The sequence below is a fragment of the Talpa occidentalis genome, unplaced genomic scaffold, assembly GCF_014898055.3.
Source record: "Talpa occidentalis isolate TD23 unplaced genomic scaffold, MPIMG_talOcc4v2.1 talOcc4.15, whole genome shotgun sequence".
NCBI lineage: Eukaryota > Metazoa > Chordata > Mammalia > Eulipotyphla > Talpidae > Talpa > Talpa occidentalis.
The window spans coordinates 31436560-31506758 of NW_023601543.1; the positions used below are offsets into that span (position 1 = coordinate 31436560).

The following is a 70199-nucleotide window of genomic DNA, read 5'->3' on the forward strand; positions in this document are numbered from 1 at the left end:
GAAGGTGGTAGTGGTATTATTGAATTAATGTGAGAGGGAGAGGTCTGGTGGGAGAGGAGAGGGACTGGCTAGAGTTGCCACAACAAAGGACCACAGACTTGGTGGGTTAACAACTTATTTTCTCCCAGTGCTGGAGTCTTAGTTCTGAGATCTAGATGTCTGCAGGACTGCTTTCTGTTGACACCTCTCTTTTTAGCTAGAGGAATTCTTTCTATGTCTTTACATGGATTCTCATGTTCCAATAAGGCCTGTTGTATTGGATTAGGGCCTATCGGTATGACCCCATTTTACCTTAATTACCCCTTTAAAGAGGTAACCAAGTGACAATCTGATATACAGGGGGCTAGGATTTCTCCATATGAATTTTGGAGGACAAAGTCCAGCCCATATTAATCATGTGTGGTATCAACTGGAAGGCTACATACAGATGCAGGTGCTAGTGGGTGGGTGAAGCAATTCGTGGTGAGTCTGTGGAAGTTCTTCTCTGATGTCCTTAATTTTCTGGTGAAGTAAAAAGCGAGTGAAGAGTGCAGTGTGCGGGGGCGGGGTGTAAGGAGTATGAAGAAAGAGAAGTTGTGAAACAGTAACTTAGAAATGTCTGAAAGCTAGGGGATGGCAGACCAAAGAGTGATTACCTGGCAGCATTAAAAGTCGGATTTAAGTTCATGGTCATGAATTTAAACTAAGATTGTGATGAGATTGTGTATTTTCCTCCAACTAGGTTTAGCTGTGTGTGTTCAGATTCCTTCAGGCAAATTTGGATTTAGCCAGTTATGATTTTGCCAGAGAAACAATGCAAAGTGAGAGAGGGGCAGGACAGTGAGGAGCATATGTATGTGAGTGATTATAAAGACTGACATGACATTTGAACTAAGGAAGGAGGGAAAAGAAGAAAATAAGAGAGCAAGAGATGGTAAAGAAAGATGCAAGAGATGGTAAAAATCTGGTCGGACCAATGGACTGGAGATACTGGTGAGGCTTAACAGTACCAAAGGGAGTCAGCTGGAAAAAGAGGAAGTGATAATTATATGGAGGAATGTTTGAAATTGATGTGATGGAGGAGACATTGAGATTATTCTATAATTGCTATGACAAGGCCTACGGCACGGATGTTTGAGTTAGTAACACACAGGGTCAAGGACAATGTCATGGGAAATTTCCGATGATCTTCATTTTCTATTGAAGTAAAAAGCGAGTGAGGAGTGCAGTGCAGTGTGCGGGGGGTGGGGGGGGTGGGGGTGTGTGTAGGGCGTGTGAAGAGAGAGAAGTTGTGAAACAGTAACTTAGAAAAGTCTGAAAGTTAGGGGACGGCAGACCAAAGAGTCAATGAACTGAAGGAGCCAGTGTGTCTGAATGATCATTCTCGAGTTCACCAGAAATTAAGGCAGGATTACTACCACTGAAAGTTACTGTACCAGGAGTGAAGGTCTTTGAGAAGTAAGGTGTGTGTGCATGTGAGTGTGTGTCTGAAATTTGGCAGATGACAATAATGATGGCTAGTCAGTGATACCAGCTGTCAAAAGTGTGAAGTTATTAGGGAGATGGGAGAGTAATGGTCTCAAGCATCAGCAATAAGATGCAAAGGAGACATTTACCCAAATTTAAGGCTCTGTGGCATAATGATGGTGGGAAGAAAAATGGGCTCCTTGTGAGTGTTCCTTAGGGAGCATAGAATCCTCAGGGAAGAGCTGGTTTCTGTTTAAGGGAGGGCACATTCAGAAAAGAGGTTTTATCAATGGCGCATTGTGTGTGAGGAAGTAGGGGAAAAGCGTGAGATGTGAACTAAAGAGGGGATATGATCACGGCTTTACGAGGGTTAGTATGTGGGAGTGGAAGGGTGTTGTGGAGATCTTGAGGTTCTTGTGACTGGCACAAATTGAGATGGTCATCAGCAGAGGAGTTCTAACAGCCAAGGCAGATAAGGGTGGCAGGATTTTGAAGTCTGGGTTAGGGAGAGTTGGGTGGGTGTGTGGGGCTTCCTGTCAACCTCAAGTGATGTAGAAGCTCAGTCTTAGACGTGGAGTACTGGTCCACACAATATTCCATATTGCTCATGGTAACAGAGATCATGTGACTCTAATGATAGGAAAATGGACTAGAAATTACACATCACTTTCAGGAGAGGACTAAATGGAAGTGGGGTGATGGTGCTGGAAACCTAAATTTTTCTGTGTTATTCCTTAAAAAGGATAAAGTAAACATACTCAAATGTTAAGTACATTCAAATATGAGTGGTGGAAACATTGCTGTTTATTATATTTAATGCCTGGGGCATTGGTACTCTTTAAATATTATTTGTTGAGTGAATGTGCCTTTCTCTGTTAAAATTGTCTCTAAAAAATAGACAAAAGTCTCAAATTAACACAAGGTATTACGACAGCACAGAAAAGGGAATGGAGAGAGTGGGAAAGGCACGAGAAATCATTGTGGAGAGAGTGATCGCTGATCTTTGTAGATCGCGATCTATACGAGCCATATGCAAAGTATGGGGTGCAAGTGAAAGATACAGTCCTATGTCCAATTTAACCTTAACATGCTGAGGTTCTGGAGACTATCTAGGAAATGACCTTGAACATTTAGTTCTTTCAAGTAATTGTCTGATGCTCACTTCTCTCCCCTAAAATAGACACTGGGTGGTGCTGCTGTCCAAAAATTCGGCTCTATCATGGATTCATTACTTCACTCTATAGACGCATTTCACTATTGTCTCCTGTGGGCCAAGGGAACTGCTCAGGATTGGGGACATAAAGATAAGTGACCACAATGAGTTCTTCTCTGATTACCCTAAACTGAGGGCCGAGTTCAGTGGCTTAGAAAATCGAAAATATGACTTCTAAATAGGAGGGTAGCACTGACAATGAAATGTCTAGTTGTGGGTGTAAATGACTGAATCGCCCATCTTTTCCTTGAGAACCCTCTTCATGACCCGTGTAGGGATTAGAACAGCACCGCTTCCAAATCACTGTTTAATGGTTTCAGCGTACATAGGCTCTGATGGCTACAAAAAGCTGAGAGTTTGCTCCTTCAGCCTGCATCTTGGGATTCCAGACGTCCAAGGCTAGCTGGGCTGTGTCTGCGTGTTTAGAATCCCTGTGGTCGTGAAGGAGTGAATACACTTGGGAAGAAGAGAAGTGAACCCTTCCGACAAAAGGAGTGGGAGAGACGAGGGAGGCATCAGCGTGGGCTTGCAGAGGGTCCGGGGGGCGGGGGGTGTCTGGCATGACGTTATCAAGATCCTGTGCAGGGAGTGGGGTTCACAGCTGAGCCAAGACAGGGAGTGGGGTCCATAGCTGAGCCCAGACGGTGGACTCGGCCCTCAGCGGTAAAGTGGGGGGAGGGGCGAGGAGGCAGGCCTCGAGGCCTGCGGCCAATCGGAGAGGACGGGGGCGGGGCCCGCGGCGGGCCTTATAAGCGCGGGGTTTGGCACGGGAAGGCCCACATTCTCCTGTGTGCGGAGCGTTCTCGGTGCAGCCGTCGGCCTTCCACTGGTTTCCGAACCTTCGGGTGAGGACTGGCGGCTCCGCTCGAGCCAGAGTACCAAGGGGACAGGCGGGCGCGGAGGCCGCGGGGCGGGGAAGGCGTAGCCGGACTCCGGGGAACCGGCGGGGTCGGGTGGCGGGGGCGTTTGGTCTCGGGTCGCCTTTGTCTTCCGTGGTGCCGCCCGCCGCGCGCGAGGTGGATTCCTCCTGGGAGTCGGTCCCTGGGAGGCTCTAGGGGGCGGCACCCCAGAGCGGAGGGTCAGTGGTGGCTGCTGGTGGGGCTGCCCCTGAGTGCTCTCCCCTCCCAGGCCGATGGGTTAGCCTGAACGACCAAAATGTAAGCAAACTGCTCCCGACAAACTCACACACCCCGCCCCGTTATTATTTAAAGGTTAATTCCAGTTTTCCCAACTCTGGAGACTGGCCTCTGATTGCTGTCAGTGGAGCGTTTTCGGGAGACCGCGAAGGAGGGGAAGTATATTTGGGACTTCTATCTGCCTGGGGTCCTTTTTATTCTGCCCTAGCTGTGTCTCACCCTACATGGGTGGGGCCCTGCAGCACGTGAGAGCTCCGCTTTCCGTCTCTGGGGTCTCCTATTGTCTCTTCTGGACAAAACCGGAACGGTCTCCTGGCACCTCATCTAACCTCATCGCCTCCCCTCTCCCTTGCAGAGAAAACATGGTGAAATAAGAATCAGCTCTACTCGATTTACCCCAATCTGCTGAAGTTCTGAGTCTGGTCTTAATTAGGTGTGCCTTCTTGGAGCGTTTATAAAACAGTGCCATCAGGAGCAATTATGATAGTGCGATTAGTTTGGATTAAATCCCTCCTCATATTGTAGCTGAATCTACTGGCTTTTGGCAGATAAAATGGAAAGAAACGATCCCAATTTATGGTACCTTTTTTGTATGCTGCTCCTTATCCCAAGAAACGCCGCCCACCTCCCTCCAGTAATTGACTAAAAAATGAAAATGCTCAAATAGTGTTATCTCCTATTAAACATTCAATAGCTGGTTAAACCCAGTCTTTATTTTTTTCTTCTTTCTATCTCCTCTTGTGCTTCTATCGCCTCCATTTTACAGAGTGGGACATAATTCACTCTGGGTTTGCAGAACATCTTGATTTCGTGTACATCTTGAGTCAGTGGCACTTACTGTCTATCAGAATGGGGTAATAATGTGGAATAAAATTATTGTAATAAAAACATGACTTCTGAAATGTGTTCTTCTTGAAAATCAGGGGAAATACACATTGATATCAAATGTGAGAATTTTGGCTATTACTCCTTAGTTCTGATAATAGTTCTATCAGACAGGTTTTTTTTTTTTTTTTAATGTGTTGTGTGTGTGTTTCTTTTAGTCAAGATGAGTGATAAGCCGGACTTGTCCGAAGTGGAGAAGTTTGACAGGTCAAAACTGAAGAAAACTAACACAGAAGAAAAAAATACTCTTCCTTCAAAGGAAAGTAAGTCGTGGGGTTTTCTAGTGGAGACAGTGGTGAGAATTGCTAGATTCAGTAAATAAACTCTTCTAGTAAGTTTTGCCACAAAGTAAGCAATAATTAGAGTGCCAAAGTACTTAATGCAATGTTGAAAAATTTCAAAATAATTGCCTTTATATTTGACTTAAGTGGTTCTCACAAAATAAGCTCTAATAGTAATGGGGATTAAGAAATGGTTTTGTTGGAAAATTACTAAAAAGCACAATACAACCAATCTTGGAATGTTGGACTTTACATAGAAACATCTTAGTTTTGTACAATTTTTGTATAATTGGCAATTTTCTGCACCTAGCAATTTGGGTTTGTGATTTTATCCCTAAAAAGACTGTAATGTGCAGGTTTGGCTTTCTCTACCTGATGACAAGATAAGGTGGGAGAACCAGTTTAAGTCTTGGGTATAGTCAAGCTTCCCAGGGAGGAAGGGATTGATTTTGCCTTCATGACATTAGAATCTGCTGGAGGAATTCCAAACCGAGGAGCATGTTTTGTTATGTCAGCATTATTTAAAAGCTCCAAAACTAGTTAAAATTGGCTCAATTACTTCCTAATTGTATGGCAATAGCTAAATCTGAAGAAATGCTTCACTTGTCCATCAGTCTCACAATAATCTATGGGAAAAAAAGATTTCTATGGGAAAAGACATGCAGTTGATGTCAATTCTAGTGAGTGTTCAGTTGCACACATATTCTCACCCCCCTATAGTGAGGATTTCTGGCTAGTGTTATGATATTCTAAATTTAAAGCAGGTGTGGCAGTCTTCAGAACTTGGCAAGGAACTCTTTTAGAAGAAACAACTTAATCCTAGGAAAATAATCTCTAAATGAAATTTTTTGTTTGTTCCCCCCCCACCCCACCCCCACAGCTATCCAGCAGGAGAAAGAGTGTGTTCAGATATCGTAAAATGGAGATCTCTTCCCAAGAGCAAATTTCACTGTTGCCTGAGTGTCTTGGTTTGGGGCTTGTTTCTTGTAAACTTTTGTGTTGTAGAATTTAGGCATCTTTCCTTTGGATGTGTTCTCACCCTTACTACCTGGCAAAGACGTCAGGTGTAGCCAATGTTCCCTTATATTCATTTTTAAACTCCAGCTGCCAGATGCTACCAATTTCTCCATCAGTGACCTTTGTGTGTGTTGTTCTTGCACCCCCAAGTGATGAGCCACTTTTAACTTTCTACAGTGAATGTCTCTGGTACTCTGTAATCTTCACAAAGTGGCATGCATTTGCAGCTTCTCGTAGTTTCTTTTTCATTTCTAATATGAGAATAAAAGAATAAATATAATCATGTTGCGACTCCTGTGGTCCATTCTTGGTCTTCTAAGGAATAAAAAAACACAAAGCTACTCTTTTCAGCTAAACAAAGTGGTTGAAGGAAAGCTGCTTTAGCAGATTAGTCACATAGGAAAGGTACTCCCCTGATCAGATCAAGTGGGTCCTGACTTGGGGATTCTAGCTGCTTTTTCCCTAGAGTTGGAATCATAGAGATGGAGAACCTTGGAGGAGTTCAAGTAGACTAACCCTCATCAGAGATGAGGAAATGAAAACAGTATCTTAAGTGATATGCCCCCTCCCCCATTCATATGTTGAATCTATAGCACCCAGTGTGACTAGTTTTGGAGATATAGGGTATTTAGGATGTAATTAAGGTTAATTGAAGTCCTAAGGGTGGGATCCTAATTTGATAGGCCTGTGGGCCTTGAAAGAAGAGGAAAAGACACCAGAAATCTTCCACCAAGTGAGAGCACAGCAGGAAGGTGGCTGATTGCAAGCCAGAAGAAGAGTGCTTACCAGAAACTGACCCTTCTGGACCTTTATCTAGGACTTTTAGCCTTCTGAACTGTGAGAAAATAAATTTCTGTTAAGTCACCCAGCCTATGGTATTTTGTTACAGCAACCTGAGTTGACTAATACAATAAGGAATACATATAAATAGGCAAGTCCTAGTTGCTGTCCTTAAATAATAGGCTCATCAGTTGAATTTTATAAGAATCAGTCACCTATAATACCACCAATCAGAAGTTTAGCATGTGAGTGTATAACCATCCAGACCGGAGTCTATTAATATACATCACTTTTTCTACAGAAAGGGATTATGTACTTGTAACCTCAAGTATTATCTTAACATCCCTTTCTAAGGGTTGTTATCTTGAATAATTGCTGGGTTTACAGGAGGTGGAGGTATTTTCTTTGTAATAGCATAAACTTCCATATGCAAAACAAATGGGTCAACTCTGATCAAATGTCAGTGAGATGACACAATCATAGGACTTAGTATAGCCAGAGGATTTGAGAGTTGGAAGTAACCATGTTGGTCACCAATACCTTACCTCTTGCCTGAAACGATTAGCCAATAGTCAGTCAGCCCCTGGCTGTGACAGTCTGCTTACATTGCCCAAATTTGCCTGCTGTAAGTTCTACTCAGTGGTCCTAGGACTGCATGTTCAAGACCCACAGAGAATAATTCTTTCTCCAGTATTTGAAGTCAGCTGTTATGTACCTGCCTCTATACCTCCATACCTCCAAGTCTTCTCCTAATAATTCTTCCCAGATCCTTTGCATCCAAGTTACACAGATGGGGAAACCATCCTGACTGCTAATGTGCTCAAGTTTGCTCACGATTCAATTTCTTTACATTCTGATTCTGTCATCCAACACATTTTGTTCTCCTTTCAACATTGCCATTTGCAAATTTGAGAAAGATGTTGTACATCCATGATAGATTCAGCAACCCCTGCTTTTGTGTACTAATCTAGCACAAGATTAGGCTCATTTCAAAAGGCCCAAAGAAAAGGTGAGTTGGGGTTAGATAATAGCTCCCATTGTTCAGTTGCTTCTGGTAATCATCCTTCTCATTAATGTATTGATTCCATTCTGAGCAGTGTGTTAAACTGAGTGGGAGCAGATGAGAGGTACATGGCAGCAGGCAAAAGACATTTAGCTAGATGAATACTCATCCAGATAAGACATGAGAAAAACAATAGCTCACCTAGAGTAACTTTGTACTGTATTTTTAAAATATATAATGTAGGACTGCTCTGCTTGTCAGTACATTCACTTGCTTATTTTACCAGAAAGAGATTTGTTTCCCGCAATGAACCTTCCGTTAGCAGGGATTAAGATTTAGGGTCCTGAATAGCAACTGACAAAAAAAAAAAAGAAATGCTATGCCTACTTCCTTCTCCATTCCCAAGGGTGAATACCCAGGGAGGTACTTATTTGTTCACCTTGGGTCAACTCTTCCCATTTTGAGCTCAGGAGCTGCAGGTTCTACATTTAGGCTGCTCTGATTGGCACTTCCATCATCCAGTGATGCATATTTACCAGTCATGAAACTTCACATTAAAAAAGTATAAACTGGCCTCCCGGGTGGCGCAGTGGTTGAGTGCTGGGTTGCGAAGCTGCCCGCAGCCTCTGCAGCTCCGGTTCGATCCCCGGCTGCTCCCGGGCCTCCGGAGGAGGGTCCCACATGGTGCGCAGACCTCTCCTGCCGCCCGCTGCTCCCCTCAGCAGTGTACTTCGGTCCTTCTGCCTGCTCTGCTCCCAGCTCTGGCTCTGGTGAATTCTCTCACCCTCCCCCACTTCTGACTGTACCTAGTGCTTGTATGTATCAATCAATCAATAAATAAATAAATCTTTTTTAAAAATTAAAAAATATATAAACTGGAATAGAATCAGATATAGCTGAATGAGATAGGCTTATTGCTTCAGTTTGTAGGAATTTTGAAAAATGTACCATTTAATGAATTCTTGATTTAGCTAATTTTGAACTGTGTTTGGGTCCTTGATTATTCAAAAGAATTCTACAATAGGGGTCAATTTGAAGACAAGTTTGTATGGGGTATTTTGTTCTAGGAATAATGTTTCCCCAATTTGATGCTTGCAATTTGTTATTTACACATAGATGTTGTTTCCCTTAGTTTTTTTTTTTTGTAACGTGGCACCAGATTTATTTAATACTACTTAAAGCAGATATTTTGTATTCTTATACATGCATGTGCACACAACACACGCACACTTTTTTTCACTTTTTTTTTTTGAGTGTGGGGATTCATTAGTAGCCTGTCCTCCACACTAATTTTCACTGTAAGCTGTCAAGAACTGGGACAATGACAGCCTCACTTGTCTCCCCAATGCCTGGGTGATATCAGGGACAAGGCCAGTGTTTGGTGAATGAATATTTGAATTAGTTAAATAATGTGGATATATTGCAAACTTTTCTGCAAATTAGAACCACAGGCAAAGTTTTTGTTTTTTGCCAAAAGAGAATTTCTTTACTTGTTTTTGAACACAATTAGACTACATTGGGTATTTGCTCTTGTGGACACATAAAGGAATTTTTAAGAAACTATTAGTATGTTCTCTATCCACTTTTTTTCTTTACCTACCATCATCCCTTGTTCCTTTCCTCCACCCCCTTAACCTCAGATCCCTCATGATATTCATTGATGTCCACTGCTTTTTGAAAGTGTTTTACGATATTCAATTGTTTACCATGTGAATGTCCAGCTTTTGTTTTTATTGTTCTGACTTGTTTTGCTATATATACTTTTCTCAGACTCCCTCCATTTGTTGAAAATGACTACATTTCATTCTTTCTTATGACTATATAGTATTCCATGGTGTGAATATATCACATCTTGATCCAGTCATCTCTGGATCGACACTGAAGCTGCTTCCATGTCCTAGCTATTGTAAATACTGCTGCTGTGAACATTGTGGAACATGCATTTTTGTGTTGATGGTTTCCTGTTCTATGGATATATGCCAAAGAGTGTGATTGCTAGGTTGTATGGTATTTCCATTTTTCAGTTTTTTAATGTAAATCCAGATTTCTTTCCAAAATGGTTGTACCAGCTTACATTCCCACTAACAGTGTAGCTGGGTTCCTTTTTCTCCACATCCTCGCCAACACTTGTTGGAAATCTGCTGAATATGTGCCATTCTCACAGATGTAAGATGGAATCTTATTGTGATTTAACCTGCATAATGAACATCTTTTCATATATTTTCTAACCTTCTGGATATCCTCTTTAGTGAATTGTTTCTTCATATCTGCTGCCCACTTGTTAGTTATTTTTTATTGTATTTTTTATATACCTTGGATATTAATCTCTTGATCAGTTATATATTCTGTGATTGTTTTCTCCCATTCAGTAGGGAGAATGTATATTTAATCATTTTGTATTTTCTTTCACCATATAGAAGCTCTTAAACTTGAGGTAATCTATGTTTATTTTTGTTTTTAATTTCCTTGTCATAAGGGTGGCGTCATCAAAAATATCTTTAATATTGATGTCATGGAACATATCACCAGTGCTGACTTCTGTGTATTTTATTTTTGCATATCCACTATCTAAATCTTTAATCCATTTGGAATTTATTTTCATGTATAGAGTTAGAGAGTGATGCAATTTCTTTCTTTTGTGTGTGCTCTTCTAGTTTTCCCAGCACCCCTTATTAAAGAGACTGTCCTTTTTATAGTCCTAGCTGCTTTATCATAGATTAGGTGCTGGTATGTGTGTGGATTTATTTCTGGGATTTCAATTAATCCTATTCCATTGATCTGTGTATCTATTTTTGTGCAATACCAAATAGTTGTTTTTTTTTTTTTAAATAAGTTTGCTTTATAGTAAAGTTTGAAAGCAGTTAACTTGATGCCTCCATTTCTCTCCTTTTTTCTTAAGGTTGCTTTTGCAATTCAAGGCTTTTGGTTGTTCCATATAAGTTTCAACATATTTTGTTTAACTTTGAAAAACATTGTTGGTATTTTCATGGGTATTGTGTTAAATTTATATGTTATTTTAGGCAGGATAGTCATTTTTTAAGATTTATTTAATTATGCATACAAGAATTGGGGTACAGGCCAGAGGTGTGGGGGGTGAGAGGACACACCAGAGAGAGAGTGGGGAACAGAACAGGTAGACTGACTGAAATACACTGCTGCGGGGAGCAGTGGCTTAGACACGAGAGGTCTGCTGAGCCATGTGGGTTGCTCCCTGGCTTACTGGGGATCAAACTCAAGCTACAGAGGCTCTGAATAGCTTCACAGTGCTGTGCTTAACCCCTTGCGCCACAGGGAGGCTCAGGATAGTCATTTTGATTATGTTGACTCTTTCTATTCATGAGCATGGAATATACTTCCATCTCCTTATGTTGCTATCTAAGTCCTAAGTTGGGCGTTTGCCTCCTTAGGTAACTTTTGAAGTATTTTATTCTTTTTGAAGCAATTATAAATGGAAATAATTTCTTAATTTCTTTTACTTCTTATTTGTATATAAAAAGGCTATGGATTTTTATATGTTGATTTTGTAACTGGCCATTGTTGTATTCATTTGTTTCTAATGACTTTTTATTGGCATCTTTAGGACTTATGTAATCTATATCTATATATATATATCTATATATATATATATATAGAGAGAGAGAGAGAGAGAGAGAGAAAGAGAAAGAGTTAGATCCTCGTTTATAATTGACACTGCTCAGAAATCTGTGTAGCATGCTTTCTTCAATAGAATTTTATCATATTTTCTGGAAATAAAAAAGAATTTTTTTCCTTCATTATCTGGGCTATAGAATTACATGTTCCCTGAAGATCTGACAAGATACACCATTGGAAACCTGGCCATTTGGGACAATAATTCATTGATGACTTCCATTTCTTCAATACTTCTTTAAGTCCTTAAATCCTTGTTTAATTCAATTTCTATAATTTTTCTGGTTTTAAAATTTATTTGGCTCAATTTCTATATACTTTTACATTCAAACATGTAGATACATATTTGTATTATGAATTATTCTTGAAAGGGATATACTTCTAATTTTAAAATATTTCCCATTCTATTGATTGATAACTTTTTGTAACTAAAGTAACTATTGATACTTTTTCTCTCTCTAAGGAGGTTTCTTAGGGAATTAGGTTAATATGTATTTTTTATCCAATAGAACCTACATGTATTTATTCTAGCATTTGGAGTGTATTTTATGATCTAAGCATTGTTAAAATAATTTTAAACTTAGTATGTGTCTAAGGACTTTAAAATATTTTTTTATTATTGCCATTTCTGTTGGATTCTGTTATTAGAGACCATGATTTTTCCATTTCTCCTCCTCCGAAATATTTTCCCAGAGGTTTGGGACCAAAACTGGAGGCAATAGTTAGTCAGCAAGGTCCCTTGATTTCCAAAATCAATCTAGGGCCTAGCAGAATAGTAGTAAAACTTTTCCTTGAGCAATCCACTCACAGAGCATTCCATCTTTGTCAGACTTTGCCTTGCTCAAAACAAAAATGGAGAAAGGTCAAGATTTAGAGAGAGCTTCAGTAAGTGCAAGTACAAAGTGCAAGTACAAACATCACAAAGAGAGCAATATTGCTTCCAGCACTTCCCTTGAGATTAATAGAGGTAGGGTTAATGACAAATGACCCTCTTCATCAAAATCACGCTTGGAGATTTCATATAAAAATATTTGAAAAAAGAGCTTGCAGCACAAGTTGCTAAAAGTTGTTAACATGAAATCAAAGGCAGTAAAAACCTCTCTGAGGTGCTTAGTAATTGTTGCAAGCATGTAAATTAATGTGCTGCATGCCAAAGACTCATTGTAGGGTTTATCTGCCTTGTCAGATAAACAACTGAGCACATGTTTGAAAACAGCAGATTTCTTCAAACTTAATAAGTCTGGATAGCTATCATTTTAATAGTGATCATACTAATTAGTGCTCCTTCATAATGTCACTGTTTGCCAATATGAGAGAGGTTTATTTATAAATTTATTCTGGCATGCTGGTCTCCTAGATATAGCAGTATGTGAAAATTAATGTAATAAATTTAATCTATTACAATTTTTCTTTCTTTTATTCTCGCTTTTAATCATGATAATGAGAATATGAATCCAGATTTGTGGATGGTCATATCTCCTATCTCTTCCATCAAATAAAAGAACAATGGTCTCTCCGTATAGTATTAATATGACTCCCCTGATGGACATTGTATTTTCCATTATCTCTTTCACTATTCCAATGCAGTTTTCCACCTCTACCGATATGGGGCCTGAGAAAATAAAACCCAACACATTAAAAACTCAGCTGTCTGTGAACAAAGGCAGAAACCAAACCACCAAGATTTTGCATAATTGTAGACATTTAAAGGACTACACTCTTTGTGAAGACTGGCTTTTTTCTACTGGGGAAGGAAGATGTAAAGGAAATTTCTACTCCTTGGTCTTTGCTCTGGGTGGAGAAAACTTTTGAGAATTTGTAATCCTGAAACTCCCTGTATAGCTTTGGGGTTGAAACGACCACTATAGGCATAATCCAAACAATTCCTGGCCACAAACCCAGACATAGGGAAAATGGAAATCAAATCCTTTCTCAGGGGGTTAACCTTATTGAGACTTTCACAAAGTACCTACAGAGAACATCCTCCTATTTAAGTATATAATCTAAAAACAAGTCAACTTCATCAAAATGAAAAAAAAAAAAAACACCCAAAATCGAAATATCCAAAGAATCATCACATGCCAACCATTAAAACATGTATTAAGATGTTTATAAATGGCAAGCTATAGAAAACATAAAGAAGAAATAGCTAATTCTCAAAAGAGCCAAATGTATTTTCTATGCTTGCAAATCAGAACCACTAGAATAAAAACCACAAAAAAAATGATCATATGAGATATAAAGGATATAGAATTGGTGAACTAGAAGATAATGGAGAAATAATAGAGAATGTATCACATAGAGATAAAGAGAACAAATATTTATAGCAAAGCAAAGAACTTAGGGAATTGAGTAGGAGGTACCCATTACATGTCATAGGCACTCCAGAAGTGGAAAATCAGATAAATATGTGGAAAAAATAACATTCAAGGAGAAATGGCTGGCAATATTCTTGCATTTAAGGACGGGGGGGAGGCATTCCTGGATTCAGGAAGCACACCTGGGTACATCATGATAAAACTACAGACAGTATAAGATAGTTAGCGTAACAGTAGACAAAAAACCACATTACTAAAAGAGGAATACCAACTAGTGTGACAGCAGACCAGTCTCAATTTGTGAATGGAAGCCAAAAACAAGTTGTGAGAGAAAATGACAATCAACTTAGTCTTGCATATCTAGCCAGAATGTATTTTAAGAACAAGGATGTGATAACTTCAGGAGGGAACACCCGGATCCCAGCCGAAGTACACACTTGCTGCTCCAGCTGCTGAGAGTACAGACAGCTGGCAGTCCCCGTGTGTAAATGCAGTTCTTAGACTGGAATAGCAAGCCATTTCTATCATCACATTATATTTTCTAGCAATAAAATCAGCCCCTACCTTTCATGACTGGAAGGATTTTATTTGCAGTAGTATTTGCTGTTCCTTAAATGACTGAAAAGAAACATCCTCAGAAGCATGACCAATTGGGATGAACCTTATTGATAAACTCATTTATTCAAATCTCAAGTCCTATTGGGGGTCAATTTAATAATTCATTGTTATATATGCACTTTTGAGAAATGTTTTGGGTTGTATTATCTTATGTTCTTGAAGAGACTATGCCTTAATTTTGAGGATTTCCCATTTTTTGTGTGGTTTCCCAAAACCCAAAATTTTCTCAAACAACAGCTCTAAATTTAGTCACCAATTGAAGAATGAGGGGTATTGTGGGATATAAGCAATGCTAAGAAAACAATTTCAAATTTGCTAAATATTTTGGTGTTTTTAATAACTCTACAATTAAGATCTCCTTGGTGGAGCAGGGGTTAAAGCCTCAGCTCTATCAAGCTATCAGCAACCACTGTGGCATGAGTTTCATCCCCAGCCAGGGAGCTACACACATGGCACAGCAGACCTCTCCTGTCTCGCCCGCTGCTCCCCTCAGCAGTGTATTTCAGTAGATCTGCCTGTTCTGCTCCCCACTCTGTCTCTGGTGAATCCTCTCATCCCCCCAATCTTTGGCCTACCCCCAGTTCTTGTATGCATAAATAAGTAAAAACAAATCTTTAAAAAATAATTATATAATTGCCTCTATGTTGTTTCTGGTTTTGGAAACATTTTTTTTTTTTTAGCCATTTTTTAAATTAGATATAATGCTGATTTCCATCAGAAGCAGAAGCAATAGTCAGTCAATTACTTATACAATTTCCAGGAGAGCCCATATGTCTACAAGTAAAATAGTTCTCCCATATGTCTACAAGTGGAATAGTTCTCCTCTATCACTTATGTCTGTAAGGTTCAGAAAAAGCAGTTTCACCCAAATATCATTTCATTAAATGTCATGTGCATCATGAAATATTTTCCTAATGTTATCAGTAGCTGTATTTTCAGAGATTAAGTCCATCCTGTTCCCTCACAACGAGGACTAGGCTGTCACCTCCAGAGAGATCCCTACCAAGGTACACCTGCTGTTGCCAGAGACACTGGCAATTGGCTGTGCCAGAAGCTACCAAGGCCATTGTCAGGTAAACCTGTTGGAAAAGAGCTACCTTGGGAGCATGTGAGAATGGCAAACCCAAGGTCCATTTTAGATCCACCTTACTTGGTGGGTAAAGTTGTAAATACTGGAATCTACTTTTGTTTTGGACCTTGTGCCATCCTCCTCATCTTTAAAATATTTTCATTTTACCAATAATGAAACATTATTATCTGAGTCCGGTGACAGTGCCTACATTCTATTTCTATTTAATTTCTATCATTTAAACGCATTTGGTGAGGACCTTCAAAACTCTCGTGCTTTAATCACAACTCAGTTGATGTTTTCAGATGACCGTTACCTCTATGGGGCAGCTTTCAACGACTTTCTGACGGACGTTACAGAAAGGTGAGAGGTCACCAATGCAACTCCGCTGTGATGTCAGCCAATCCCATCCGACTAGATGCCTCCTTGTCTAGTGATTGCCCCCCCCTTCTAGTACATGTGCTCCAATGAGAGGTGGCCACTGCCAAGACGTCAGCGAAGACAGCCCCTATAAATGGGCCACCGCCCCTCAGCAGGCACCATTGTCCTTCCTGTCAGCTATCAGGAAGTTGACTCCAAAATGGCCGATCCTGCCGTCGAGGCTTCGACTGAGGAGACCCTGGGCTCAGGGGAGCCGGCAAAAGCCAAGCCACAGAGCCAGAAGCGGAAGCAGAAGCACAAGCACAAGCAGCCCCCCAAGCAGAAGCAGCCAATGTGCCGACGGCGCGCCAAGAACCAAAGCGAGAGCTTCGCCTCTTACTTCCCCCGGGTTCTAAAGAACGTCCACATGGGCCTGAGCCTTTCGCGGGAGACCGTGAGCATCCTGGATTCCTTCGTGAAGGACATGTTCGAGCGCATCGCCCAGGAGGCCGGCCACCTGGCCCGCTCCACCCAGCGCGCCACCCTCACGTCCAGGGAGATCCAGACGGCCGTGCGCCTGGTGCTGCCCGAGGAGCTCGGCAAGCACGCCGTGAGTGAGGGCACCAAGGCCCTCATCAGGTACATCCACAGCCAGTGAGACGCCCATCCGGGCCACCAAGACCAAAGGCTCTTTTCAGAGCCCCCAAACCAAAGGCTCTTTTCAGAGCCACCTCCCTTGGCACAAAAAGACCTGTAGCTCTCCCAACACGGCCCGCTGGCCCTCCAGCTGGCGGCGCCCTGCCCGTGCCACCCACCCTTGCTTCCCCCAGTAACTATGCGATCGAGGCTGGTACATTCACAGTAATCTTCATTTCAGGGGAGACAGACTCCCCATGGCCATAGTGTATGACCATAGTGTATGCAAGGGGCACTGATTTAGATTTTTCCGAGAATGATCTCTAGTGGGATGTGTAAAGTGAACATATACCCATAAGGATTTAGCGTTCACTCGCATTCTCCAAATAGTGTCCAATGGAATTATCCAGGGCTTCTTTACTTTGACATGGCAGTATGAAAAGATGTACAACCGTCCACTTTACTTTGTTTATATATGTTTTTTACTTACCTCATATTAGAAATTCATTTAAATATGCAAACGAGGACCCAAACACCATGTGAAAATAGCTAAATAGAAATATCTGGAAACTTCAATCTTATATTTTCCTGGCTTCTGAAATTTCTCTTTCAATTCATTCCAGTTTGTCTGGTTCTATTCTGTTGCAACTCATAGCCTTTTAACTTTCATACACAGTCTTTGTGACTTCTATCTAATATATGATGGGACTTTCCAGTTGTAACAATTCAAACCTCAGAGGATCTTACTTGGAATCCAGGGGTCACAGTCATTGGCCCAGAATCGGGTGGGGTGAAGAGTGCTAAACTAATACTACTTTCCTGAGGTGTTAAGTCTTAAGCTCAGGAAAAAGAATATTTTTTTTCTTCTGTTTTCTTTCTTGCTTTTATTCATGATTATGGAAGGATACCATCCACAGCAAGGAGTGGGATGTTTCTAGAGTCCTTGCAAAAACTTAGCAGTAAAATGTGAAGAATTGAGAGAGCTAAAATGTCTCCTTCCTTATACCTTTTGAATGTTAATATTTGTGGTAATATAAAAATAATTTCCAGTGTGTCTTTGTCTTGTCCTAATCTTTATTAGTTTTATTTTCTTATGTTATAATGATAAATTTTGAGTAGTGGTGATTTTCTCATTGCTTTTCTAGTCAATTGATTTATAGCATATTACATATTTGAAGAAAGAATTTAGTGCCACATTTGAATTCTTTGTTATGATCAGATGTCTTTATAAATTTTTTAATGGATTCAGCTATACATTTAAAATATTTTCCAGTTGTGAATTGACACCTACACATGAAGTGGTTGCTTGCTGAAGACCCTATGCATGTGCCTCGTAAGAGAAAGGTGTGGGCCAGGTAGACAAAAGGAAACTCCATTAAATCACTTTATTATCATGCTAATTGCTGCTTCAAAATGCCAGAATTTGACTATGTGACATGAAGATTTCTTCGCAAATTTATTCTTGCACAATGGTCTCAGAGCAGAAAAGTCATTTTAAGAAACTTAATTCATTAAGATATGTTGATTGTGCTTTGGGGGTTTGACATTTGTAAATGCAGAAATCAAATAGGAACAATCATATAACGACACTAAAAACGCACCAAAGTTGCTTTGCTGAATAAAGAATGGCAGTGCAAGTGTGAATGACACATATGAAATCAAGGAAGAAAAGAAAAAGGTGAGGTTTGATTTGGAAGAGTGGAAGGGGAAGTGAGTCACTGTGACTGTTTGCTTCGGAGGGTGGTGGAGCGATGGAGGTACCAAGTGAGCCATCACTCTCTAATGGTGTCCTTTCCTGTAAAGATGAGTGGAGGGAAATGACTTCATTGTTTAATTAAGAAATTACAAACACCAAAGAGGGAAAATAGTCCTAATGGGACAAGCATCCTCCATTGAGGCTTATTTCATCATTGATTGTGTTAATCTTCATTTAAAGTCAGAATCCCACACAGTAAAGGAATACCTAAATCCAGTGGTTAAAGAGCAACACCTAATCCAGACTCCCTGGTATCTGAAGTTTCTAGCCAAGTCATTCAGATGATCTGATTCTTTTCTTTGCCAGGCTTGAGTCTTTTGTTTTGGGAAACACAAACATCCTGACTTGCACCTGGACATCACTGGGCAGGTTGAGAGCGTGGAGAGTTAGCGTAGTTCTAGCCCTAGCTGGCCCTGAGCCAGCCAGTGGGGACTTGAACTGCTGAGCCGCAGTCATTAGCTCCACGGGCAAAGAGGTGTTCCAGATGAACCAATTAGAGTCTTGCTGGAATTATCACTCTCAAGGAATGGCAGAAACATTGGGAAGGCTCTTTGGCCCTGGCATTTCTTTGTTTTAGTGGTTGCATGTTTCTAGTCTCTGTGACTTAAAATGTTACACTAGTTTGCTGGAGCTATGGTACAAACTGCCAGAGTGTGGATTCCTTAAAGAACATAATTTTTGTCTCACACTTCTGGGGGCTCAAAGTTCAATAAAGGTGTTAGCTGGTTTGGCCTCTCCTAAGTGGTGTGACAGTACGATATGTCCTGGGCTTCTTCCCTTGGGGTGCAGATGACAAGTGGACACAAGTCATTTTGAATTAAGGCCACCCTGATGAGTATATTTTAACTTGATTACCTCAATAAAGAAGGCACCTCCATATACTGTCACGTATCAAACACTTGGGATAGAGAATGAAAATACGAATGCGAGGACACAAGTCGAACCACAGGAAGGATGAATTTTGAGTCACAGGAGGGCAAACCTCCTGATGTTTCTGTTGTGAAAATAAGAAGCAAATGGAGATCAGCTTTGAAATATCCCTGAGTAGACAAAACCAGTTTAATGATACAGGCAAAACTTATTGCACTTTAGCTTACTATATGAGACTCACTTGACCTGGCGTATTTCTTCTTTATGCCTCTGGAAATCATAAGGGAAACTTAAACTGTTTTCCAAGGTAGATATGAGGTAGCCACTAAAATTACAAGCAATCACTGTGGAGAATAATCAGTTACTATTTTCTCACTATCTAAATGGCTTTTAAACAATATACCCCTGAATCTCATTCCATGTTTTGGGTTTAGTGTCCCTGGCTTGCAAACTGTCCTTTCAATGTGTGCGCAGTAAGTTTTACTAATTCATCCTCCAGAGACTCACTGCTTTTACTTCTGGTATTACTAAACTTTTGATGCTGTAATGCTAGCTCTTCCTACTCCAAATTCCCCGCCTATGCGGTATGACATGCAAATGGCTTTTCCAAATTTGCTCTTGCATGCTGCTCTCTTACCTATTTTATTCCTTGACAACTCATTTTATGAAAAAGAATCCATGGGAATATTTTAATACTCATTGTTTGGTTTGCATATGTAAATTCAGAAATCAAATAGGAGCTTCAATAAGACATTAAAAATGCACGACAACTGGGTCTCCAGTGATAATGGGAACTCAAGGATAAATGCCACAGGAAAGCTAGAAAGTAGCAGGGAAAATGGAAGTTGCTGTTGAAAACTGGCAAGGGAAGCAGGCATGTGTGATTATACAGTTCAGTGCATGTTGGAGGAAAAATGGGCACCTTGTGAGCAATCAAGATCTAATGTGTGAATTACTGTTAACACAGCTTGAGGGAACCGACGTCACTCTTAAGAAAGGAGAGCCCTCAACCCAAGGAAAACTGTATGAACAGATCACACATACTCTAAGCCTTGCTCACCGTCACCCATGTTATGGAATTCATTTAAAGCCAGGACTCAAGTGCAATATGGAAATGCTGGAACAAACGCTTCAGGAAACAAAACTTTCTCCAGACCTCCTATAATCTGAAGTTACTACTCTAACTTGTTCAGTTGATCTGATTCTATTCCAGGCTTTCAGCTTTTGTTTTCCAAAATGCAAAACCTTCCTGATTTGCACTTGGTTTTCAAAAGGATGATGGAAGAGATCCACCAAAGAGACTCAAGCTCCCCCTCTGCTCTTAGTCAGCCAGTTGGAGACCTGCATCTCTGAGCCCCAGAAGTCAGCCAACTGTGCAGGCCATTCAGTGTTCTGTATGGACAGGACCAATCAGTGCTTCTGGGGCGTTCAGTCAGGGTGAAAGAAAGGCTTAAGGGTGTGACTATTCGCCTGCCCTTTTTTTTTTTTTTTTTTCCTCTTGGTCAGTTGGATTTCTTTTTTCTTTTTTCTTTTTTTTTTTTTTCAGAATATAAATACTATGTTTTTAAATTTTATTTTTATATTCTCCATACAATTGCAACCCCTTATTTTGACCCCAAACCCTCCTTTCCCCGCACGCCCCCATAGTGCGTCTCTGGTTCATAGTTGTTTGTTGATTTTGATTTTTTCTTTCTTTCAGTTATTCTTTTTCCTGGTCCCTTATTTAGGTTTTCTAGATTCCTGCTATGAGTGAGACCATCCAGTATTTTTCTTTTTCTTTCTGGCTTATTTCGCTGAGCACGATCCCTTCCAGCTCCATCCATGTTGCTGCAAATTGCATGTGTTTATCTTTTTTGATTGCTGAGGATTTCTTTTATGCCCTCATCATGGTCACTCAAGAATATGAGATTCAGCTCTAGGGGTGCTGTATAACAAGCCAGAGACTAGTGTCCTTAATCAATATACATTTATTATCTCTTTTTTTTAAAAAAAAGAGAAGGTGAAATATTTAATTTTTATTTATTTATGTATACAAGAACTGGGGTGTAGACCAGAGGTGCGGGGGTGAAAGGATTCACCAGAGACAGAGTCGGGAGCAGAACAGGTGGATTGACTAAAAATACACAGCTAAGGGGAGCAGTGGGTGAGACAGGAGAGGTCTGCTGCACCATATGTGGGTTAATTCCCTCATTGGGTATCAAACTCAGGCCTCAGCAGTGATAGCATGATAGCACTGAGACATAACCCCTCACCACAAGGGAGGCCCATTTATTATTACCTCCTTTTAAACATATATTTGTATCTTTCTGGAGGCTTGAAGCCCAAATCAATGTGTCAGCTGAGTTGCTTTCTTATGAGTGGCGTGAACATGGAATCTGTTCCAGGTCACTCTCCTTGGCTTTGACATAGCCAAAAGATCCCTATGCTTTTTCAATTTGTCTTATATTTGCATATATCTGTGTCCAATTTTCATTTTTATTTGGACACAGGTCATTTTGCATTAATAACTTCCCTAATGCACATATTTGAATTTCATTACACCATAAAAGACATATCTACATAGGATTCACTGGTAGTTCGGTCTTCATAGAAGATATGAACTTTGAGCTACATGTGGGCCTTTCTCCAGCCTCTTCCATTATATTAGAAGACCATTCCAAACCCTTTATAGAAGGGGACCCTTCTGTGGTAATTTTCCACAGTGATTTCAATATGGAGTTTTTCTTTTAGTATTTTTTCTTTTTCTTTTAGTATTTTGTGTCTCCTTTCCAACAATCTGAAGGGAGAAGATACTTTTTGATTTCAATTCTTAGATACTAAGATACTGCTTTAAGCTGAAGCATTTTATTCAACTTTGTCATATATTCCAATTGTACTTCTAAAATACTTGTGCATGCCCCAACTGATTGGAATATAGAAAAATGTAAAGTACACCACTCTCAGACAAACAATGAAATAAAATCTGATGAATCTACTGAAACCACACGTATCTTGAGCCCCTCAGAAAAGGGACAGAAATCTCAGAAAAGGAGATACAACACTCACAGACTATCTACCATTGACAACGGTCAAAAGCGAAAGAGAAAGAATGGTGCTGGTGGTGGGGGAGGGGCGTGTGTGTGTGTGTGTGTGTGTGTGTGTGTGTGTGTGTGAGAGAGAGAGAGAGAGAGAGAGAGAGAGAGAGAGTAACACACGAAGGTGTGTTTCCCTGGTTAGAAAGGTGTGAAGGGGCTATGCTTTTTCACGGAGGGGTTATTAAGTTCTAAATTTTTCAGTTCAATGGAGGAGCAACTGATGGACTGTCATAACTCCAGACCCATCCTTCATATCTTTAGGGGTAGAATTTATATACATTAGTTCCCTCTCAGGCATAATAATTATTAATACTCTGGAATATTGAAACTTTAAAATCTTTTAAACTGAATTAATTGGTATTTTCCACTTTGCTTTGTGTCTTTTGCAATAAACAGGAGATAAAGAATCCTGTTGCTTTTACCTTCAGTCTCTGATATTGAGCAACCCGGGAAGCCTTAGTTTTCAGCCCAAGACACCTCTGATCTCACATTGGACCAACAGCTGCGGCACTTCAGTCTTCACAGCATATATGGTATAGTCTTCATGGTCTTTTCACTAATGCCCAATTTTTATTCTTGAATTTGAATAGCAAAATACAAGGTTGTGATGACTTCAGGAGGGAACACCCGGATCCAAGCTGAAGTGCACACTTGCTGCTCCAGCTGCTGAGAGTACAGTCAGCTGGCAGTCCCCTTGTGTACATGCAGCTTTTAGAGTGGAATAGCAAGCCGTTTCTATCATTACATTATATTTTCTAGCAATAAAAATCAACCCCTGAATTTCATGACTAGAAGCATTTTATTCACATAGAATTAGCTGTTCCTTAAATGACTGAAAAGAACATTCTCAGAAGCATGACCAATTGGGATGAAACCTTATCGATAAACTCATTTCTTCAAATCTTAAGTCCTTTTAGGGGTCAATTTAATAATTCATCGTTATATATGCACTTGAGAAATGTTTTTGGTTGTATTATCTTATATTCTTTATGAGATTTTGCTTTTAAATTTGAAGCATTTACCATTTTGGGGGGTTTCACCAACACTGATATTTTTTTCAACTAACACATATGAAATTTCTTCACCAATTCAAACATATGGGGTATGTGGGGAAACATAAATAATGCTAAGAAAATTATTTTAAATTTGAAAAATTTTTAAGTATTTTAAGAATTTTAAAATTGTCCCAATTTTTGTTTGTTTTCTGTCTTTGGAGACTGTGATGTTTTCATTTCTTCTTTCTGATGCAATGCTGATTTTGATCAGAATTGGAGGTAATAGTTGGTGTGTCATTTGATATGATTTCCAGGAGTACTGCTTTGTCTACACAGAATAGACGTAGCCCTCCTATGTTCACCTATGTCTGCAAGGTTCTGAAGTAGGCCCACCTCAACATTGCATTTCATTAAATGTAATGTACATCAAAATTATCTTCTTAATATCAGTGAATGTATTTCAGACCCTACTTTCTCCTGATGTCTCACATCAAGATTTTGATTGTCAACTTCACAGAGACACAGACCATTGAAGAGTTTATAAAAGAGTATTATGCACCTGCAGCTACCTGGGAAGCAGGCATGTGTGAGATCACCAAGGCCCGCATCAGATATGCCAGCTGCAAAGGAGCTGCCTTGGGACCAGCAGAGCCTAGCAAACCAAAGATCTGTTCAAAGCCACCATACTTGGTGGGAAAAGACCTGTAGCTCTGAAAAGAGACATCTACTCTAGTTTTCCATCCTGTGGCATTCTGCCCATTTTTAAAACATCGTACTGTGAACTAAATTTTGTCAAATGTATTCAACTGTAACATATGTTTGTAGTGTAACTTGTTGCATGGTTTATGGAACAATGTCTTCTTTTACAGCAATCTGTAAGGTTAGGGTGATTTTCTTAATCATTTTGTTTAACTGTAATTTTCATTCTCCCATGTATTACAGAATTTTTCATATATACTCTATGTGTGATATACAATTAACAAAATGAAATAATAGATATGCTCATCAACATACCCCTTTTTAACACATGTACTTTAATCATTTATATATATATATATAATCACTTATATATATATATATATTTTGAAAACATACCTTCATGACCTGCAATTTTGTACAAATGAATGAGATTGTCCAGTGACAGCAGTTCAAGCCTCAGTCTCCACTGGCCCAGTGAGTGAGGGACTGGCAGTCCGTTAGCCACAGCTTTTTGCTCAAAGTGATTCACAGTGATTGAGTGACCGTGGCTGAACGAGTTACAATCTTTCTGTTATGTTCAGTCTGGAAATGGAGGAGTAAGGGTCACTGATGCTTTCCCTGCAGTCTGTTTTTCTTAGTTGCATTTAACATGGTGATTTAAAGCTGTGAATCCAGAGCAGATAGTGGGGCACATATTCTAACCACTTGCCTATAAATAAGAAGAGTAATATCAACAATTTAAATAACTAAGATGATTTCTTCTTTGTCAAGTGATGTGAGTGTTAATATTCAATTTAAGTTTAACATAATTTTCACTGTAGTCCAATTGGTTTTTGTTTCATTTTTTCTAGAAGTTGCTGGTTCCGGTTTTACTGATTTCTAGCTGCTTACATCTATATAGAGAGAACACGTCATGGTATATGGATCCTTTGACAATTTTTTTTTGTGATTTTCTTGAAAGCCCACTATGTGAAGTATTTCCCTTGAACATTTAAAATAAGTGGTACATAAACCTTTTGACTAGGATATGAAAATTAGTAAAGCATGTTACAGCCTACAGTGAGAAAAAGGGCCATAAACTAAAACACTTAAAAGATTTCTTTCTTTCTTTTTTGGTAGATCCTTCTTCAGGTTTATTTGTACAAATAGCACTGGAGGACACCAGTGCCCTGCACACAGCAGTGCGGGCTCAAGCCCTCTGTCCTCACATGGACAGAAAGTGTTCTATATTCTGTAGCTTTGGGGGGCACTGAGCGCCTTTGTGGATCTGCACTGTATCCACATCCTGGGCCTGGGTTTCAGCTTTGGTCTTTGGCAGGAGAGTCTGAGACCCTTGGCACGGTGGGCATGTGCATGTTCCCTAACACTGGGGTGAGTGATATAGGCAAGTTGACTGAGCTTGTTCTGCCCTCTGGAATGTTGGCTTTGATCTCTTTGGGCTTTTACAAGGGCCTTGATCACCTTGGCATGTGCAGTCATGGCTGTGGCATTGTGAACCTGCATCTTCTTCAGGCCTTTCTTTTAAAAAAAGATTTATTTATTTCTGCATACAAGAACTGGGGTGTAAGCCAGAGGTGTGGGGGGGGTGAGAAGATTCCCCACAGAGAGTGGGGACAGGAGGATCTACTGAAATACACTGCTGAGGAGAGCAGCGGGCGAGGCAGGAGAGATCTGCTGTGCCATGTGGGCTGCTCCCTGGCTGGCCGGGGATTGAACTCATGCTGCAGTGGCTGGTGATCGCTTGAACAGCGCTGTCTTTAACTCCTGCGCCACCAGGCAGGCCCTTCAGGCCCTTCTTGCTGTGCTTCTTGAAAATGTTCCTTAGGAATTTGGGGTCCACCCCCTTAAAAGACTCATATCATTGTGTTTGGGTTTTTTTTTTTTTTTTAAGATTTACTTACTTATTTATACAAGCACTGGGTATAGTCAGAAGCGCAGGAGGGTGAGAGAATTCACCAAAGCCAGAGTGGGGAACAGAACAGGCAGACTGACGAAATACACTGCTGAGGGGAGCAGTGGGTGCGAGGTCTCTCGCGCCATGTAGGACACTCACCGCTGGCCGGGGATCGAACAGGTGCTGCAGAGGCTGCAGGCAGCTTTGCAGCCCAGCGCTCAACCACTGCGCCACCAGGGGAGGCCCAATGTTTGGGGTTTTTTGATGCCATTTCTGTGCCATTTTTAGGATTAGTTGTGTGTGGTGTGCTTCCTGGAGTTGGCCATGGCAGAACCTGGAGAAAAGTACAGAACAGGACTGACTTCTTGTCATGGGATCTAACTCTGCTGCCTTGATTGAAGGCCATGGTTCCCCAGATGCTTACAGCCTGAAATGCTGAAAACATTTCTTGGTCTATTACAAGAAAGCTAAGAATCTTCCTGGAGTAATCCATAGGCAGAATATTTCATGTTGGATGGAGCACCATAGTGCAAGATTAAAATGGAGGCAACGAAAGATACCAGAGGGGGTTCGCTGACACAGCAAGTATGAAGTGGGGCAATATAAACTCCAGAGCTCCCACTGATAGCAACAGAAATAAGATTTAGACAAATAAGATCCCTCAGTACAACTGAGTGGTACACAGAAAAGGAACACACTGGAACCACATTTGAGAAGCCAGAAATCTTTGCAGAACAATTTCAGAGAAATGTGGGGACCATTTTGAAAAAAAGAAAAAATGATACTTCACTAAGTTGCTTAATTTTGAGTTATAGATAGGTATATCTGTTGATTCTTCCATTATTTAAGAGAAAATTGGTTTTCTTAGCAAACGTGAAATACATGGAACTTTACTATATGGTGTCAGGACGTCTTCATGGAGGAGGTAGGATTTGAATTAAGACTTGAAAGATTAATAGGTTTCAGATAGGGAGGGTGTGATGGGGCTAGGTTTTGTGGGAGTGAGGAGGAACAGCTTGCCACAAATCCCTGAGTTGGCAATGCCCAAAGCCATCCAGGTAACAAGGCACATTGCAAATGTTCCCTAGCAACATCCCATTGCAGCCCACAGCAGAGCAGCCTTATCTTCTCAACTTCACCAAAGCAGGTTCAGGAGGGCAAAGCCATCATCTCTTATCTCACTGTCAAACCTCAGCAAACATGTGGGGGCCCATACAGCTGTCTGGGACCGAATCTCATTGCCAGCCCCTCCATTTGTGTTGGGGGCATGAGACTCAGGGCTGGGAATAAGAAGAGTCCCCGTTGCTTGAACGCTGAGTCTGCATTATCTCACTGAGCTCTGGAGACAGACTTCTGGACCCTGGCCCAAAGAACAGGAAACTGAGCTTCCAAGACTGCAAGTTACTTTCCCAAGGCGACACAGCTAGTAAGAGGCACAGCTGGGGTCTGAACCCCTGTCTCATCCCAGGCCAAAACTTGTGCCCTTAGTCACCATGCAGTAGAGCCTCATCCTTCTGCTCACAGCACTTCTGGGCCCCAGAGGGACGCTCTCAACAAGTGGGGTCTCTTTTAACTATTAACCTATTTAACTATTAACTATTAACCAGCCTAGCCATGGTATTGCCTCCAGGAAAAGAAGGCACCAGAACAAATCATGGAAAATTGCCTCCAGGAAACGAAGGCAAGAGAACAAATCATGGAAAAGGTGACATTAAAAGTAAAGGCCTGTCATTTTCCCACTAGCCTTTGTACTCTGCAAATGCCCAAGTCCCAAGAGGAATCCTTATTCTGCCTCCTGATCTTCCCCTACAAGGATGTCCACAAGGCCTGATTTTGCCTGCTGTCCCCACACATCTTTTTTTTTCATATATTTTATTTTTTATTTAAATTTTATTTTTATATTCCCCATGCAATTACAACCCCCTTATTTTGATCCCAATCCCTCCTTTCTCTGCCCCCCACCGCCCATAGAGTGTCTCTGGTTCATAGTTGTTTGTTGATTTTGATATTTTCTTTCTTATAGTTATTCTTTTTCCTGGTCCCTTATTTAAGTTTTCTAGATTCCTGCTATGAGTGAGACCATCCGGTATTTTTCTTTTTCTTTCTGGCTTATTTCGCTGAGCACGATCCCTTCCAGCTCCATCCATGTTGCTGCAAATTGCATGTGTTTATCTTTTTTGAATGCTGAGTTATATTCCATGGTGTATATGTACCACATCTTCTTGATCCAGTCATCTATTTTTGGGCATTTGGGTTGTTTCCAAAGCTTAGCTATTGTAAATAGTGCTGCTATAAACATAGGGGTTCAGGTGCTCTTTGAAATTGATGTTTCTGTGTCCTTTGGGTAAATACCTAGGAGTAGAATTGCTGGATCATATGGAAGCTCTATGTTTATTAGGTCAAGAGTAATAGGGATGTTGGGGGCCTCCCCGGTGGCGCAGCGGTTGAGCGCTGGGTTGCGAAGCTGCCCGCAGCCTCTGCGGCGCTGGTTCGATCCCCGGCTGCTCCCCGGCCACCAGAGGAGGGTCCCACATGGCGCGCAGACCTCTCCTGCCGCCCGCTGCTCCCCTCAGCAGTGTACCTCAGTCCTTCTGCCTGCTCTGCTCCCCGCTCTGGCTCTGGTGAATTCTCTCACCCTCCCGCGCTTCTGACTGTACCCAGTGCATGTATAAAAAAACAAACAAACAAACAAACAAACAAAAAAAAAAGAGTAATAGGGATGCATTTAATCCATCCAACTGTATAGCTTCTTCCTCTCTCTGGACTACTTCATCATCTGTCCTTGAGCCTTCTCTACTTTTACCCAGATCCTCTTCTACTGTACCATCCACATCGACTTCATCGTCAGCTCTGACCGACCGGAAGGTCAGCAGGACGCAGCAGAGGCCCAGCACCCAGAGGGCCCTCATGGCGTGTGGTGGCGGGTCTCTCTGGCTCTTGAACGCAGGAGCCGCCTCCGCCCCCACACCCCTGCGCTCTGATCCTCACACCTCAGGCCGCGCGGTCCGCCCACCCCACACATCTTTTTTTTTTTTTTTTAAGATTTATTTATTTATGCATACAAAAACTGGGGTACAGGCCAGAGGTGTGGGGTTGGGGGTGAGAGGATTCACCAGGGACAGAGTGGGGAACAGAACAGGCAGACTGACTGAAATACACTGCTGAGGGGAGCAGCAGGTGAGTCAGAGAAGGTCTGCTGCACCATGTGGGCAGCTCCCTGGCCAGGGATCGAACTCGAGCTGCAGTGGCTGCGGATTGCTTCATAGGTTACATCTTAACTCCTTGTGCCACCAGGGAGGCCCACTCCCCACATATCTTTGCAGCAACACTTTGACTCTGAAAGCATTCACTGCACAAAAAGTATATGGTCACCCAACCTAAATAGGCTCAATAAATGTGATGACAGTATAAAACTTGCTTTAATAGTGACATGACTTCTTTGAAATCAGGAATAGAAAATGGAAGTGAATACAGGGGGTTAAAATCTCAGTGCTGTTCCCAGTCAGTACAGCATGAGTTCGATCCTCTACCAAGAAACTGACCCACATATGGTGCATCAGACCTCTCCTATCTCTCCTGCTACTCCCCTGAGCAGTGTATTTCAGTAGATCTACCTGTTGTGCTCCCCACTCTGTCTCTGGAGAATCCTCTCACCCCCCCCCCCGTGCCTCTGGTCTATACCCCAGTTCTTGTATGCACAAATAAATAAAAATAAATCTAAAAAAAGTGAATATAGCAATGACAACACTGACTTCACCTTATGGTCACAAGAACAGTAAGGTGAACCAGGAGAAACCAATAAGAATCATATTGGGAGGCTGAGATAAAAACAGTGGAGGAAATTGGTGTGAATCCTTCTTATAACTGTTTATGTACTGGCTTGTTTTTAATCACGCTGATTTATGATACCAATTTAGAGACTTTCATGCACATGACTCTTGGAGCCTCAAAACAAGGGAAGGACTCAATGACTAATATTTCAGGTAGGAATAGTAATATCCTCGATTATAAATAGGACTCTTCCTTTATAGAGAAAAGCAAGCTTCCATCACAGATTATATCATTACATCATATTTTCTAGTAATAAAATTTCAATATTGCCCCTTCAAGATCAGAACCATTTTATTAGCAGTAGAATTAACAGTCTCATGAAGGCCTCACAGCACATGCCTTCACCCCTGACCCCTGACCATGTGCATAACAGCGCCATGAACATCTCCATTTCTTCAACTCTTCCTAATTTCTGTTTTGATTCGGTTTGTAATTTATCAGTGCATGAAAGAAACATCCTTGGCTGCATAATCATACATTTTTGAACCAGGATTGCATTTATGTCCAGCATTTCTTTTCACTGAATCCATTAGCCTGTTCTCTTGCTCTGGCTCATTCATAGGGATTGAGGGTAATCTTTTGATTTCTTAACTGAAAGCCCTCCTATTTCCCATAAATTAAAGGGAGTGGGCTACTTTGGGAATATAAGCAATGTGAGTGAAATTTTAACTTGGCAAGTGTTAAAAAATGTAAACATGCATATACACATCTCCATTTCTGTTTGTGCTTTGTCTTGCCATTCCCATGTCTCCCATCCCCGGCTAAGGGGCAGTTTTGGTGAGACCTGGAGGTGGCAGTTGCTTAGGGATGTCCCATGATTCCAGAGGCACTGTTGGGCATGTGGCAGAGCTCCTACTGGAGTTGTGGTGCCTAAGCCAAGGGCACTGACACGTGCTGCTTCCAGGCCAATGGCGCCATGTGACCAGAGTTTTGTGATGGCAGTAGCGACTTGGGGTGTGGAGAGCATACTTCTGACCACCGAAACAATCATGGGGGCCTCCCCTAGTGGCGCAGCGGTTGCGCGCTAGGATGCGAAGCTGCCCGCAGCCTCTGCAGTGCCGGTTCCATCCCTGACCGCCAGGGAGGGTCCCACATGGCGCCGTAGACCTCTCCTGCCACTGTGCCCACTGCTCCCCTCAGCAGTGTGTTTCGTCAGTCTGCCTGTTCTGTTCCCCGCTCTGGTGAATCCTCTCATCCTCCCGCGCTTCTGACTGTACCCAGTGCTTATATAAATAAATAAGTAAATAAACAAATAAATAAATAAATAAATCTTTAAAAAAAAAAACAAAACAACAAACAAACATGGGTACTTCAAACGCATTTAAAGATATCCCAAGCTCTCCTGCTTTAATGAAAACTCACTTATGTTTTCAGATAACTTTTTGCTCTACGGGATATCTTTCAACAATTTTCTGAGCGACGTGCCAGGAATCTTAGGCGTCACCGAATGCCACTTTACTGTGATGCCCAGCAGGAGGAAGAGCCAATCCCATCTGCTAGACACCTAGTCAGCCTAGAGACAGCCCACCCCCTTGCATTTCATCCAATGAAAGGTGGCCTTGCCATGACGTCAGCAAAGACAGCCCCTATAAATGGGCCACCGCCCCTCAGCAGGCACCATTGTCCTTCCTGTCAGCTACCAGGAAGTTGACTCCAAAATGGCCGATCCTGCCGTCGAGGCTTCGACTGAGGAGACCCTGGGCTCAGGGGAGCCGGCAAAAGCCAAGCCGCAGAGCCTGAAGCGGAAGCAGAAGCAGAAGCACAAGCAGCCCCCCAAGCAGAAGCAGCCAGCGCGCCAGTGGCGGGCCAAGAACCAAAGTGAGAGCTTCGCCCCCTACTTCCCTCAGGTTCTCAAGTGGGTCCACATGGGCCTGAGCCTTTTGCAGGAGGCCGTGAGCGTCCTGGATTCCTTCGTGAAGGACATGTTTGAGCGCATCGCCCAGGAGGCCGGCCACCTGGCCCGCTCCACCCAGCGCGCCACCCTCACGTCCAGGGTGATCCAGACGGCCGTGCGCCTGCTGCTGCCCGGCGACCTCGGCAAGCACGCCATGAGTGAGGGCACCAAGGCCCTCATCAGATACAGCCACTCGGAATGAGCCTCTCGTCAGGGCCACCCAAACCACAGTCTCTTTTCAGAGCCCCCAAACCAAAGGCTCTTTTCAGAGCCACCTCCCTTGGCACAAAAAGACCTGTAGCTCTCCCAACACGGCCCGCTGGCCCTCCAGCTGGCGGCGCCCTGCCCGTGCCGCCCACCCTTGCTTCCCCCAATAACTATATGATCCAGGCTGGTGCAGTGGCAGTAACCTTCATTTCAGGGGAGCCAGACTTCCCATGGCCGTAGAGAGATGTATGAGAGATGCTCGCAAGGGGCGCTGGCTTAGATTTTTTCGAGGTTGGTCTCTAGTGGGAAGTGGAAAGTGAACGTATACCCTTAAGGACTTAGGGTTCATGCTCATTCTCCAAATAGTGTCCAATGGAATTATCCAGGGTTTCTTTAGCTTGATAGGGCAGTATACAAAGGTATAAAACCGTCTAATTTACTTTGTTTATATATATTTATATCATTTATCTCACATAAGAAATTTATTTAAATACTAAACCATGACCAAAACACCACGCAGAAGTAGTTATATACAGATTTCCAAAATTGAATCACTTTTTCACTTGCCTGGTTTTGAAATTTCTCTTTCCATTCATTCCAGCTTATCTTGCTTCATTTTATTTCAGCTCAGAATATTCAGCTTATGGGCCTCCCGGTGGCGCAGCGGTTGAGCGCTGGGTTGCGAAGCTGCCCGCAGCCTCTGCGGCGCCGGTTCGATCCCCGGCTGCTCCCCGGCCACCTGAGGAGGGTCCCACATGGCGCGCAGACCTCTCCTGCCGCCCGCTGCTCCCCTCAGCAGTGTACTTCTGTCCTTCTGCCTGCTCTGCTCCCTGCTCTGGCTCTGGTGAATTCTCTCACCCTCCCGCGCTTCTGACTGTACCCAGTGCTTGTATAAACAAAACAAACAAACAAATAAACAAATAAATAAAAAAAAAAAAAAAAAAAAAGAAAGCACACAGCCTTCTCGGCTTCCATCTCACAGGTGATAGGAATTTACACTGGGAACAACTCAACCTCACGGGCATCTGACTTGGAGTCAGAAGTCACAGCCATCGGCCCATAGTGGGGTGGAGTGAAGAATGCTGAGCAATAAAACCTTCCTGTGGTGCTCAGCTTGGGGTTCAGAAGGTAGGGGATACTAGTCTTTGTTTATCCCTTTGTTTCCATTCTTGTTTTTATTCATGATTATGAAAGGGCACCACTCACAGCAGGAAATGATGTGTCTGTAGCCCCTTGCGTAAAATTAAAAGGTGAAGATCAGGAATTCAAAGAGCTTACATGACTCCTTCCTATTCATATGTCATTTGAATGTTAATATTTATCATGTAAATATAATTTTCAGTGTGTTTTTTGTCTTGTTCCAATGGCTTTTATTAGTTTTCTTTTTTTTAAAGATTTTTTTATTTATACAAGAACCGGAGTACAGGCCAGATGTGCGGGAGGGTGAGAGGATTCACTAAAGACAGAGTGGGGAACAGAATAGGTAGACGGACTGAAAGCACTGCTGAGGGGAGCAGCAGGCGAGACAGGAGAGGTCTGCTGTGCCATGTGGGTAGCTCCACGGCCTGCGGGCATCAAACCGGCAGCACTGCAGAGGCTGCAGACAGCTTCACAGCGCTGCGCTCAACTGCCTGTGCCACCAGGGAGGCCCCTAGTTTTATTTTCTTATAGTGTAATGCTAATTTTGAGTTGTTGGTGATTTTTCCCTTTGGTTTTCTAGTTAATTGGTTTGTAGTATATTATAAAAGTACTGAGAGAATCATACTGTGGGATTTTAATTGTTTGTATTTATTGTGTTTGTCTTAAAGTCCTAAGGTCCCAATATATTTAGATAGATATAAATATATATGTATGCATTTATATTTAATTGTTTCATTTTCACATGTCAAATAATTTGGAATTAATCCTTGTGAACTGGACTTAGAAACAAGTAAAGGATGGCACTCTTGGTCAAATAATAAGAGAAAAGCCAGATAAATGCCAAACATCAAAATTCACCTTAAATAACTACTGAAGTGAATATTCACACAGATCATTTCCCCTTCTAATCTTCAACATCAAACCCCATTTTTTCCTCTGTTTGAGATCTCTCACTTGTAAATCCTTTTTGAGCAAACAGAGTTCACTCCACCACCCAATTATGGTGCATTTCGTGCTGTTTTAATAATGCTTCTATTTGATTTCTGAATTTACTAAATGCAAAACACCCAAAGCATAACAAAATATCCTAGGGGATTAGCTTTCTTATAATGACTTCTCATATTACACCAGTGTGTATCAGATCAGCAGGCATAAACAGTTTGTATATTACGCTGGCAAATGCAGTTGCCCAATATGGGCCCACTATGCAATTACACAGAAGTCAAAAACCTTGCCACCAGCTGTTGAGAAACGAACCAGTTTAATGTGAGGTCATTGGCAGGAGACTAGAGGTAGACTTACAAATCATTCTCCCCAAGAATGTGGCTCTGGGCTGTATTTATGAAGCTGAAAACAATTATAGACCATGATCAAAGAGGTAATGATGGGTCAGGAATCAGGATCAAACTCTTCCTTTATATTAAGAGAACAATGCTGACAACTTAAGGGAAATAAGGAGACACTTCCCTCATCACTTTCCACATATATGTGAATGGTAAGCATTTTCATTTTATTTCTCTTATCTCTGTGAATGGAGAAGGTACTCTTCCAAACTCATACAAAATATGAAAACAGTAATTAGTAGATACTTTTAAATTTCAGTTAAAGCCCTAATGGCAAGCCCTTAATTATTTTAACATAAGTTAAAAATTCAAATCATGTATAATTTTCTCTACAGTCATAGAGAAGATTGATCTTGTTTTACGTGTTTGAAAATCTCCATAACCTCTGACCTATCAGTGGTCAGATGGATTCTTGTAACAGTAGAGTTTCTATTGTCTTATCACAGGAAATAAACTTCTGGTAAATTTCAACCTACACTCTTGAGACAATGAGTGAATAAAAAGCAAGTATCATATTAACAAGAATGCCTTAAAGAAGACTTTCCTTCAGAAATGTCGGTTTAGGACAGCAAATCATGGTACTTGGTTAAGAAAATCGCGGTGTTCCTGGAAACACTATCACTCAGATATATGAGAAAATACAGTTGGGATCTGACAACATTTTATTCACCATAAAAATGTGTTCATTGTGGGCCTCCCTGGTGGAGCAGCGATTGAGCACTGGGCTGCAAAGCTGCCCACAGCCTCTGCAGCGCCGGTTTGATCCCTGCCGCTGGCGAGGGTCCCACATGGTGTGCAGACCTCTCCTCCTGCCCGCTGCTTCCCTCAGCAGTGTATTTCGTCTGTCTGCCTGTTCTGCTCCCCGCTCTGGCTCTGGTGAATTCTCTCACCCTCCCGCGCTTCTGACTGTACCCAGTGCTTGTATAAATAAATAAATAAACCTTTAAAAAAAATGTGTTCATTGTGAACTGATTGGAAGAAATCTACAGTTAGAGGATCTCACAGGTTTTAGAGGTACAGATCTTTTCCCACCAAGTGAGGTGGCTCTGACAAAAGCCTTTGGTTTGCAGGGTTCAGGGGCTGGAAACAGGCAGCTCACTGGAGGCGGGTGTATCTGATAACCGTTTTGGTGGCCTCGCTCATGGCGTGCTTGCTGATCTCCCTGGGAGCATCAGGCACATGGCCTTCTGGATCTCTCTAGAGGTGATGGTGGAGCCTTGGGGTGGTGGTCCAAGAGGAAGGCATAGTTTGAATGTGCTCACTGATATCATTAGGAAAATAATTTCCTGTGCACATGACATGGAATTAAATACCAATATTAAGATGACTTTACTTCAGAACCTTGCAAACATCAGGTGGGATAAACTAACTCAGGTCACCTCTTTCACATCTTCCCCTCTCTGTTTTGGAAGAGGCTATCATAAAGATTTTTTTGGCAAAGGCAGATTTAGAAGGATGTCAGCCATGATTGACTTTTCCAGTACCCCAACCAAGGAGAATAGTGGTTGGGGACAGAGCAGAGTCTATTTCTATGCCACGATATTCAAATGAGGTCTGACATACTCACAAATCTGATTGGATGAGATGTGCAGGAAGCCCCGTCAATAAACCGTGATCATAAATGTGATTGGATGGTTCGACCTGGTAAGGACCAATTAGAAGACAAAGAATAATTAGACTACCTGCAAACTTCCTGTAGCCTCCACTGCGAACACTTTGAAAGTGCCAATAACAACACTTGAATTGTAGAAATTTCAGCTTCTGGTTATTGAATGTCTGACCTTGCCAACCCAGAACCTTGATGCCAGAGGAATCATGCTGGTTGGGTTCAGGTCATTTGTGCACTGACCTGAAATCTGTTTGTGCTGTGCTAAGCCATTCTGGCTAGAGCAGGAACTCTCTGACTTAGGATGGAGCGCCTGAAAAATTAGGAATCTGGCTAACAAACCACTGCCTCCAATTCTGGTCAAAGACAGTAAGTTGGAAAAAAGGAAAAATGGAAAAACCAAATTCAAATTCTGAACATGAACAGCAGCAGGTATATTTATTAAAATGTAAAATATCTTTGAGCAGTAATCAAAATTAAAATTCTTTTGACTATACTTATGTTCTAAAATAACCTACATTGTATAATTGTTGAATAAATATGAGCACTGTCGACTGGAAAAAATTACTAAATGGCACATATAAGAAACCTCCTTAGTGAGACATAATGAATGATCTAGACAATAGCAATTTCTAGCAAGTTAAAGGATGTGCTTCAAATTTCTATGATAATGCATTTGAAAATATTGTAAAATGTGTGATTTGTTGAAAGCATAAGTTATAGAATTTAAACCCAACCCTTCTCCCCCAAAAGGATTTAAAGACTAAAAAAAGGGAAAAATTGAGTTCATCTCTGGGTTACTGTAGTAAATGGCCAGGCTTCCCAAAAAACTTAATAAGGAGTAGGTATTTTTTTCAGTTCATGAAATGTATCACAGTATAAAGGAATAAAATACATATTTATTTTAAAAAGACATTGCAAACAAACAACATGCTAAAGATTTCTTAGCAATCATATTTGTAAAATTCTGTGTACAAATGAGCTATCATATCTGGTATCATGGTAAATGATGAACAAAATAAGGCAAAAGCAGAATCCATTCAAGAATACAAAGATGTTTCAGCTTGAGTAAAATACAAGCAGCTTTCATATTATGATGTTAAAGGAATATAGACAATCATCAATCATCTCAGTAGTGCTTTAAATCCTTTGCTAATAATATGATGGTGTTTGTTTCATGGTGTGATACTTTTCTCACCATCATTAGAGTCTAGATTCACAAACTTGAATCCTTTCATCAAGAATATTATTATCACTATCTGGTATACTAGAAAATCGTATAAAAGGACTTGAACAAGGGTTTTAGTGCAAAGTAAATCTAGAAAAATATAACCTGTAGTCATCTACAAGTGAATCTCCACATGATTGACTTACATATTTGAAATAAAGTTGTGGGAAAGCAAAGACTCTTTTCAGAACTGCATGTGTTCAGAAAAAGTGTTATGGGCATGCCCAGGAATAAAAGCATTTACTTCATTTATATCATGCTAATTGTTGCTGCTTTAAAATGGCAATATTTGTCATAATGCCATATAAATGTTTTACCAAAATTACTCTAACACACTGTGCTTGTACATATTATATTAAAAGACATTGCAATATATCAAATCCATTAGGACAGTTGTGTGTTTTGACCCTTTCATACTTGTAAATTCAGCAAGTAAGTAGAAGTTTTAGTAAAAGATCTTTTAAAATGCGTTATACCATGGTGGGGGGAGGGAATGGCATGTATTACTACAAATAACATAAGCATGAATCCAGGAGAAACAATATTAATAGAATAAAAATACCACAAACTTAAAAAAATCATTTTAAAATGTACAAAAGCAAACAAAAAGCACAGAAATACATAAAAATCAAAAATTTTAAGAAAGAACCCCCTTATCAAGCTTCCTCACCCTGAGATTAGTATTCTACTTCATTCAAAATTCTTTATTTTTATTTTCTCACAGTTTATAATAATTTTGAAAAACAGAAACTATAATAACCTGCAACTATGCATCCCTCTGATTAAGGGAGTGTGCAATAAAAGTAGTTCATTCCCTATTAACTACTGGCTTAGAAAAGGAAGCACCTGCCTCTTACATCTCATTATGTGAACCACAGAGATTGATCAAAAGAAATAAGACCACTCCCTCACCATCACTTTCCTCAAGATAAATGAATAATGAGTTATTTATTTTATTTTTCATCTTCAAGTATATATGTCTGACAAAATAAAAACCTATCACATTAATTTGGCAGGATGAAAACCATATTCCATGAGAGGGGCCAATAATTAATGTTGATTGTGATTCCTGACCCATTAATTACTCCCCCTCTTTTCTCATAGCTTATTACTGTTCTTCAGCCCCATAAATAAGCCCAAAGTCCCATCCTTGGGACAATGATTTGAGATCCTTGTCTTCTGCCAGGTGACCTCACATTGAACTGGTTCTGTTCTCAAAAGCTGGTCGCATGGATTTGATTTCTGCGCCATCCTATAGTGAGTTGAACTTGAGTAGCAGTGTTTGCCCATGTGATATATAAACGATGTGTGCATGCTGGTCTGATACACAGTGGTATGGTGAGAAGTCATTTTATAAAACTAGTCCCGTAGGATATTTTGTTGTGCTTTGCATTTCTTAAATTCAAAAATCATAGAGAAGCATTATTAAAACAACATGAAAAATGCAACATCATTGTGTGGTAGAGTGAATTCTGGGAGCTCAAGGAAGATTGACAAGTTAAAATTTAAGAAATAGGAAAAAGTGGGGTTTAATATTGAACACTGCAAGGTGTTTAAGGCAAATTTTGATGTTTATATTTTCTTCAGTTTTCCTACTGTGATTGGACTGATATATTTATAGATTTCTACATCCAGTTCACGAGGGTTATTCCAAATTATTGTAAATGTCTAAATGAGAATGTATATGTCTGCATATATATATATATGTATATATATATATATGCAGACATATATACATAGATGGAATTTTGGACTTTAAAACAAACATAGTAAATATTAGAGACTTGGACTGTAATCATCATAAATATTAACATTCAAATGACATAAGAAAAAAGCAGTCATCTTAGCTCTCTCAATTCCTGGCCTTCCACTTCTTAATTTTGTGCAAGGGGCTACAGACACATCCCACTCCCTGCAGCGGACAGTATGCCTCCATAACATGAATAAAAGAGAGAAAGATAACAAAAGAAAAAGCTGTCCAAGAACAGCATCCCCTTCTTCCTAGCTGAAGACTTAACACCACGGAGAGGTTTTATTGGTTCAGCACTTCTCACTCCACCCCACCTTGGGCCAATGGCTGTTACTCCTGCCTCCAAGTCAGATGCTTGTGAGGTTTGAATTTTTCCCCCTGGAAACTCCCATCATCTATGAGATGGAAGCCACGAAGCTGTGTATTCGAAGTTGAAAAATTATGGGCCGCAATCGAATAGAATCAGTAAACCGGAATGAATTGAGAGAGGAATTTCAGACCAGGGAAATAAAAAATTGAAGAATGTCTGGAAATTTGTGTCTAGCTATATGGGCATGGTGTTTGGATCTCATTAACATATTTAACTGTGTTTCTAATATGAGGCAAGTAACACACACACACATATAACAGTGTAAACTGGACAATTTTACACCTTTATATGCTGCCATAGCAAGCTAAAGAAACCCTGGATAATTCCATTGGACACTATTTGGAGAATGAGCATGAACCCTAAGTCCTTAAGGGTATACGTTCACTTTCCACTTCCCACTAGAGACCAACCTCGAAAAAATCTAAGCCAGTGCCCCTTGCGGGCATCTCTCATACATCTCTCTACGGCCATGGGAAGTCTGGCTCCCCTGAAATGAAGGTTACTGCCACTGTACCAGCCTGGATCATATAGTTATTGGGGGAAAGCAAGGGTGGGCGGCACGGGCAGGGCGCCGCCAGCTGGAGGGCCAGCGGGCCGTGTTGGGAGAGCTACAGGTCTTTTTGTGCCAAGGGAGGTGGCTCTGAAAAGAGCCTTTGGTTTGGGGGCTCTGAAAAGAGCCTGTGGTTTGGGTGGCCCTGACGAGAGGCTCATTCCGAGTGGCTGTATCTGATGACGGCCTTGGTGCCCTCACTCACGGCGTGCTTGCCGAGGTCGCCGGGCAGCAGCAGGCGCACGGCCGTCTGGATCTCTCTGGACGTGAGGGTGGCGCGCTGGGTGGAGCGGGCCAGGTGGCCGGCCTCCTGGGCGATGCGCTCAAACATGTCCTTCACGAAGGAATCCAGGACGCTCACGGCCTCCTGCGAAAGGCTCAGGCCCATGTGGACGCACTTGAGAACCTGAGGGAAGTAGGGGGCGAAGCTCTCACTTTGGTTCTTGGCCCGCCGCTGGCGCGCTGGCTGCTTCTGCTTGGGGGGCTGCTTGTGCTTCTGCTTCTGCTTCCGCTTCAGGCTCTGCGGCTTGGCTTTTGCCGGCTCCCCTGAGCCCAGGGTCTCCTCAGTCGAAGCCTCGACGGCAGGATCGGCCATTTTGGAGTCAACTTCCTGGTAGCTGACAGGAAGGACAATGGTGCCTGCTGAGGGGCGGTGGCCCATTTATAGGGTCTGCCTTTGCTGACGTCTTGGCAATGGCCACCTCTCATTGGATCAAATGTACTGCTGAGCGGGGGCAAGCACGAGGCAAGGAGACATCGAGTCGGATGGGATTGGCTGGCTGATAGCACGGCTGAGTGGCATTTGGTGACCTCTCACCTTTCTGTAACGTCCCTCAGAAAATCGTTGAAAGCTGCCTTGTAGAACTAACGGTCGTCTGAAAACGTGAACTGAGTTGTGATTAAAGCACCAGAGCTTTGCAAGTCCTCACTAAATGCGTTTTAAGTATTGAAATTAGTTTTGGCTTTGAGCGATTCCGGCGGCCACAGTCCACACAGCCATGAGGAAACAGACACCACTACTGGGTTCTTTCTCTACATCTTAAGCTCTACTTTTCCTAGAGAAAGCGCGACTAGAGCAGGAACTCCGACGTGGTCAGTAGTGTGTTCTGGAAATCAGAGCACAGGTGGAATAAACGATCTCGGGGCATTCTTCCACATTCCCATCTACTTGTGGAAGTAGCTTTCCTAGTACCTTTCTTGGCAAAGGCAGATTGGGAAGAATGTCAGACGTGACCGACATAGACTTCAAGCGCCCCAACTGAAGAAAATCATTCGTGGGAGCAGAGCTCAGTGTATTTCTCTGCTGCTATATTCAAATGAGGTGAGTGTGCTCAGTAATCTGATTGGATGAAATGTTGCGGGTCCCTTGTCAATAACCATGATTTTAAATGTGATTGGATGGTTCTACCTGGCAAGGACCAATTAGAAGGCATGGAATAATTAGACTGCCTGGAAGACTCCTGTAGCCACCGCAGAGAGCGGCTTTAAGCCGCAATAGAGAGTATCTTAGTTTAGAAAATTTAGTTTTAGTGGGTACATTGAGTGTCTGACCTCCGCAACCGATCCTTCATGCCGGACGGCTGTGGTCGTTTATGCAGTGACCCAAAATGTACTGTTTGCGCAGCGCTAGCCACTCTGGTTAGAACAGGAACTCGCGGAATTGTGGCAGAGTCCCTGGAAAATGGGAACCTGGCTAACCATTGCCTCAGATTCTGCTCCCAGACCTCAGTGATTGGGAAAATGGCAACAGCAATCTCCAAACACTGAACACAAACAGGAATCTTTATAAAAACTAAAATATCGTAAAACATTTGTAAATTTAAAAATCTCTCTTGATGATACCTATGTCCTAGAAAAATACTATGACTTGTATAATTGTTGAATAAACATGAATATTGCACACTGAAAAATGTACTAAATCGCATATATAAATAAACTCCTTGGGGAGAAAAAGTGAAAAATTCAGATGGCATTATTTTAATTTTAAAGTTATCTTTCAAATTTGTATGATAATGCATTTGAAAATATGGACAAAATGTGTGATTTGTGGAAACTACAAATTTTAAATCCAGCCCTCCACCCACAAAAGCAGTTAAGGACTAAGAAAATGATGTCATCGATGAGCTACCCAGTAAACCCTCGGCCTTCCAAAAATTTTTAATGTCAGATTAATAAGGAAAAAATATTGTTTTTTATTTTTATGAAACAATATCATATATATTATGAAGGGGTATGTTCATATTTGTTTCAGGAAGATGTAATGCAAAGATAGCATGAAAAAGGTTTCTGAGAGATCCTATTTATAAATCAGGAGGTTAAATTCTTGAAAAAATAGCAATTGTATCTAGTGTCAAGTTAAATGTTGAACAAAAGTTGATGAAGCAGAATCCATTCAAGAAATCAAACATATTTCAAGTGCATAAAAGACAAACATGATACACTTTATGATGTTAAACGGAAAACACAATCATCAGTTCTTCTCAGTACCAGCTAATATGGCTAATATGATTTTTGCTCGATGGGGTAATACTAGTCTCAATACCATTGGATTCAAGAATCACAAAACTAGAACACTTTCATCAGGACTATTATTACCGTTATGGGGTATAATGGGAAATCTCATAAAAGGACTTAAAGAAGGGATTTAGTGCAAAGAAGACCCAGAAATAAAACAAAAAACACCAAGTCAATTGCAATTAAATCTCCACATGATTGACTTCAACAATAAAATAAAATTTTTCAAAAGCGAAGGTTCTTTTCAGAGCTGTGTAATTTCTGAAAAAGAGCTATAAACATGCCCGGAAGTAAAAATCATTTCACTTCATTGATATCATGCCATGTTGCTTTAAAATGCCAGTATTTGTCATTGTGCCATACAAATGTTTTACCCAAGTTACTCTAGCACACTGGTTATGTTCATATTGTAGAAAAAGGTATTGTAATATATCGAATCCATTGGGAAAGTTGTGTATTTTGACAGTTTCCCAGTGTAAATTCAGAAAGTAGACGGAAGCTTTAGTAAAAGATCTTTTAAAATGCACTCTAATGTGTCTGGGAGTGCAGGTATGATACAGACAGATAAGGAATAACAGCTTGTGTCAAAGAAAGGAAGGAACACAGATTTTTAACCTGATGGGTGAATGAGGGACAAAAGAACAATTGAGCAGTCATGTTGGAATGTTGTTTTATGAAAAAGACTAAATTAGAGCAATGCCATTCATTACTATAAATAGCATAAGCATGAATCCAGGGGAAACTATTAATAAAAAAAAAATTCCACAAACCTTCAAACAAAAAGCACAGAAATTGATGAAATCAGAAATTTGAAGGAACTGCCTGGACTTTGACACTAATGTTGTACTTCATGAGATTTATTTGTTTGTATATTTTACAGTCTATAATCATTCGTTTTAAAAACAGAAAATGAAATGACCTACAACTATACATGACCTGCAACTATACATTTTTCTAATTAAGGGAGTGTCCAATGAAAGCAGTTCATTCCCTACTCTCAATAGCTCAGGACATATAGCACCTGCCTGTTACATTTTTTAATTTATTTATTCATGCATACAAGAACTGGGGTACAGGCCAGATGTGTGGGAAGGTGAGTGGATTCACCAGAAAGAGCGGGGAACAAAACAGGCAGACTGTCTGAAATTCACTGAGGGGAGCAGTAGGCGAGACAGAAGAGGTCTGCCACATCATGTGGGTATCTGCCAGGCCGGCCTGGATCCAACCCGCTCTGCAGAGGCTGCGGACAGCTACACAGCACTGCGCTCCACCACCTGGGCCAGCAGGGAGGCCACCCCTGTTATATTTTCTTAAGTGAACCAGAGTGAAATTTCAAGAGAAATAAGATGACTGTCCCCAACATCACTTTCCTTGAGATGTGTGACTACTGAGTTATTTTATATTTTCACTTTCAGGCACATATGCCCAACAAACCCAAAACACCATCACATGAATTTGGCGGGATGAAAACTAACCCAGGGGCAGGGCCAGTAATGTGAGGTTGTGAGATTTCAATTCCTGACCCATCATTGCCCTCCTCTTTGTCCATGACCTGTGATTGTTCTCAGCCCAATTAATGCAGCACGATGCTACATACCCTGGGGAATTATGTGAGAGCCTTCCCTCCAAGTGTCCTGCCAGGTGACCCCACATTAAACTGGTTCTTTCTCAAAAGCTGGTGGTGTTTTTTGACTTTTGTGCCATTGCAAGTGGGCCCGCCACAGGCAAAAGCATTTGTCCATGTCATGTACAAATGGTTTGTACATGCTTTTCTGCTACAAGCTCCTATAATTTTAAGGATATTTTGTTGTGCTTTGGCAGGTTTGCACTTAGTAAATTCCAAAATCAAAGGCAAGCATTATTAAAACATGAAAATTGTACCAACATTGGGTTGTGGAGTGTGGGATCTCAGGGAGAATTAGCAAGTGGAAGGTCTCAAAAACTGGAAGACTTGGGGTTTGATGTCCAAGAAAGGAAGTCAAAAGGAGTCCACGTGATTATTCACTTCAGTAGTGGTTTAAGGTGAAGTTGGATGTTTGTACTTCATCTAGTTTTTCCATTAATGGCTAAGAATGACATTCTTTACAGGTTCTGCACCCAATTCACCAGGGTTAAAACCAAATTACTTAGAAGTTCAAGTGTGTCAAATATACCTCTCTGTTTGGAATTGTGTACTTTAAAAGAAACAGTAAATATAAACAATTGAAATCCCATAGTAGGGTCTCTCGCCACAAGTTTAACATGCTAGAAATCATAAATAACTAGGGAAAAATGTGGAAAACACAAATACTAAGAATTTATCATTACACTGTAGGAAATTGAAATTAATAAAAGCCGTTGAGAGGGAAGATGAAAACAAATTGGAATTTCTTTTTACCTCCTCATAAATAATAATATTCCAATGGCAAAAGAAAGGAAGGGGTCATCTTAGCTCTCTCAGTTCCTGGCCTTGCATCACTTAATTTTATGCAAGGAGCTACAGACCCATGCCACTCCCTTCACTTTCTTTGCTTTTGGGGATCATTCCATAAAGATGGTACAGAAATCTATGTCATATAGCATCTTACCTGTATTATCTTGTATACATTTCATGGTTTCAGGTCTTTCGTTCAATTATTTTATGCATTTTGAGTAGGTTTTTGTGCATGGGGCGAGGTAGATGTCTAGTTTCATCCTTTTGTATGTGGTGGTCCAGTTTTCCTGACACCATTTATTGAAGAAACTGTCCCCGTTCCTTTGCATATTCTTTGCTCCTTTGTCAATGATTAGTTGTCCATATACATGTTTATACTGCACTTGATAGCATGATGATAACTCCTGGCAACTGGTGCGGCAAGTTCTTTCCCCAAATCCTTTTACATGTAATCTCCAGTTTTCCAGAATGGGAGTGATGATCTCGATGAAAAGGCATATATGAAAAGGGAAGTGCAGAAGGTAAATTCTCCCCCTCATACTTCTTGTATGTGATGAAGCTTTTCTGGTATATGATCTACTTACATATCTCTTTGGAGCAAGGGAAACTTTAATGAAGGTGGGACAGTCTGTGAGTGGATCTCTCAGTGGAAAATCTTACCATTATTCCAATGGGTTCAAGAGAGATTTTGATGTTTGCAAAAGCTAGCATTTTTTTCCTATTAATCCACTAAGAATGACATCCTTTCCAGGGTTCTACATTCCGTTCACCAGGGGTAGTTCCAAATTATTTTAAAAGAGCAAATGACACTTATAAATTATATAAAGGGTTACAGCTCTTACAGAATTTGTCTAGCAGGTTTTCCGGTCCTCACTGGAAGACCCCTACAAAACAACAACAACAAATATTGTGCATTAAAACAATCTAAAAATAAAATGAAATGAAACCCTACAGTAAGGGTTTTTTTCACACATATAATGTGCTAGAAATCATTGAAACAGAAAAACAAAAAAACCACCAGCTACTCAACATTTGTCAAAAAAACTATAAGAAAATAAAAGCCATTGGGCCAAGACAAACATATTGGAATTTATTTTATTTATTTATTTTTTTAAAGAGTGTCTCCTCTCAATTTTTTTTTAAAGTTTTATTTATTTATTTATACAAGCACTGGGTACAGTCAGAAGCACGGGAGGGTGAGAGAATTCACCAGAGCCAGAGCGGGGAACTGAGCAGGCAGAAGGACCGAAGTACACTGCTGAGGGGAGCAGCGGGCCGCAGGAGAGGTCTGCACGCCAAGTGGGACCCACCTGCGGTGGCCGGGGAGCAGCCGGGGAACGAACCGGCACCGCGGAGGCTTCAGGCAGCTTCGCAACCCAGCGCTCAACCGCTGCGCCACCGGGGAGGCCCTGGAATTTATTTTTTTTTAAAGATTTCCTTTATTTATTTTTTAAAGATTTACCTGTTTATACAAGAAGTGGGCTACAGGCGAGAAGCGCGGAAGGGTGAGAGAATTCACCAGAAGGCAGAGCTGGGGGACAGGCAGACTGGCTGAAATACACTGCTGAAGGGAGCAGGATAGTCAGGAGACGTCTGCCCCACCAGGTTTCCCTGGAAGGCCTGGAATCCAATACGCGCTACAGAGGCGCCAGACAGCTTCACAGCACAGCGCTCAGCCCGCTGTGCCACCGCAGAGGCCTACATTGGAATTTATTTCAACACAATCTAAAATGTTAACATTCAAACGAAGGAAGTGATGGAAAGAGTCATTTTAGCTCTCTCACACCAATTACTTTCATGCAAGGGACAAAAGACACATCCCAATGCCTGCTGTGGATGGCAACCTTCAGCAATCACGAATTTAAAGAAGAGACTACACACACACACACACACACACACACACACACACACACACACGCACCCTACCTAGAGCCTTTGGCTTGTGGCTCTCAGGTGGCCCGGGACAGGCCGTTCACTGGCAGCGGGTGTATCTGATGGCGACCTTGGTGGCCTGGCTCGCGGCGCGCTTGCCGGTCTCCCTGGGAGCAGCAAGCGCACTGTCCTCCGGATCTCTCTCCATGAGGTGGTGGAGCCTTGGGGCGGTCCAGGAGGAAGGCACCGTCTGCCGTGTGCTCACGGATATCATTAGGAAAATAATTTGCCGTGAACATGACTGGAATAAAATACCGATATTAAGATGAACCTGTTTCAGGACCTTGGAAGCACAGTTGGAATGAACTGTGTTGGGACGTCTCTTTCCTATCTTCCCTCTCTGTTTTGGAAGTGGCTTTCTTTCCTTTTGTTTTTTAAGATTTATTTACCTATGCACACAAGATCTGGGGTACAGGCCAGAGGCGCGGGAGGCGAGAGGATCCACTGGAGACAGAGCGGGAAACAGAACGGGCAGCCTGACTGAAATACTCTGCTGAGGGGAGCAGCAGGTGCGCCAGGAGAGGTCTGCTGTGCCGTGTGGGCTGCTCCCCGGCTGGCCTGGGATGGAAGTCGCGCTGCAGAGGCCGCGGACAGCCCCACAGCGCTGAGCTCAACCCCCTGCACCTCCAGGGAGGCCCCAGGAAGTGGCTTTCTTAAAGCCTTTCTTGTGAAGACAATTTAGAAAGCTGCTCAGCCAGGACCCACGGCGCTCTGGGTACCCCAGCCAAAGAGAGGCGTGCCGGCAAGGGAGCAGAGGCTATTTATATGTCCTGTATTCAAATGAGGCTGACATACTTGCAAGTCTGATTGGCTGAAATGTGCAGGAAGCCCTGTCAATAAGCCATGATGTTCAATGTGATTGGGTGGGCCTGCAAGGGCCAATGAGAAGGCATGGAATAATTACACCACCTAGGAGCTTCCCGCAGCCCCCACAGGGAGCACTGAGAAGCCGCCAAGGAGAGCACCCTGTGGTAGAAATTTCAGCTTCAGTTCGGTGAGTGTCTGACCTCAGCCACCCAGATCCATGGTGCCAGGTGTTACACGCTGGTCTCGCTCGGGCCATTTGTCCACGGACCCCAAATCACCTGTTCCTGCCGCCCTAAGTCACTCTCACTAGAGCAGGAAATGTCGAACTCAGGGCGGAGCGCCTGAAAAATTAGGAACTCGGCTAAGTGACCACCCCTGCCAAATTCTGGTCCAAAACCTTTAACGCCAACTTGGAAGAACAGCAAAACCCACCTGCAGATACTGAAAAGAGAAACAGGCCTATTTATAAGGTGGTAAAAGAGCCTTGAACATTAACCAAAATTAAAATTCTCTCCTCATTACACTTAAGTCAACTACGTAATTGTTGAATAACTGTGAGCACCGTTGACTGAAAGAAAAAACAGAGTTGTAGGTACACGTGACCTCAACAGTGAGGCAAAATGAATAATATAGTTAAGATTATTCTATTTAAAGGTTAGTTTTCAACTATCTATGACACCATTGAAAAACTGACCGAATGTGTCATTTGAGGAAACTCTAAGTTACAGAATTGAAACCCAAACCTCCTCCCCTCAAAAGGTTTTAAAGGCTACGACAATGAAAAGAGATTGAGGTCATCAATGAGCTATCGAATAAATGGCCAGGATCCCGAAAATATTCAATGTCAGGTGAATAAGGAATAGTTTTCTTTCCTGTTAATGAAAGTGACATAGCATGAAGGGAAAAAATATGTGTGTGTGTGTGTGTGTAGCAAAGTAAAGTGGTTTTATACCTTTGTGTGCTGCATATCAAGCTAAAGAGCGCCTGGAAAATTACACTGGACACTTTGGAGAATGTGCGTGAACTCTAAATCCCTAGGGGTCTATCTTCACTTTACACCTCACAGAGACCAAACCTGAAAAAACCTAAGCCAGGGCCCCTCGCGGGCATCTCTCATACACTACGGCCATGGGAAGTCCGTCTCCCCTGACATGAGGGTTACCGCGACTGCACCAGCCTCGATCGCATAGTTACTGGGGGAAGCAAGGGTGGGCGGCACGGGCAGGGCGCCGCCAGCTGGAGGGCCAGCGGGCCGTGTTGGGAGAGCTACAGGTCTTTTTGTGCCAAGGGAGGTGGCTCTGAAAAGAGCCTTTGGTTTGGGGGCTCTGAAAAGAGCCTTTGGTCTTGGTGGCCCGGACGGGCGTCTCACTGGCGGTGGGTGTACCCGATGAGGGCCTTGGTGCCCTCACTCACGGCGTGCTTGCCGAGGTCGCCGGGCAACAGCAGGCGCACGGCTGTCTGGATCTCCCTGGACGTGAGGGTGGCGCGCCGGGTGGAGCGGGCCAGGTGGCCGGCCTCCTGGGCGATGCGCTCGAACATGTCCTTCACGAAGGAATCCAGGACGCTCACGGTCAGCTGCGAAAGGCTCAGGTCCATGTGGACGCACTTGAGAACCCGGGGGAAGTAGGTGGCAAAGCTCTCGCTTTGGTTCTTGGCGCGCCGCCGGCGCTCTGGCTGCTTCTGCTTCAGGCCCTGCGGGCTGGCTTTTGCTGGCTCCTCGGAGCACAGGGTCTTCTCGTTCAAAGCCTCGACGCGAGGGTCGGCCATTTTGGAGTCAACTTCCCGACTGCTGCCAGGAAGCACAATGGTGGCGGCCGTGGGAGGTGGCCTATTTATAGGGGCTGCCTCCCCTGCCGTCTAGGCAATGGCCACCTCTCATTGGGTGAAATGCAACCGGGGTGGGCTGTCTCTAGGCTGACTAGGCGTCTGGTCACATGGGATTGGTTTGTCTTCTTGCAGGGCATCATGGGGGACTGGCATTTGGTGACCTCTAATCTTCCTATGAGCTCTTCAGGAAATCGGTGAAAGCTGCCCCGTACAGCAAATGGTCATCTGAAACCATCTACTGAGCTGTGATTAAAGCACGAGAGCTTTGACAGCCCTCACCAAACACATTTGAACTATAGAAATTAAATAGAAATCGAATGTGTGCGCTGTCACTGGGCTCAGATAATAATGTTTCATTATTGGTAAAACGAAAATATTTGAAAGATGAGGAGTTTGCCACGAGGTCCAAAACAAGATCATGACGGGTCATTCGCTATTCTTTTACCTTAATCGTCCTTTTAAAAGAATAGTTACAGGGGCCTCCCTGGTGGCGTAGAGGGTTAAAGCACCGCAGTATGAGGTAATCCGCAGCCTCGGCAGCGTGAGTTCTAGCCCCAGCCGGCCAGGGAGCAACCCACATGGCGAGGCAGACACTGAAATGCACTGCTGAGGGGAGCAGCAGAGGAGACGGGAAATGTCTGCCTCGCCATGTGGGTTGCTCCCTGGCCGGCTGGGGCTAGAACTTACGCTGCCGAGGCTGCGGATTACCTCATACTGCGGTGCTTTAACCCTCTACGCCACCAGGGAGGCCCCTGTAACTATTCTTTTAAAAGGACGATTAAGGTAAAAGAATAGCGAATGACCCGTCATGATCTTGTTTTGGACCTCGTGGCAAACTCCTCATCTTTCAAATATTTTCGTTTTACCAATAATGAAACATTATTATCTGAGCCCAGTGACAGCGCACACATTCGATTTCTATTTAATTTCTATAGTTCAAATGTGTTTGGTGAGGGCTGTCAAAGCTCTCGTGCTTTAATCACAGCTCAGTAGATGGTTTCAGATGACCATTTGCTGTACGGGGCAGCTTTCACCGATTTCCTGAAGAGCTCATAGGAAGATTAGAGGTCACCAAATGCCAGTCCCCCATGATGCCCTGCAAGAAGACAAACCAATCCCATGTGACCAGACGCCTAGTCTGCCTAGAGACAGCCCACCCCGGTTGCATTTCACCCAATGAGAGGTGGCCATTGCCTAGACGGCAGGGGAGGCAGCCCCTATAAATAGGCCACCTCCCACGGCCGCCACCATTGTGCTTCCTGGCAGCAGTCGGGAAGTTGACTCCAAAATGGCCGACCCTCGCGTCGAGGCTTTGAACGAGAAGACCCTGTGCTCCGAGGAGCCAGCAAAAGCCAGCCCGCAGGGCCTGAAGCAGAAGCAGCCAGAGCGCCGGCGGCGCGCCAAGAACCAAAGCGAGAGCTTTGCCACCTACTTCCCCCGGGTTCTCAAGTGCGTCCACATGGACCTGAGCCTTTCGCAGCTGACCGTGAGCGTCCTGGATTCCTTCGTGAAGGACATGTTCGAGCGCATCGCCCAGGAGGCCGGCCACCTGGCCCGCTCCACCCGGCGCGCCACCCTCACGTCCAGGGAGATCCAGACAGCCGTGCGCCTGCTGTTGCCCGGCGACCTCGGCAAGCACGCCGTGAGTGAGGGCACCAAGGCCCTCATCGGGTACACCCACCGCCAGTGAGACGCCCGTCCGGGCCACCAAGACCAAAGGCTCTTTTCAGAGCCCCCAAACCAAAGGCTCTTTTCAGAGCCACCTCCCTTGGCACAAAAAGACCTGTAGCTCTCCCAACACGGCCTGCTGGCCCTCCAGCTGGCGGCGCCCTGCCCGTGCCGCCCACCCTTGCTTCCCCCAGTAACTATGCGATCGAGGCTGGTGCAGTCGCGGTAACCCTCATGTCAGGGGAGACGGACTTCCCATGGCCGTAGTGTATGAGAGATGCCCGCGAGGGGCCCTGGCTTAGGTTTTTTCAGGTTTGGTCTCTGTGAGGTGTAAAGTGAAGATAGACCCCTAGGGATTTAGAGTTCACGCACATTCTCCAAAGTGTCCAGTGTAATTTTCCAGGCGCTCTTTAGCTTGATATGCAGCACACAAAGGTATAAAACCACTTTACTTTGCTACACACACACACACACACATATTTTTTCCCTTCATGCTATGTCACTTTCATTAACAGGAAAGAAAACTATTCCTTATTCACCTGACATTGAATATTTTCGGGATCCTGGCCATTTATTCGATAGCTCATTGATGACCTCAATCTCTTTTCATTGTCGTAGCCTTTAAAACCTTTTGAGGGGAGGAGGTTTGGGTTTCAATTCTGTAACTTAGAGTTTCCTCAAATGACACATTCGGTCAGTTTTTCAATGGTGTCATAGATAGTTGAAAACTAACCTTTAAATAGAATAATCTTAACTATATTATTCATTTTGCCTCACTGTTGAGGTCACGTGTACCTACAACTCTGTTTTTTCTTTCAGTCAACGGTGCTCACAGTTATTCAACAATTACGTAGTTGACTTAAGTGTAATGAGGAGAGAATTTTAATTTTGGTTAATGTTCAAGGCTCTTTTACCACCTTATAAATAGGCCTGTTTCTCTTTTCAGTATCTGCAGGTGGGTTTTGCTGTTCTTCCAAGTTGGCGTTAAAGGTTTTGGACCAGAATTTGGCAGGGGTGGTCACTTAGCCGAGTTCCTAATTTTTCAGGCGCTCCGCCCTGAGTTCGACATTTCCTGCTCTAGTGAGAGTGACTTAGGGCGGCAGGAACAGGTGATTTGGGGTCCGTGGACAAATGGCCCGAGCGAGACCAGCGTGTAACACCTGGCACCATGGATCTGGGTGGCTGAGGTCAGACACTCACCGAACTGAAGCTGAAATTTCTACCACAGGGTGCTCTCCTTGGCGGCTTCTCAGTGCTCCCTGTGGGGGCTGCGGGAAGCTCCTAGGTGGTGTAATTATTCCATGCCTTCTCATTGGCCCTTGCAGGCCCACCCAATCACATTGAACATCATGGCTTATTGACAGGGCTTCCTGCACATTTCAGCCAATCAGACTTGCAAGTATGTCAGCCTCATTTGAATACAGGACATATAAATAGCCTCTGCTCCCTTGCCGGCACGCCTCTCTTTGGCTGGGGTACCCAGAGCGCCGTGGGTCCTGGCTGAGCAGCTTTCTAAATTGTCTTCACAAGAAAGGCTTTAAGAAAGCCACTTCCTGGGGCCTCCCTGGAGGTGCAGGGGGTTGAGCTCAGCGCTGTGGGGCTGTCCGCGGCCTCTGCAGCGCGACTTCCATCCCAGGCCAGCCGGGGAGCAGCCCACACGGCACAGCAGACCTCTCCTGGCGCACCTGCTGCTCCCCTCAGCAGAGTATTTCAGTCAGGCTGCCCGTTCTGTTTCCCGCTCTGTCTCCAGTGGATCCTCTCGCCTCCCGCGCCTCTGGCCTGTACCCCAGATCTTGTGTGCATAGGTAAATAAATCTTAAAAAACAAAAGGAAAGAAAGCCACTTCCAAAACAGAGAGGGAAGATAGGAAAGAGACGTCCCAACACAGTTCATTCCAACTGTGCTTCCAAGGTCCTGAAACAGGTTCATCTTAATATCGGTATTTTATTCCAGTCATGTTCACGGCAAATTATTTTCCTAATGATATCCGTGAGCACACGGCAGACGGTGCCTTCCTCCTGGACCGCCCCAAGGCTCCACCACCTCATGGAGAGAGATCCGGAGGACAGTGCGCTTGCTGCTCCCAGGGAGACCGGCAAGCGCGCCGCGAGCCAGGCCACCAAGGTCGCCATCAGATACACCCGCTGCCAGTGAACGGCCTGTCCCGGGCCACCTGAGAGCCACAAGCCAAAGGCTCTAGGTAGGGTGCGTGTGTGTGTGTGTGTGTGTGTGTGTGTGTGTGTGTGTGTGTGTAGTCTCTTCTTTAAATTCGTGATTGCTGAAGGTTGCCATCCACAGCAGGCATTGGGATGTGTCTTTTGTCCCTTGCATGAAAGTAATTGGTGTGAGAGAGCTAAAATGACTCTTTCCATCACTTCCTTCGTTTGAATGTTAACATTTTAGATTGTGTTGAAATAAATTCCAATGTAGGCCTCTGCGGTGGCACAGCAACCTGAGTGCAGCGCGCTGTGAAGCTGTCCGCAGCCTCTGTAAAGGGGATTCCTTTTCGGCTGGCCAGGGAGATTCCCACATGGCAGGGCAAACCTCTCCTGTCTTGCCTGCTGCTCCCCTTAACATTGTTTTTGGTATGTCTGCTTATTCTGCCCAGGCTCTGTCTCTGGTGATTTCTCTCACCCTCCTGTGCTTCTGCCCTTTAGCCCAGTTCTTGTACAAATAAATAAGTCTTAAAAAAAATTCCAATATAAGTTTGTCTTGGCCTAATGGCTTTTATTTTCTTATAGTTTTTTTTGACAAATGTTAAGTAGCCGGTAGTTTTCTGTTCGTTTTTCTATTTCAGTGATTCCAGCACATTACAGGTGTGAAGAAAACACTTACTGTAGGGTTTCATTTCTTTTTATTTTTTAGATTTGTTTTAACATACAATATTTTTTTTTGTTTGTTTTTGGCGGTGGGGGAGGGAGGTCTTCCAGTGAGGACAGGAAAACCTGCTAGACAAATTCTGAAAGAGCTGTAACCCTTTATATAATTTATAAGTGTCATTTGCTCTTTTAAAATAATTTGGAACTACCCCTGGTGAACGGAATGTAGAACCCTGGAAAGGATGTCATTCTTAGTGGATTAATAGGAAAAAATGCTAGCTTTTGCAAACGTCAAAATTTCTCTTGACCCCATTGGAATAATGGTAAGATTTTCCACTGAGAGTTCCACTCACAGACTGTCCCACCTTCATTAAAGTTTCCCTTGCTCCAAAGAGATATGTAAGGAGATCATATACCAGAAAAGCTTCATCACATACAAGAAGTATGAGGGGGAGAATTTACCTTCTGCACTTCCCTTTTCATATATGCCTTTTCATCGAGATCATCACTCCCATTCTGGAAAACTGGAGATTACATGTAAAAGGATTTGGGGAAAGAACTTGCCGCACCAGTTGCCAGGAGTTATCATCATGCTATCAAGTGCAGTATAAACACATATATGGACAAATAATCATTGACAAAGGAGCAAAGAATATGCAATGGAACAAGGACAGATTCTTCAATGAATGGTGTTAGGAAATCTGGACCACCACATGCAAAAGGATGAAACTAGACATCTACCTCGCCCCATGCACAAAAACCTACTCAAAATGCATAAAATAATTGAACAAAAGACCTGAAACCATAAAATGTATACAAGAAAATACAGGCAAAATGCTATATGACATACATCTTAGTAACATCTTCATGGAATCATCCCCAAAAGGAAAGAAAGTGAAGGGATTGGCATGGGTCTGTAGCCCCTTGCATAAAATTAAGTGGTTCAAATAATTAAACAGAAGTGAATAGCAAATTTATATCAGGTTTTGACTTCTCCCTTTTATTTATTTATTTTATTTATACAAGAACCCGGGTATAGGCCAGATGCACGGGAGGGTGAGAGGATTCACCAGAGACAGAGCGGGGAACAGAACAGGCAGACTGACGAAGTACATTGCTGAGGGGAGCAGAGGGTGAGACAGGAGAGGTCTGCTCGCCATGTGGGTTTGCCCGAGGCTGGCGGGGATCGAACCGGTACTGCAGAGGCTGCAAACAGCTTCACAGTGCTGTGCTCAATCGCCTGTGCCACCAGGGAGGCCCCCGGACTTCTCCCTTTTAATTAATTATTTTTCTTTTTTTTGTCCTTCCCACCTCAACTTCAAAATCACTTCAGAAACACTAAGGGAACTGCAGAATGAGAAACCAATGTAAATTATATCCATTAATAACTACATGAGAGGTAAATATAAAATTAGACATTCATAAAAAATTTGATGCAAGATTTTGGGAAAGACCTTATTGTATAATACTTATACAATAAGTATACAATAATATGCATTCTTTGAAGATTGGTGTTTATTACAGAGGATATTCAAATAACCAAGATGGCATCTTCCGATTGGTTTAATTATAAAAAAGGTCATTTTTTGGGCAATTAAGTTCATATGTGACATTATACACAATTATGGATTAGTACTTAAAAATGAACTCATTTTCTATACAACTAAACCTTAACTTGTTACCCCCTACCACCCACCCCTTTACAGTTAATTTAACTAGTAGGATAACTGCTGTTTTAAGATTTTCTTTTGAGTTTTATATTAAGAATCTCCTTGTCCCACATAATATATTGTATACAATAAAATATATTTATATAACAAAAAAAAAAAATAAGTGGTGCAACGCCAGGAATTGAGAGAGCTAAGATGACCCCTTCCTTTCTTTTGCCATTGGAATATTATTATTTATGAGGAGGTAAAAAGAAATTCCAATTTGTTTTCATCTTCCCTCTCAACGGCTTTTATTAATTTCGATTTCCTACAGTGTAATGATAAATTCTTAGTATTTGTGTTTTCCACATTTTTCCCTAGTTATATATGATTTCTAGCATGTTAAACTTGTGGCGAGAGACCCTACTGTTGGGATTTCAATTGTTTATATTTACTGTTTCTTTTAAAGTACAAAATTCCAAACAGAGAGGTATATTTGACACACTTGAACTTTTAAGTAATTTGGTTTTAACCCTGGTGAATTGAGTGTAGAACCTGTAAAGAATATCATTCTTAGCCATTAATGGAAAAACTAGATGAAGTACAAACATCCAACTTCACCTTAAACCACTACTGAAGTGAATAATCACGTGGACTCCTTTTGACTTCCTTTCTTGGACATCAAACCCCAAGTCTTCCAGTTTTTGAGACCTCCCACTTGCTAATTCTCCCTGAGCTCCCACAGTTCACTCCACAACCCAATGTTGGTACAATTTTCATGTTTTAATAATGCTTGCCTTTGATTTTGGAATTTACTAAGTGCAAAACTGCCAAAGCACAACAAAATATTCTGGGTGGTTAGGTTTCTTAAAGTGATGTGTCACATTATACCAGCTTGTAGCAGAAAAACATGCACAAACCATTCGTACATGACATGGACAAATGCTTTTGCCTATGGCGGGCCCACTTGCAATGGCACAAAAGTCAAAAAACACCACCAGCTTTTGAGAAAGAACCAGTTTAATGTGGGGTCACCTGGCAGGACACTTGGAGGGAAGGCTCTCACATAATTCCCCAGGGTATGTAGCATCGTGCTGCATTAATTGGGCTGAGAACAATCACAGGTCATGGGCAAAGAGGAGGGCAATGATGGGTCAGGAATTGAAATCTCACAACCTCACATTACTGGCCTTGCCCCTGGGTTAGTTTTCATCCCGCCAAATTCCTGTGATGGGGTTTGGGTTTGTTTGGCATATGTGCCTGAAAGTGAAAATATAAAATAACTCAGTAGTCACACATCTCAAGGAAAGTGATGTTGGGGACAGTCACCTTATTTCTCTTGAAATGTCACTCTGGTTCACTTAATAAGATGCAACAGGCAGGTGCTTTATGGCCTGAGCCACTGGAGAGTAAGGAATGAACTGCTTTCATTTGACACTCCCTTAATCAGAACAATGCATAGTTGCAGTTCATTTGTCTTTCTGGTTTTAAAAACAAATGATTATAGACTGGAAAGGTAAAAGTAAATAAATCTCATGAAGTAGAATATTAATATCAAAGTCCAGGCAGCTTTTTGATTTCCTCTATTTCTGTGTTTTTGTTTGCGCGTCTTACATAGCACAGGGGATCTTTTCAAATGTTGTGGAAATTTGTTGTATTAATAGATTCCCCTGGATTCATGCTTATGCTATTTATAGTAATCAGTATCTATTTGTTCTAATTTAGTCTTTTTCATAAAACAAATTCCAACATGACTGCTCAATTGTTCTTTTGTCCCTCATTCACCCATCAGGTTAAAAATCTGTGCTCCTTCCTTTCTTTGAGAGCAAGCTGTTATTCCTTATCTGTCCGCATCATCCCTGCACTCCTAGGCACATTACAGTGCATTTTAAAAGATCTTTTACTAAAGCTTCCGTCTACTTTCTGAATTTACAGTGGGAAACTGTCAAAACACACAACTTTCCCAATGGATTTGATTTATTACAGTACCTTTTACTAGAATAGGAACATAACCAGTGTGCTAGAGTAACTTGCGTAAAACTTTTGTATGGCACAATGACAAATATTGGCATTTTAAAGCAACATGGCATGATAGCAATGAAGCAAAATGATTTTTACTTCTAGGCATGTTCATAGCTCTTTTTCTGAATGTACACAGCTCTGGAAAGAACCCTCAATTTCTTGAAATTTTATTTCAGATGTTTAAGTCAAGCATGTGGAGATTTACTTGAAATTCACTCAGCGTTTTTGAGAAAACAAAACTTGATGAAAGTGTTCAAGTTTTGTGAATCATGAACCCAATGGTACTGAGACAAGAATTACCCCATCAAACAAAAATCATATTAGCTGAGGAATTTAAGCTGTCTTTATGCACTCTGAAACATCTTTGCTTTCTTGAATGGATTCTGCTTTTTTAACTTTTGTTCATCATTTACCTTGATGCCTGATATCCACAACTTAACCTCCTGAATTATAAATAGGATCTTTCAGAAATCTTTTTCATGCTATCTTTGCAATACATCATCTTTAAATAAATATGAACATACTTCCTCATAATATATATGCTATCGTTTCATAAACATAAAAAACAATACCTATTCTTTATTAATCTAATATTAAAAAATTTTGTAAGTCTGGGGGTTTACTGGGTAGCTCATTGATGACATCATTTTCTTAGTCCTTAACTGCTTTTGTGGGTGGAGGGTTGGATTTAAAATCTGTAGTTTCCACAAATCACACATTTTGTCCATATTTTCAAATGCATTATCATACAAACTTGAAAGATAACTTTAAAATTAAAATAATATCATCTGAATTTTTCACTTTTTCTCCCGAAGGAGGTTCCTTATATATGCAATTTAGTACATTTTTTCAGTGCACATTACCCATGTTTATTCAACAATTACACAGTTCTTAGTAGTTTTCTTAAAAAAAAAGATTTTTATTTATTTATACAAGAGTTGGGGTACAGACCAGAGGCACAGGAGGGTGAGAGAATTCACCAGAGACAGAGCGGGGAGCAGAACAGGCAGGCGGACCGAAAACACTGCTGAGGGGAGCAGCAGGGAGACAGGAGAGGTCTGCCCCACCATGTGGAATGTCGCTGGCCGGCCAGGAATCAAATCCGCACTGCAGAGGCTGCGGACAGCTTGACAGCACTGCGCTCAACACGCTGCGCCACACAGGAGATCTATAGTAGTTTCCTAGGATGTTAATGCCATCAAGAGAGCGTTTAAATTTACGAATGTTTTATGATATTTTAGTTTTTATAAAGATACCTGTTTGTGTTCAGTATTTGGAGATTGCTGTTGCCATTTTCCCAATCACTGAGGTCTGGGAGCAGAATCTGAGGTTAGCCAGGTTCCTATTTTCCAGGGACTCTGCCATAATTCCGCGAGTTCCTGTTCTAACCAGAGTGGCTAGCGCTGCGCAAACAGTACATTTTGGGTCACTGCATAAACGACCACAGCCGTCCGGCATGAAGGATCGGTTGCGGAGGTCAGACACTCAATGTACCGACTAAAGCTAAATTTTCTAAACTAAGATACTCTCTATTGCGGCTTAAAGCCGCTCTCTGCGGTGGCTACAGGAGGCTTCCAGGCAGTCTAATTATTCCATGCCTTCTAATTGGTCCTTGCCAGGTAGAACCATCCAATCACATTTAAAATCATGGTTATTGACAAGGTACCCGCAACATTTCATCCAATCAGATTACTGAGCACACTCACCTCATTTGAATATAGCAGCAGAGAAATACACTGAGCTCTGCTCCCAAGAACGATTTTCTTCAGTTGGGGCGCTTGAAGTCTATGTCGGTCACGTCTGACATTCTTCCCAATCTGCCTTTGCCACGAAAGGTATTAGGAAAGCTACTTCCACAAGTAGATGGGAATGTGGAAGAATGCCCCGAGATCGTTTATTCCACCTGTGCTCTGATTTCCAGAACACACTACTGACCACGTCGGAGTTCCTGCTCTAGTCGCGCTTTCTCTAGGAAAAGTAGAGCTTAAGATGTAGAGAAAGAACCCAGTAGTGGTGTCTGTTTCCTCATGGCTGTGTGGACTGTGGCCGCCGGAATCGCTCAAAGCCAAAACTAATTTCAATACTTAAAACGCATTTAGTGAGGACTTGCAAAGCTCTGGTGCTTTAATCACAACTCAGTTCACGTTTTCAGACGACCGTTAGTTCTACAAGGCAGCTTTCAACGATTTTCTGAGGGACGTTACAGAAAGGTGAGAGGTCACCAAATGCCACTCAGCCGTGCTATCAGCCAGCCAATCCCATCCGACTCGATGTCTCCTTGCCTCGTGCTTGCCCCCGCTCAGCAGTACATTTGATCCAATGAGAGGTGGCCATTGCCAAGACGTCAGCAAAGGCAGACCCTATAAATGGGCCACCGCCCCTCAGCAGGCACCATTGTCCTTCCTGTCAGCTACCAGGAAGTTGACTCCAAAATGGCCGATCCTGCCGTCGAGGCTTCGACTGAGGAGACCCTGGGCTCAGGGGAGCCGGCAAAAGCCAAGCCGCAGAGCCTGAAGCGGAAGCAGAAGCAGAAGCACAAGCAGCCCCCCAAGCAGAAGCAGCCAGCGCGCCAGCGGCGGGCCAAGAACCGAAGGGAGAGCTTCGCCCCCTACTTCCCTCAGGTTCTCAAGTGCGTCCACATGGGCCTGAGCCTTTCGCAGGAGGCAGTGAGCGTCCTGGATTCCTTCGTGAAGGACATGTTTGAGCGCATCGCCCAGGAGGCCGGCCACCTGGCCCGCACCACCCAGCGCGCCACCCTCACGTCCAGAGAGATCCAGACGGCCGTGCGCCTGCTGCTGCCCGGCGACCTCGGCAAGCACGCCGTGAGTGAGGGCACCAAGGCCGTCATCAGATACAGCCACTCGGAATGAGCCTCTCGTCAGGGCCACCAAAACCACAGGCTCTTTTCAGAGCCCCCAAACCAAAGGCTCTTTTCAGAGCCACCTCCCTTGGCACAAAAAGACCTGTAGCTCTCCCAACACGGCCCGCTGGCCCTCCAGCTGGCGGCGCCCTGCCCGTGCCACCCACCCTTGCTTCCCCCAATAACTAATACGATCCAAACTGGTAGAGTCGCGGTAACCATCATGTCAGCGGAGACAGACTTCTCATAACAATAGTGTATGAGAGATGCCCTCATGGGGCACTGACTTAGATTTTTTCTGGGTGGATCCTTAGTGGGAAGTGTAAAATAAACATATACCCATAAGAATTTAGCCTTCACTCACAATCTCCAAATAGTGTCCAGTGGAAGTCTCGGGCTTCTCTTGTTTATAGCATCACATAAAGGTATAAAACAATACAATTTACTGTGTTTATATGTATAATTATAGTTGTTATTTATCTCACATAAGAAATTTATTTAAATATAAAACCATGACCAAATCACACGCAGAAGTAGTTATGTCTACAATTTCCAGAATTGAATCATTTTTTCATTACCCTGTTTTTGAAATTTCTCTTCCATTCATTCCAGTTCATTTTGCTTCATTCTATTTCAGCTCAGAATATTCAGCTTTGAAAGCACACAGCCTTCTCGGCTTCCATCTCACAGGTGATAGGAATTTCCATTGTGAACAACTCAAACGCCACAGTCATGTGGCTAGGATTCCAGGAGTCACAGCCACTGGCCCAAAGTGTCAAATATATCCCTTTATTTGAAAGTTTGCACTTTAAAACAAACAGTAAATATTTGACACACTTGAACTTTTAAGTAATTTGCCCTTAACACTGGTGAATTGGATGTAGAACTTGTAAATAAAGTCATTCTTAGTCATTTATAGAAAATCTAGATGAAGTACAAACAGTGGGCGAGAATGGAGATGTCTGCCTCGCCATGTGGGTTGCACTCTCGCCATGTGGGTTGCTCCCTGGCCGGCTGGGGCTAGAACTCACGCTGCCGAGGCTGCGGATTACCTCATACTGCGGTGCTTTAACCCTCTACGCCACCAGGGAGGCCCCTGTAACTATTCTTTTAAAAGGACGATTATGGTAAAAGAATAGCGAATGACCCGTCATGATCTTGTTTTGGACCTCGTGGCAAACTCCTCATCTTTCAAATATTTTCGTTTTACCAATAATGAAACATTATTATCTGAGCCCAGTGACAGCGCACACATTCGATTTCTATTTAATTTCTATAGTTCAAATGTGTTTGGTGAGGGCTGTCAAAGCTCTCGTGCTTTAATCACAGCTCAGTAGATGGTTTCAGATGACCATTTGCTGTACGGGGCAGCTTTCACCGATTTCCTGAAGAGCTCATAGGAAGATTAGAGGTCACCAAATGCCAGTCCCCCATGATGCCCTGCAAGAAGACAAACCAATCCCATGTGACCAGACGCCTAGTCTGCCTAGAGACAGCCCACCCCGGTTGCATTTCACCCAATGAGAGGTGGCCATTGCCTAGACGGCAGGGGAGGCAGCCCCTATAAATAGGCCACCTCCCACGGCCGCCACCATTGTGCTTCCTGGCAGCAGTCGGGAAGTTGACTCCAAAATGGCCGACCCTCGCGTCGAGGCTTTGAACGAGAAGACCCTGTGCTCCGAGGAGCCAGCAAAAGCCAGCCCGCAGGGCCTGAAGCAGAAGCAGCCAGAGCGCCGGCGGCGCGCCAAGAACCAAAGCGAGAGCTTTGCCACCTACTTCCCCCGGGTTCTCAAGTGCGTCCACATGGACCTGAGCCTTTCGCAGCTGACCGTGAGCGTCCTGGATTCCTTCGTGAAGGACATGTTCGAGCGCATCGCCCAGGAGGCCGGCCACCTGGCCCGCTCCACCCGGCGCGCCACCCTCACGTCCAGGGAGATCCAGACGGCCGTGCGCCTGCTGCTGCCCGGCGACCTCGGCAAGCACGCCGTGAGTGAGGGCACCAAGGCCCTCATCAGGTACACCCACCGCCAGTGAGACGCCCGTCCGGGCCACCAAGACCAAAGGCTCTTTTCAGAGCCCCCAAACCAAAGGCTCTTTTCAGAGCCACCTCCCTTGGCACAAAAAGACCTGTAGCTCTCCTAACACGGCCCGCTGGCCCTCCAGCTGGCGGCGCCCTGCCCGTGCCGCCCACCCTTGCTTCCCCCAGTAACTATGCGATCGAGGCTGGTGCAGTCGCGGTAACCCTCATGTCAGGGGAGACGGACTTCCCATGGCCGTAGTGTATGAGAGATGCCCGCGAGGGGCCCTGGCTTAGGTTTTTTCAGGTTTGGTCTCTGTGAGGTGTAAAGTGAAGATAGACCCCTAGGGATTTAGAGTTCACGCACATTCTCCAAAGTGTCCAGTGTAATTTTCCAGGCGCTCTTTAGCTTGATATGCAGCACACAAAGGTATAAAACCACTTTAATTTGCTACACACACACACACACACACACACACACACACACATATTTTTTCCCTTCATGCTATGTCACTATTTCATTAACAGGAAAGAAAACTATTCCTTATTCACCTGACATTGTATATTTTCGGGATCCTGGCCATTTATTCGATAGCTCATTGATAACCTCAATCTCTTTCATTGTCGTAGCCTTTAAAACCTTTTGAGGGGAGGAGGTTTGGGTTTCAATTCTGTAACTTAGAGTTTCTTCAAATGACACATTCGGTCAGTTTTTCAATGGTGTCATAGATAGTTGAAAACTAACCTTTAAATAGAATAATCTTAACTATATTATTCATTTTGCCTCACTGTTGAGGTCACGTGTACCTACAACTCTGTTTTTTCTTTCAGTCAACGGTGCTCACAGTTATTCAACAATTACGTAGTTGACTTAAGTGTAATGAGGAGAGAATTTTAATTTTGGTTAATGTTCAAGGCTCTTTTACCACCTTATAAATAGGCCTGTTTCTCTTTTCAGTATCTGCAGGTGGGTTTTGCTGTTCTTCCAAGTTGGCGTTAAAGGTTTTGGACCAGAATTTGGCAGGGGTGGTCACTTAGCCGAGTTCCTAATTTTTCAGGCGCTCCGCCCTGAGTTCGACATTTCCTGCTCTAGTGAGAGTGACTTAGGGCGGCAGGAACAGGTGATTTGGGGTCCGTGGACAAATGGCCCGAGCGAGACCAGCGTGTAACACCTGGCACCATGGATCTGGGTGGCTGAGGTCAGACACTCACCGAACTGAAGCTGAAATTTCTACCACAGGGTGCTCTCCTTGGCGGCTTCTCAGTGCTCCTGTGGGGGCTGCGGGAAGCTCCTAGGTGGTGTAATTATTCCATGCCTTCTCATTGGCCCTTGCAGGCCCACCCAATCACATTGAACATCATGGCTTATTGACAGGGCTTCCTGCACATTTCAGCCAATCAGACTTGCAAGTATGTCAGCCTCATTTGAATACAGGACATATAAATAGCCTCTGCTCCCTTGCCGGCACGCCTCTCTTTGGCTGGGGTACCCAGAGCGCCGTGGGTCCTGGCTGAGCAGCTTTCTAAATTGTCTTCACAAGAAAGGCTTTAAGAAAGCCACTTCCTGGGGCCTCCCTGGAGGTGCAGGGGGTTGAGCTCAGCGCTGTGGGGCTGTCCGCGGCCTCTGCAGCGCGACTTCCATCCCAGGCCAGCCGGGGAGCAGCCCACACGGCACAGCAGACCTCTCCTGGCGCACCTGCTGCTCCCCTCAGCAGAGTATTTCAGTCAGGCTGCCCGTTCTGTTTCCCGCTCTGTCTCCAGTGGATCCTCTCGCCTCCCGCGCCTCTGGCCTGTACCCCAGATCTTGTGTGCATAGGTAAATAAATCTTAAAAAACAAAAGGAAAGAAAGCCACTTCCAAAACAGAGAGGGAAGATAGGAAAGAGACGTCCCAACACAGTTCATTCCAACTGTGCTTCCAAGGTCCTGAAACAGGTTCATCTTAATATCGGTATTTTATTCCAGTCATGTTCACGGCAAATTATTTTCCTAATGATATCCGTGAGCACACGGCAGACGGTGCCTTCCTCCTGGACCGCCCCAAGGCTCCACCACCTCATGGAGAGAGATCCGGAGGACAGTGCGCTTGCTGCTCCCAGGGAGACCGGCAAGCGCGCCGCGAGCCAGGCCACCAAGGTCGCCATCAGATACACCCGCTGCCAGTGAACGGCCTGTCCCGGGCCACCTGAGAGCCACAAGCCAAAGGCTCTAGGTAGGGTGCGTGTGTGTGTGTGTGTGTGTGTGTGTGTGTGTGTGTGTGTAGTCTCTTCTTTAAATTCGTGATTGCTGAAGGTTGCCATCCACAGCAGGCATTGGGATGTGTCTTTTGTCCCTTGCATGAAAGTAATTGGTGTGAGAGAGCTAAAATGACTCTTTCCATCACTTCCTTCATTTGAATGTTAACATTTTAGATTGTGTTGAAATAAATTCCAATGTAGGTCTCTGCGGTGGCACAGCGGGCCGAGCACAGTGCTGTGATGCTGTCCGCAGTCTCTGTAGCGCAGATTCGATTCCTGGCCTGCCAGGGAGTTACCACATGGTGGGGCAGACCTCTCCTGACTAGCCTGCTGCTCCTCTCAGCAGTGAATTTCAGTTAGTCTGCCTGTTCTGTATCCCCCTCTGTCTGGTGAATCCTCTCACCCTCCTGCACATCTGGCCTGTACCCTGGTTCTTGTATGCATGAATAAATAAATTTAAAAATGTAACAGGCAGGTGCTATATGTCCTGAGCTATTGAGAGTAGGGAATGAACAGCTTTCATTGGACACTCCCTTAATCAGAAAAATGTATAGTTGCAGGTCATTTAACTTTCTGTTTTTAAAAATGAATGATTATAGACTGTAAAAGGATTCAATCAAATAAATCTCATGAAGTATAATATTAGTGTCAAAGTCCAGGCAGTTTGGTTAGGGCACTTTTCCTTCAGATTTCTGATTTCATCTATTTCTGTGCTTTTTGTTTGTGCCTGTTACGTAGTACAGGGGATTTTTTAAAGGTTTGTGGAATTTTTATTGTATTAATAGTTTCCCCTGGGGCCTCCCTACTGGCTCAAGGGGTTAAGCACCACACTGTGAAGCAATCTGCAGCCTCTGCAGCACAAGTTCGATCCCTGGCCAGCCAGGGGTCAACCCACATGGCCCAGCAGACTACTCTTGACTGGCCGCTGTTCCCCTCAGCAGTTTATTTCAGTCAGTCTGTTTGTTCTGTTCCCCACATCTGTCTCTGGTGAATCCTGTCACATACCCCCCACCTCTGGCCTGTACTCCAACTCTTGTATGCATAAATAAATAAACCTTTGAAAAAAATAGTTTTCCCTGGATTCATGCTTATGCTATTTATAGTAATTAATGTCATTTTGTTCTAATTTAGTCTTTTTCATAAAACAAATTCCAACATGACTGCTCAATTGTTCTTTTGTCCCTCATTCACCCATCAGGTTAAAAATCTGTGCTCCTTCCTTTCTTAGAGAGCAAGCTGTTATTCCTTATCTGTCTGCATCATCCCTGCACTCCTAGGCACATTACAGTGCATTTTAAAAGATCTTTTACTAAAGCTTCCGTCTACTTTCTGAATTTACAGTGGGAAACTGTCAAAACACACAACTTTCCCAATGGATTTGATTTATTACAGTACCTTTTACTAGAATAGGAACATAACCAGTGTGCTAGAGTAACTTGCGTAAAACTTTTGTATGGCACAATGACAAATATTGGCATTTTAAAGCAACATGGCATGATAGCAATGAAGCAAAATGATTTTTACTTCTAGGCATGTTCATAGCTCTTTTTCTGAATGTACACAGCTCTGGAAAGAACCCTCAATTTCTTGAAATTTTATTTCATATGTTTAAGTCAAGCATGTGGAGATTTACTTGAAATTCACTCAGCGTTTTTGTTTTCTCAGTCTTCTTTGCACTAAAACTCTTCTTTAATTCCTTTTATCAGATTTCCCATTATACTCTATAATGGTAATAATAGTCCTGATGAAAGCGTTCAAGTTTTGTGAATCATGAAACCAATGGCACTGAGACGAGTATTACCCCATCAAACAAAAATCATACTACCAAGGAATTTAAGCTGTCTTTATGCACTCTGAAACATCTTTGCTTTCTTGAATGGATTCTGCTTTTTTAACTTTGTTCATCATTTACCTTGATGCCTGATATCCAGAACTTAACCTCCTGAGTTATAAATAGGATCTTTCAGAAATCTTCTTCATGCTATCTTTGCAATAAATCATCCTTAAATAAATATGAACATACCCCTTCATAATATATATGCTATCGTTTCATAAACATAAAAAACAATACCTATTCTTTATTAATCTAATATTAAAAATTTTGTAAGTCTGGGGTTTACTGGGTAGCTCATTGATGACATCATTTTCTTAGTCCTTAACTGCTTTTGTGGGTGGAGGGTTGGATTTAAAATCTGTAGTTTCCACAAAACAAATTTTCTCCATATTTTCAAATGCATTATCGTACAAATTTGAAAGATAACTTTAAAATTAAAATAATATCATCTGAATTTTTCACTTTTTCTCCCGAAGGAGGTTCCTTATATATGCAATTTAGTACATTTTTTCAGTGCACATTACCCATGTTTATTCAACAATTACACAGTTCTTAGTAGTTTTCTTTAAAAAAAAAAGATTTTTATTTATTTATACAAGAGTTGGGGTACAGACCAGAGGCACAGGAGGGTGAGAGAATTCACCAGAGACAGAGCGGGGAGCAGAACAGGCAGGCGGACCGAAAACACTGCTGAGGGGAGCAGCAGGGAGACAGGAGAGGTCTGCCCCACCATGTGGAATGTCGCTGGCCGGCCAGGAATCAAATCCGCACTGCAGAGGCTGCGGACAGCTTGACAGCACTGCGCTCAACACGCTGCGCCACACAGGAGATCTATAGTAGTTTCCTAGGATGTTAATGCCATCAAGAGGGCGTTTAAATTTACGAATGTTTTATGATATTTTAGTTTTTATAAAGATACCTGTTTGTGTTCAGTATTTGGAGATTGCTGTTGCCATTTTCCCAATCACTGAGGTCTGGGAGCAGAATCTGAGGTTAGCCAGGTTCCCATTTTCCAGGGACTCTGCCATAATTCCGCGAGTTCCTGTTCTAACCAGAGTGGCTAGCGCTGCGCAAACAGTACATTTTGGGTCACTGCATAAACGACCACAGCCGTCCGGCATGAAGGATCGGTTGCGGAGGTCAGACACTCAATGTACCGACTAAAGCTAAATTTTCTAAACTAAGATACTCTCTATTGCGGCTTAAAGCCGCTCTCTGCGGTGGCTACAGGAGGCTTCCAGGCAGTCTAATTATTCCATGCCTTCTAATTGGTCCTTGCCAGGTAGAACCATCCAATCACATTTAAAATCATGGTTATTGACAAGGGACCCGCAACATTTCATCCAATCAGATTACTGAGCACACTCACCTCATTTGAATATAGCAGCAGAGAAATACACTGAGCTCTGCTCCCACGAATGATTTTCTTCAGTTGGGGCGCTTGAAGTCTATGTCGGTCACGTCTGACATTCTTCCCAATCTGCCTTTGCCAAGAAAGGTACTAGGAAAGCTACTTCCACAAGTAGATGGGAATGTGGAAGAATGCCCCGAGATCGTTTATTCCACCTGTGCTCTGATTTCCAGAACACACTACTGACCACGTCGGAGTTCCTGCTCTAGTCGCGCTTTCTCTAGGAAAAGTAGAGCTTAAGATGTAGAGAAAGAACCCAGTAGTGGTGTCTGTTTCCTCATGGCTGTGTGGACTGTGGCCGCCGGAATCGCTCAAAGCCAAAACTAATTTCAATACTTAAAACGCATTTAGTGAGGACTTGCAAAGCTCTGGTGCTTTAATCACAACTCAGTTCACGTTTTCAGACGACCGTTAGTTCTACAAGGCAGCTTTCAACGATTTTCTGAGGGACGTTACAGAAAGGTGAGAGGTCACCAAATGCCACTCAGCCGTGCTATCAGCCAGCCAATCCCATCCGACTCGATGTCTCCTTGCCTCGTGCTTGCCCCCGCTCAGCAGTACATTTGATCCAATGAGAGGTGGCCATTGCCAAGACGTCAGCAAAGGCAGACCCTATAAATGGGCCACCGCCCCTCAGCAGGCACCATTGTCCTTCCTGTCAGCTACCAGGAAGTTGACTCCAAAATGGCCGATCCTGCCGTCGAGGCTTCGACTGAGGAGACCCTGGGCTCAGGGGAGCCGGCAAAAGCCAAGCCGCAGAGCCTGAAGCGGAAGCAGAAGCAGAAGCACAAGCAGCCCCCCAAGCAGAAGCAGCCAGCGCGCCAGCGGCGGGCCAAGAACCGAAGGGAGAGCTTCGCCCCCTACTTCCCTCAGGTTCTCAAGTGCGTCCACATGGGCCTGAGCCTTTCGCAGGAGGCAGTGAGCGTCCTGGATTCCTTCGTGAAGGATATGTTCGAGCGCATCGCCCAGGAGGCCGGCCACCTGGCCCGCTCCACCCAGCGCGCCACCCTCACGTCCAGAGAGATCCAGACGGCCGTGCGCCTGCTGCTGCCCGGCGACCTCGGCAAGCACGCCGTGAGTGAGGGCACCAAGGCCGTCATCAGATACAGCCACTCGGAATGAGCCTCTCGTCAGGGCCACCAAAACCACAGGCTCTTTTCAGAGCCCCCAAACCAAAGGCTCTTTTCAGAGCCACCTCCCTTGGCACAAAAAGACCTGTAGCTCTCCCAACACGGCCCGCTGGCCCTCCAGCTGGCGGCGCCCTGCCCGTGCCGCCCACCCTTGCTTTCCCCCAATAACTATATGATCCAGGCTGGTGCAGTGGCAGTAACCTTCATTTCAGGGGAGCCAGACTTCCCATGGCCGTAGAGAGATGTATGAGAGATGCCTGCAAGGGGCACTGGCTTAGATTTTTTCGGGGTGGATACCTAGTGGGATCTGTAAAGTAAACATACACCCTTAAGGATTTGGTGTTAACTCGCGTTCTCCAAATAGTGTCCAATGGGATTATCCAGGGATTTTTTTTTAAAGATTTATTTTTTATGTATACAATAGCTGTCATACTGGCCAGAGGCTCGGGAGGGTGAGGATTCACCTGAGACAGAGCAGGAAGCAGAACAGGCAGACCGAAGACACTGGTGAGGGAAGCAAAGCTGAATTCTTTGCTGAATTCTGCCGCGCTATGTGGGAATCTCCCTGGCCGACCGAGTATCGAATCCACTCTGCAGAGGCCGCGGACAGCTTCATAGTGCTGCGCTCAACCCGCTGCACCACCGGGAGGCCTATCCAGGGATTCTTTAGCTTGTTACGGCAGCATGCATAGATATAAAAATGTCCACAGTACTTTGTTTTATATATATATATTTAGCCCCTCATGTTAAAAATGCATTTAAAGATGTAAATGAGATCCAAACAGCATGCAGAAATAGCTAAATGCAATATTCCAGTATATACACTTTTCCATTTCCCTGTTGTCTGATTTTTCTTTCAATTCATTTCCGTTCATCTGGGTCTTTTCTTTTTTTTTTTATTTTAATAATAAATTTTATTTTTATATTCCCCATACAATTGCAGCCCCCCCATTCTGACCCCAATCTCTCCCCTCCCACCCCCGCCCCCTTAAAAGTGTCTCTGGTTCGTAGTTTTTTGTTGATTTTGATTTTCACTTTCTTATAGTTATTCGTTTTCCTGGTCCCTTATTTAAGTTTTCTAGATTCCTGCTATGAGTGAGACCATCCGGTATTTTTCTTTTTCTTTTGGCTTATTTCGCTGAGCATGATCCCTTCCAGTGCCATCCATGGTCTTTTCTATTGCACTCCAGAAATTTCAACTTTAAATACATAGCCTTGGTTACTTCCATCTTACAGATGATGGGAATTTCCAGTGGGAAAACCTCAAGCCTCATACATTATAGGCATCTGACTTGGAGTCCAGAGGTCTCCAAGGGGTGCACATTGTGTGGTGGAGTAAGGAACTAATAAATCCTTCCTGAGGTGTTAAGCCTGAAGCTCAGGAAGAAGGGAATACTGTTCTTTGCTTTTTTGTTTGTTTCCTTTCTCCCTTTTGTTCATGTT

The 70199-nt window shown here is 43.0% G+C and overlaps 9 protein-coding genes and 2 non-coding genes across 11 annotated transcripts; 8 read left to right on the forward strand and 3 right to left on the reverse strand.

Annotated features, from left to right (window-relative positions):
- The first annotated feature begins 3428 nt into the window (after positions 1-3428).
- Positions 3429-6262, forward strand: TMSB15C (thymosin beta 15C). Its single transcript, XM_037512948.2, has 3 exons — positions 3429-3504; positions 4839-4943; positions 5842-6262. Exons 2-3 carry the CDS (start codon positions 4844-4846, stop codon positions 5877-5879), a joined length of 138 nt encoding a protein of 45 aa, XP_037368845.1. The 5' UTR covers positions 3429-3504; positions 4839-4843; the 3' UTR covers positions 5880-6262.
- Positions 6263-15971: 9709 nt separating this feature from the next.
- On the forward strand, positions 15972-16473 carry LOC119246590 (late histone H2B.L4-like). The gene has a single exon (XM_037512949.2). It carries the CDS (start codon positions 15995-15997, stop codon positions 16430-16432), a length of 438 nt encoding a protein of 145 aa, XP_037368846.1. The 5' UTR covers positions 15972-15994; the 3' UTR covers positions 16433-16473.
- Positions 16474-31160: 14687 nt separating this feature from the next.
- LOC119246592 (late histone H2B.L4-like) lies at positions 31161-31679 on the forward strand. The gene has a single exon (XM_037512950.2). The coding sequence runs from the start codon at positions 31188-31190 to the stop codon at positions 31623-31625; it is 438 nt and encodes a 145-aa protein (XP_037368847.1). The 5' UTR covers positions 31161-31187; the 3' UTR covers positions 31626-31679.
- An 8016-nt stretch (positions 31680-39695) lies between these two features.
- On the reverse strand, positions 39696-40239 carry LOC119246593 (late histone H2B.L4-like). The gene has a single exon (XM_037512951.2). The coding sequence runs from the start codon at positions 40210-40212 to the stop codon at positions 39775-39777; it is 438 nt and encodes a 145-aa protein (XP_037368848.1). The 5' UTR covers positions 40213-40239; the 3' UTR covers positions 39696-39774.
- A 5129-nt stretch (positions 40240-45368) lies between these two features.
- On the forward strand, positions 45369-45430 carry LOC119246819 (U7 small nuclear RNA). The gene has a single exon (XR_005125572.1). It is a non-coding gene; the product is annotated as a U7 small nuclear RNA (small nuclear RNA).
- A 3141-nt stretch (positions 45431-48571) lies between these two features.
- Positions 48572-49074, reverse strand: LOC119246595 (late histone H2B.L4-like). Its single transcript, XM_037512954.2, has one exon. It carries the CDS (start codon positions 49048-49050, stop codon positions 48649-48651), a length of 402 nt encoding a protein of 133 aa, XP_037368851.1. The 5' UTR covers positions 49051-49074; the 3' UTR covers positions 48572-48648.
- Positions 49075-50374: 1300 nt separating this feature from the next.
- On the forward strand, positions 50375-50877 carry LOC119246594 (late histone H2B.L4-like). Its single transcript, XM_037512952.2, has one exon. The coding sequence runs from the start codon at positions 50399-50401 to the stop codon at positions 50798-50800; it is 402 nt and encodes a 133-aa protein (XP_037368849.1). The 5' UTR covers positions 50375-50398; the 3' UTR covers positions 50801-50877.
- A 2818-nt stretch (positions 50878-53695) lies between these two features.
- Positions 53696-53757, reverse strand: LOC119246820 (U7 small nuclear RNA). Its single transcript, XR_005125573.1, has one exon. It is a non-coding gene; the product is annotated as a U7 small nuclear RNA (small nuclear RNA).
- A 5916-nt stretch (positions 53758-59673) lies between these two features.
- On the forward strand, positions 59674-60230 carry LOC119246596 (late histone H2B.L4-like). The gene has a single exon (XM_037512955.2). The coding sequence runs from the start codon at positions 59701-59703 to the stop codon at positions 60136-60138; it is 438 nt and encodes a 145-aa protein (XP_037368852.2). The 5' UTR covers positions 59674-59700; the 3' UTR covers positions 60139-60230.
- Positions 60231-61736: 1506 nt separating this feature from the next.
- Positions 61737-62223, forward strand: LOC129145866 (late histone H2B.L4-like). The gene has a single exon (XM_054695627.1). It carries the CDS (start codon positions 61761-61763, stop codon positions 62160-62162), a length of 402 nt encoding a protein of 133 aa, XP_054551602.1. The 5' UTR covers positions 61737-61760; the 3' UTR covers positions 62163-62223.
- A 6060-nt stretch (positions 62224-68283) lies between these two features.
- On the forward strand, positions 68284-68834 carry LOC119246597 (late histone H2B.L4-like). Its single transcript, XM_037512956.2, has one exon. The coding sequence runs from the start codon at positions 68311-68313 to the stop codon at positions 68746-68748; it is 438 nt and encodes a 145-aa protein (XP_037368853.1). The 5' UTR covers positions 68284-68310; the 3' UTR covers positions 68749-68834.
- The last annotated feature ends 1365 nt before the right edge of the window (positions 68835-70199 follow it).

Coding starts and splice junctions, on each gene's coding strand:
- LOC119246593 (XM_037512951.2), bottom strand. CDS start 40,212: ATGGCCGATCCTGCCGTCGAGGCTTCGACTGAGGAGACCCTGGGCTCA.
- LOC119246590 (XM_037512949.2), top strand. CDS start 15,995: ATGGCCGATCCTGCCGTCGAGGCTTCGACTGAGGAGACCCTGGGCTCA.
- LOC119246592 (XM_037512950.2), top strand. CDS start 31,188: ATGGCCGATCCTGCCGTCGAGGCTTCGACTGAGGAGACCCTGGGCTCA.
- LOC119246595 (XM_037512954.2), bottom strand. CDS start 49,050: ATGGCCGACCCTCGCGTCGAGGCTTTGAACGAGAAGACCCTGTGCTCC.
- LOC119246594 (XM_037512952.2), top strand. CDS start 50,399: ATGGCCGACCCTCGCGTCGAGGCTTTGAACGAGAAGACCCTGTGCTCC.
- LOC119246597 (XM_037512956.2), top strand. CDS start 68,311: ATGGCCGATCCTGCCGTCGAGGCTTCGACTGAGGAGACCCTGGGCTCA.
- TMSB15C (XM_037512948.2), top strand. CDS start 4,844: ATGAGTGATAAGCCGGACTTGTCCGAAGTGGAGAAGTTTGACAGGTCA. Junction 4,944..5,841: donor TACTCTTCCTTCAAAGGAAA/GTAAGTCGTGGG, acceptor CCACCCCCACAG/CTATCCAGCAGGAGAAAGAG.
- LOC119246596 (XM_037512955.2), top strand. CDS start 59,701: ATGGCCGATCCTGCCGTCGAGGCTTCGACTGAGGAGACCCTGGGCTCA.
- LOC129145866 (XM_054695627.1), top strand. CDS start 61,761: ATGGCCGACCCTCGCGTCGAGGCTTTGAACGAGAAGACCCTGTGCTCC.